At 35.7% G+C, this 69,336-nt stretch overlaps 4 protein-coding genes across 8 annotated transcripts; 1 reads left to right on the forward strand and 3 right to left on the reverse strand.

Moving 5' to 3' along the window:
* The first annotated feature begins 2,563 nt into the window (after nucleotides 1-2,563).
* Nucleotides 2,564-6,012, forward strand: LOC104887401 (pectate lyase). Its single transcript, XM_010672016.3, has 4 exons — nucleotides 2,564-2,983; nucleotides 3,815-4,466; nucleotides 4,880-5,122; nucleotides 5,501-6,012. Exons 1-4 carry the CDS (start codon nucleotides 2,748-2,750, stop codon nucleotides 5,720-5,722), a joined length of 1,353 nt encoding a protein of 450 aa, XP_010670318.3. The 5' UTR covers nucleotides 2,564-2,747; the 3' UTR covers nucleotides 5,723-6,012.
* Nucleotides 6,013-7,831: 1,819 nt separating this feature from the next.
* Nucleotides 7,832-10,738, reverse strand: LOC104887400 (hypothetical protein). Its single transcript, XM_010672015.3, has 2 exons — nucleotides 9,734-10,738; nucleotides 7,832-9,274 (listed from the first exon to the last, which is right to left on the reverse strand). The coding sequence occupies exons 1-2, from the start codon at nucleotides 10,658-10,660 to the stop codon at nucleotides 8,117-8,119; spliced, it is 2,085 nt and encodes a 694-aa protein (XP_010670317.2). The 5' UTR covers nucleotides 10,661-10,738; the 3' UTR covers nucleotides 7,832-8,116.
* A 15,232-nt stretch (nucleotides 10,739-25,970) lies between these two features.
* LOC104884862 (hypersensitive-induced reaction 1 protein) lies at nucleotides 25,971-28,255 on the reverse strand. The gene is made up of 6 exons (XM_010669565.3): nucleotides 28,138-28,255; nucleotides 27,401-27,610; nucleotides 27,198-27,318; nucleotides 27,011-27,102; nucleotides 26,808-26,904; nucleotides 25,971-26,727 (listed from the first exon to the last, which is right to left on the reverse strand). The coding sequence occupies exons 2-6, from the start codon at nucleotides 27,587-27,589 to the stop codon at nucleotides 26,366-26,368; spliced, it is 861 nt and encodes a 286-aa protein (XP_010667867.2). The 5' UTR covers nucleotides 27,590-27,610; nucleotides 28,138-28,255; the 3' UTR covers nucleotides 25,971-26,365.
* Nucleotides 28,256-42,662: 14,407 nt separating this feature from the next.
* Nucleotides 42,663-57,470, reverse strand: LOC104884863 (probable E3 ubiquitin ligase complex SCF subunit sconB). Of its 5 annotated transcripts, none has more exons than XM_057392495.1 (9): nucleotides 57,030-57,470; nucleotides 56,367-56,553; nucleotides 53,608-53,705; nucleotides 51,241-51,346; nucleotides 47,694-47,911; nucleotides 46,919-46,961; nucleotides 45,515-46,102; nucleotides 44,246-44,506; nucleotides 42,663-43,366 (listed from the first exon to the last, which is right to left on the reverse strand). In XM_057392495.1, exons 1-7 carry the CDS (start codon nucleotides 57,218-57,220, stop codon nucleotides 45,941-45,943), a joined length of 1,005 nt encoding a protein of 334 aa, XP_057248478.1. In that variant the 5' UTR covers nucleotides 57,221-57,470; the 3' UTR covers nucleotides 42,663-43,366; nucleotides 44,246-44,506; nucleotides 45,515-45,940. The 5 variants fall into 5 exon arrangements, with proteins under 5 accessions (XP_057248478.1, XP_057248479.1, XP_048494242.1 ...); XM_057392496.1 differs by having other exon boundaries at nucleotides 45,169-46,102; XM_048638285.2 differs by having other exon boundaries at nucleotides 44,246-46,102.
* Between the last annotated feature and the right edge of the window lie 11,866 nt (nucleotides 57,471-69,336).

Genomic DNA, 69,336 nt, shown 5'->3' on the forward strand with positions numbered 1-69,336 from the left:
TTATTTTTCTTAATTAAACTAATTAGCCATTATAATATTACCTCCATCTACCTGCTCATCAGTAGTGAACCACTCTCTACGATGACTCATATGATACGACGCTCCAGAATCAAGAATCCACACATCATTACAATATGTTTGCTCATTAGCAACTAAAGCAATATCATCCTTAGAATTCGAATTTTCTGTTGCAACAGCAGCAGAACAAGACCTAGATTTATTTTCCTGATTCTTCTTCTTAAGACATTCCTTTTCCAATGTCCCTTCTCCTTATAGTAATTACAGATATCATTAGGTTTAGGACCCCCTTTGAATTTTTCGGATTTCTTGAAATTCTTTTTCCCAAAATTCCTACGCCATTTACTACTATGGCCACTAACCCAGCGGCCTGATTATTTGTACCTGTATTACCAGATGTCTTATGGCGCAATTTTCTAGTATGCAGAGATGATCTAACCTCTTTTAGAGACACATAATCTTTACATACGATGAAAGATTGCACAAAAATTTCATATGACAACGATAAAGGAACAAGCAGAATAAAAGCAACATCCTCATCCTCCACCTTAGCATCAATATTACGCAATTCTAACAATATTGTATTTAATTGAGCTAGGTGATGTCTAAGAAGTGTACCTTCATTCATACACAGGATGAACAGACGTTGCTTCAAAAGCACTTTGTTGGTTAAAGATTTTGTCATATACAAACTCTCTAATTTCAACCACATACTAGATGTTGTTTTCTCCTCTACGACTTTAGTGATTATGCCGTCAACTAGACACAACATAATCGTTGAATTAGCTTTCTCTCCGGAGTGGTCATCTTAACTGTAACTGAATCTGTTTACTTATTTGTCAACGGTACCCACAACCCTTGTTGCTTCACTAAAGCCTGCATCTTAATTTGCTACAAACTAAAACTGTTTCTCCCAGTGAATTTATCAATTTTCACATTCATTCCAGACATCTTTCTCACCCAGATTGAACACAAAGCTCTTGATACCAGTTTATTATAACGTATGTAAGAAAGAACAAATAATCGAATGCAAAACAAAGAAAAACGCACACAGATTTACGTGGTTCACAACAGAGTGTTGCCTACGTCCACGGGCAGATAGAGAATAATATTATTGATTTTAAGGAAAACCAGAATTACAAATGTGATTAATGTTATAATCAACAAAATAACGAATTAGGTTAAGGCGATTTATATAACCCAACTCGAAATCGCCAACCCGCGTCAAAACGACATTAGCCCGGTCAGGGGCGCAAGCTATTTTGACGAACTTTCTGCACACGCTCTCGCACGGTCCCTGGGCCAATTCACTTGGGAGGACGACCCCGCCTGGTCGGGCCAGACTTGTTTTATTGACCGGGCGAGCACCCGACTTCTCTGTTTTTGTCGCATTTTCACCAAATTCAAGGCATCAATCTTACAACTGAAAACTTAACATCTGTATCATAAGCAACAAAAGCTTCCATTGGAACAACAAAAATTGGAGTTTCTTCGTCTAGTTCATAGGTTGTAAGGCAATGTGAGCCAGCTCATAGGCTACCAGATTCTCTTCTCTTTTGACATAACTAATAACAATGTTCCACTGACGACCCAACAAGGTAATGACATCTTGAAGCAGCATCCTAATTCATGGTTGATAAAATCTTTTGAATTAGAGAGCATTATCTTTAGAGCATGAGCATCTGTTTCCACTCCAAGATTGCGTGACAAACAACTAGTTTTGTAATTCTGAAGTACTACAATCAAATTTCGTGGATTTCCCCTTTAATTTTTTATTCTGCTTTTAAGGAAAAAAACAAGTTTTTAGGCCCGAGTTTTCCGAGTAATTATACTTTTTATTTATTAATAATTTACTTTAAAACGATAACGCCAAATATCACTTGGTTTAGCGATTAAAAATTTGTTATGTAAGCTTGAACCCCTGGTCTCAAATTATACAATGTTTTTTTTAATCGTTTATTATTGTATGTGAATCACATGCACTAAAAAAGTATAAGAAGAAGCATCACGCGATGTCGCGACACCATTTCTTGTTAGGAACGCCTTTTACTATATTAATATAGATAGATAGATAGATAGATAGATATTTCAGAAAAAAGTGTCATTCAAAAGTGAAATTTTCTAGTCTAAATTAGCTGCGATGATAATTCTGTGGGAAAATTGGGCTAATATCAGCCAAAAATTGAAACAAGGCAAACAAAATACTTCAAATTCATGACTTAAAGCTAATATCTTTAAAAATATTCTTTTCTCTCACTATTTTTAGTCCTTAGCCAATATTATTACGTAGGAATAGCCTATGATTATGTTTAGCACCTAAAAAAACAAAATCCTATAATTAAGATAATCATTAGATTAGATTGTGATTTGGTATCAGTTTTAGAGTTGAAAAGACAATCAAAGGAAATTGTGGTATGCCTTATTTTCCTCAAATACACTCCTTAAAAATAGTCTTCGTTTTGGCCATATATAACAAGTTATCTTCTTATATGATGATCCTTAAAAGAAGTGAAAAGTAAAAATTATCTTGAAAAAAATAAGAAACAGTGCATGGCCGGGCAAGACCATGCTAAGTGTTTAGCCAATTAAAATATTTTGGTCTAGTGTGCCCTGAGCCCTGTGCCAAAAAAAAAAAAAAAACCAAAAGTTAAATCAATTTATTTTTTGGAAAGGAAAGTTTTCAATAAAAAAACGGAAGAATTTTTTCTGCAAACTACAATTGTACAGTTATGGAGTTTGTAAAATCCAAAATCCAAATCCCCATTTTCATTTTTGCAACAATTTTTGTAGCTATTCCTACCATACAAGCTAACACCATTGGACATGTTGGAAATCACACTACTAAAGACACTGAACATGATGAATGGTTTCAAAGAAAACTAGCGGAAGCTTATAATGCTTCATTGCTTGCCTACCATCATGACCCAATTGAAGTCATGAACCACTTCAACTACCATGTCCATAGGTAATTAATTATATGCATATTCCATCTTTTATTAGCATTATAAAAAATTTGGTTCATTTTCTAAAGTAGATAGGAAAAATAATCTAAAGATTAAAGTCACGTGCTAATTTAAAACATGATTTATTTTACATCCAGAATCATTATCGTGTATGTCATATTATTCAATAGTTTTACCTTTCGTAATCATATTATATTCCACCTTTTTAAAATGTCGTTGTAATATTAATTGTCATATGTCTTTGTCTTAGTTTTAGGTAAACAAAAAAAACAAATAGAAAAACTATATCATGTTAATTATTATTTTTTTTTATCAAGAAGTTGTTATATGCTATCAGCCTATTGCAAACTTTCTTGCTCCATGATAATTTTGTCTTTTTGCATGCAAAATTAGTATAAGATCTAAACTTGCCTTTAGAAAATAGCTATTGAATGTCCTTATCTCCGCATTTCATTAATTTACTCACATATAATGTGAATGAAATTTAATTATTTGAACATTGTTTTTTTTTCATTTATTGTCTTTTGAAAAAAAGGAATCCCTTCCTTAAATCATATTTAATGATTTAAAAATGATTATTATATTATCAAGAGCACAAAAGTAGTAAATGTTGAAGTTATGATGTATAGCGCTGCACACTACATGTGAATGTCCCACATTGATTAAATAAGAGAGATGGCTTCACTTTATAATGCAAAGGGGTTACTTCCCTTATTGCCATATGGTTTTAAGGTGGAACATCCTTTGTGTTGTGAAGTGGACTCTCTCTCCTTGTGATGGGTGCCGGTCCAGGCCCATATTTAACAGTAAAATCTCCATGAAAATTTTGATAGGGCATTGGAAGGTACCAATAGTACAAGAAGAGGCCTGAATAAGTACCAAGGTGAATGTAAGGCTCAAAATCCGATTGATCGTTGTTGGAGGTGCAAGGCCGATTGGGCTGTAGATCGAAAAAAGTTAGCCGATTGTGTTAAGGGTTTTGGACGTCAAACAACCGGTGGTAAAAAAGGTGCTTATTATACTGTTACGGACCCTTCTGACAATGATGTGGTTAACCCTAAGCCAGGAACCCTACGTTTTGCTGTGCTTCAACCTCAGCCCTTATGGATTATATTTGCTAAAGACATGACAATTAAGCTTAAGGCTGAACTTATGATTACAAGTGATAAAACCATTGATGGGCGTGGGGCCCAAGTACAAATTGCTGATGGAGCTGGAATTACCATACAATTTGCTAATAATGTCATTATTCATAACATTAAGATCCATGATATTGTTCCATCTACGGGAGGTATGATTAGAGACACAAATAACCATGTTGGTATTAGAGGAGCTGATGATGGAGATGGTATTAATGTCTTTGCTTCCTCCAACATTTGGCTTGATCATCTTTCTATGTGGAATTGCAAAGATGGACTCATTGACATTGTTAAGGCTTCTACTGCCATCACTCTTTCTAACAACCACTTCACTCGACACGACCATGTAAGTTTTTTATATTTCTTTTCTAACTCTAATTCATTTATATTTTTCCTTCACTAATACCTTCTCAAATTATAATATAAATCTATAATTAAAGCCAAGGTACCAACTTATATACATTTTGATTTATTATATTTCAATCCCATAAGTTAACTTAAGTATGAAGATGGGTAAAAATCAAGGTCGATATCATGACGCATGTCTTCCTTCTACACTTGTGATAGGAGTCTGATTGTAAAAAGAATCCTCTTATTAATAATAATTAAACAAAAAGTGATGAAGACGATGAAAACAAGATGAATAAGAAATAACACATCAATTAGTTTCAAGTGCATTTGTTAAGTGCCTCAAATTATGTGGTTCCTTTTTTATTCGATTAAATATAACTATGTCAACTATGGAGTGATCATATACAGGTTTTGTTGTTTGGGGCCGATGATAAAGATCCTGCAGATGAGATCATGCAAATATCATTAGCCTTCAATCACTTTGGAAAAGGGCTTGTTCAAAGAATGCCAAGGTGTAGATTTGGATTCTTCCACGTTCTCAACAATGACTACACACATTGGATAATGTATGCTATCGGTGGTACTTCACACCCCACCATCATCAGTCAAGGAAACCGATTTATTGCTCCTCCCAACCCTACAGCTAAAATGGTAAAAACATACAAGTATATAATACTCATTTGTTCATACTCAAGCATTAATCTCCAAAATAACTTTAATACTAGTGAAATATCTGATAACGTTGATTTTTTTAATGGGAGGGGGAGATTTAACCATCTAAGTAATATACAAATTTAATTGTTCGAAATATTATTGTGAACCAAAATCTTGTTGATCCTGAAAGTTTTCACAAACGAAAATATACGCACATCACCTAACCTCAATAAAGTATTATCGGGATTAATAATACTTACTACCTTCGTTTAGAATTCAATTATGTTATTATATGCTTGAAGGTCGACAACATTCGGTATATTAATATTTGCTTTTTCGTGTTTTCGTGTATTCTTTTATCTCCTTGTTGAATAGATAACAAATCGGAATAACGTTGTGGGAGATGATTGGAAAAAATGGATATGGAGATCAGAGAATGATCAATTCGTAAATGGAGCTTACTTTGTTGAATCGGGACACCCCTTGGACGAGACGCGTTTCAAGAAGGATTTCATTAAAGCAAAACCAGGAACATATGTGAGAAGACTTACCCGCTTTTCAGGTCAACTCAGATGTAGGGTTGGTCAAAGTTGCTAGATGTAATATATGTTTTCATTATTTTATTTTTGTCGATAATTCAATTCATACAATTTTTTTTGTTTGGTCCAAATATATGTGCACTACTTGTCTTCAAAATAATAATATTGGGAGTTATTCCCCTCTCATGCGTAAAATGGCAATCAACAAACACAATTTTCTTTTTTACAACGACACCTAGATAGTGCGTACACATACAGTAGTAGAAAGAGAGCATTCTATGGATATATCAAAGTTGCCGCGAAAAATAAACATCAAGTTTAATAAAATGAACATTAAGTGAGATCAAAAGAAAATCTTTGATTAATAATAATCAAAGTCACATTATAATGTTCTTTATGTTCAACCTATAGACATTTTGAAGGTTGGATTTTAGGAATGATCATCTTGACTATGGAAGAACTCGTGCTTGTGTTCATTCAAAATTCACACTTGTTCAATGAATAATAGTGAATGTTCATCCAACGATAAGTACATGGGCGGGATGTTCTATTTGTCTCCCCCCTCCCTTCCAGTTTCATTTTTCTCCTGCTAAACTTTCTCGTAAGGAACGATGAAATTAATTTCTACGCAACCTAACAGAGCCTAGAACGATGAACTATAAAACCAAGAAGTTAACTTAACACAGAGCACACAGATGCTGCAAGTTATGGTATGATCGTTGATTTCCATCAACAGGTCAAACAAAGGGGTAAAGGCAAAATTGAAATTATTCAGCGCCTAGGTTGATGAACAAAAACAAATAAAGTTGACTGAAGACAAAGCACATAAATACTGCCAGTTATGGTATGCCTATTGATAATATTCATACAGAAGTCACTTGAAGTGGCATTGCCAAATTCCAACCACAACTTTTCTGAACCATCCTCCCAACCATGCTGCAGGAATTGGCTACACCAACCCCCATTGTTAAAGACCATTACTAGGCATTATTTCGATGCATCATTCTTGTGCCTATATTTTGTCAGCTCATGAGTAAGATTGGAGATATCAATGACTAACCAAGTCTGAAAAAAACCTTGATTATCACTACAAAAGCCACCATCCTTTCAACCTACAAACTAATTCTTCATATCCTCTCTCTACACATTTGCTATTTAATCAATCATTGAGTAAGAAACCCAATTGATACGGAGCTTCACCAATATACAAACAGGGATGAACAGAAGACCTGGACTGATACAAGACAAGCGACTTAAATATACTAAGCATTAGTGGAAACGCAGCAGAGAACATAAGAACAAGTGGTGTTGGGGGGAAGAGAGATGAAGAAGAAACTGATACTTGTTGTCCCTCTTCACAAGCCAACTGATACTTCAGAAACTCAGGTAACATATAGGTGCAAATTGGACAGAAAGAGGAGGAATTTAATGGAAGTCAAGGATAGAGGCTTCGGGAAAAAAAAGTCTGAATTACTGAAAAGAAAAAGTCTTATTTTCAAACCTATCATAGCTGGGAAACAGAAAACAAAGAAACGTGAGCTGTCAATTCAATGTTACTAGGCCACTGTCACTCAAAGCTCGTACTTGATTCTTGAAACAGAACATAAGAAATTATTCACAATCGAATTCACTAGTATATGATCAAAGATTGGAGTCAAACAACAGTACTGTGACATACATAGTATGCAAAAGACTTGGGCAACATTTCACTGCCTACAATTTTCATATAACCATCAAGAATTTGGATGTGAACACAGATGCACACAACCTATAATAAGAAGAGTAAAGACTACGGGAAAGCACAGTTTCCACGCACAGATGAAGTTGTCTTCAAACTAAGTAGCCATTCTCTTGTGCAAACTCCACTATAATCAGCAATATGTAAAACATTGCTGACATACAATTCCCACAACCAATCCATATATGATCACAGCACAGGAAGCCACAGAACTCTCCTGACATCCTTATGTACTGTCACACAATGAAGGTGTGATAATATACTGCTAACAACTGGGTGGGGTGGGGTGGGGTGGGGGTTACCTATGAAATAAGCAGGATGATGTATAAACTATAAAGAACTAAATGCACTAATAAAATTTCACCTACATCCAGCTTGGCAAAGGCAAATGGTTACACTTATACTGTTCATTGTTAGCATTGGATAAAATGAGAATCAACAGTAGAATATAGAATTTAGATTAACATATGGGCTTATGACAGCCTAACTCATCGTGATAATATTCAAGCCTCAGCACAAGAAGCAAAATTCGGAGACAAACTAATGCATATATCAGACCTGAGATGTGATTTTTCTTGGTAATCATTGCCAGTAAAGGGAATTGTTAAAAATAAAATACAGGTCTATAAGTAATGATTTCTAACCTGGTAGCCTGCTTCCTATAAAAGATACATGGGTTCTTCAAGTTAAATGTTACGATCCCCTTTTGAACCTTCAAAACTGCTTACTTTTGTTTGTAAAGAACTTGTCCCTTTTTACATAAACATAACAAAGAAGGAAGAAAATTGCAACTGACATAGACACGGAAGCCCATGGAACCGGTGGATCTGTGAAACAGGCTAGTGAAGCCTCCAAATCCTGTGATGCACGATAGATGACAGAGTGCATGGCATACAGGTCATGTTCAGACGATCTCAAGTAATACAAGGCCAGCTCAAATTCCAAATGGGATAAACTATAAATCATCTTGTCCAGCTTATACTTAAACAGAAACCACCTCTGTGAAAACTCAGTAATTTGGTGCCCCTTTAAAATTTTTTGATACCCACCATGTGCCTTAATAGATTCAAGAACTTCGATGGCACTCGAAATAGTATAATTCAACGTGGTCAAAAGGACATTCCTTCGAGCAGCATCCTTCTGCACAAATGACAAGGAAGAAACCTCCGAGAACGGTCCAAATGGAGTATGCCCAACACTCCACGTATAATCAACCAAAGTGGTATTATGCTTGGAGCTCCATATCATATGGGTAGGAGATACACCCCACATACTCTGCAAGATGGACCCAATAAGCGGCCTCTCAAGCTCCCGTGTTTGAGTAAAAACATGACGCCCATTGCAACTATAATCGCTCACAGTTTGAGTATTCCTTGTCCTAACCGCAATCACCATATCCTTAAATGCAACTGACTGATGAAACCGATCAAGCATAAGCAACATACTATCATCCAAATCAAAAACATACACAGGAATAACCCTCTTGAAATCATCTTCCTCATGAACACCCGCCAACCTCTTAAACTCATCAGCAGAATCAGACAGTATTTGATGCAACTTCTTCGAGTCAACATACTCGCTCACAATCAAAGTATAGTTATCAAACAGAAACCTACTCGTATACGAGCTAATCGACTTGGAGACAGCAAAAGAGCACAAAGCACACTCCTTGTACTTAATCTGATACTTCTTAAAACTCAAAGACTGATCCCCAAGCAACAAACCCTCCTCCAACAAGGCCTTCTCAACAACATTCCAATCCAATCCATAACTATTATGATCATTCACCTCACTCTCAACAACATGTATAAACTGAACAACGAGTGAATTCTCAAAAGGGACAGGTATTCTCAACGGAGGCACAAGTAGCACCTAATACAACAACAATGACAACAACATCAGAGCCTTAATCCCATCACAACAAGGTCCACTACATTAGTCAACACCTAATCTCCAATAAAATAACAAGCAAATTCTCAAAAGAATGCACAAGTAGAAAAATATAATCTCTCCATTGCCTTATAAATGTTACAATTACTATTTTAGACCGCTTCACAACAAGTGTTACATTACTCTATTTGGCATTGTATCTCTCTCCATCATATGGTATGGGTCCTTCTTTATATTCCCCCCTGTTCTCCCCTATCATTAAAACTTGTGTCCACCCCCACCGCCCCCCCCCCCATGTAAAACACTTATAAGGGGAACGGAGGAAGTATATACTACTATTACTATATGATCGATCATGTGAGGTCATGTTAGATTCGCCGTAATATTACATAATTGAACATGAGAAAACATAGTAATGGACATATAGGAGTAGAGTAATACCTGGTAAGCACTATAAACCAAGGAAGCTAAATCAGCCAAAGCAGCCTTATCAGACTTGGGCTTGCCATGGAAGGCAGCAAGCGGGTGAAATTCCCCCCTGGGAAGGAGGCCATCACCGGAAAGAGCAGGGCCATAATCAACAGGACCAGCAGCAAAATCAACCCAAATATATCTCTCTTTACTCTGCCAAGTAGACCCCAAACACCTAGTAAAAGAAGCCGAAGAAGAATCCGACCCAGACCCGGAAGAGTAAGTGTAAGCATAGGGTTTGGACTGGGGGCCCAAATTGATAAGATAAATAGTATACCCATGAAGTGGCTTCTCCCTCTGGTGGTCAACAGCAATGATCCGGTCAACGACGGAGTGAGGTACAGATGAGAGAGAATCACGGAGGGATGAAACGGTGGCGTTTAGGGAAGAGCGGATAGCGGAGGAGAGAGAAGAAGAGAGAGAAGGAGAAGAGAGAGAGGAATGGTGGTTGAGAGAGTGAGAAAGGGAGATGACATGGGTGTAGTGAGAAGAAGAGGTGATGACGTGGAAAGGAGAGGAGGAAAGAGAAGAAGAGAGGAAAGAGGAGATAGTGGAGGCGGAGGAAGAAGTAAAAGAAGGGCCAACAAGTTTGATATGGACGGAGATAGGAAGAGAGAGAGAGAGAAGAGAAGAAATGGTGGGTTGGATGATTGTTGAGAGACGAGATTTGAGGTGAGAAGGGAGAAAGAGGAGAGTGTCGTTGGTTGCGTGAGGGTCTAGTTGAGATTGTTGAGTTAGGAAGGAGTCAAGACCTGGGATTTCGGTTGAGGTGGTGCTGGGGGTTAGGAGGAGGAGGACACAGAGGAGAGAGAAAATTGAGATGTGCATTTTAGGTTGGGTTGAGTATGGGAGTGTTTGATCTGATGGTGTTGTTTCAGGACTGATGAGTTCTTCCATGAGAAAGAGAAAGAGAAAGATGGGGGTAGATATGCAAAGTATTTTACAATAGAATGAGAGCTGCGTCTAGTACATCTTGTCTTCATGATTAAATTCGCCTAGTTTTATATCTGCTTTTAGAAAATCACAAGACCTCCTTCTTTTGGAAGAGGAGAAAATGAATATTTTTTTTTAATATGGAAAAGAAGACTAGGACAAATTTTTTAATTTGGAGCCAGCCTAAGACATTTTACGGATGACAAGAGAGAAATCAGAAAAGTAAGGAGAAAACTTGTAGATGATATTGATTGCTCTGTGACCTTCATGAGCCATGAAGACTACTGCCGGATTTGCCTCCCTGAAACAGTGCGCAATAGAGCCCCTCTAACTTTGGACAAACCCAAACCTGCATCAGTAATAACAGCATTAATAGACCAAGGAGGTTTCCAAATTTTAAGAAGAGAGTTGATAACAGATAAATTATCTCCTTCAATAAGAATATTCTCCAGGTTAAGGAAACAAGTTGTTTTGATAGCTTCTTTAAGACCAGCAGCCTCAGCCAGAACAATAGAGAAATCATTAGGAACTGAGTTGCAACCTGCTAAAATAGCATATGCAAGATAATCTCTAATCACAAAGCCAAATAAAGCCCTTCCATCTTGATACTTAGAACCATCCAAATTAATTTTAAAAGAACCTTGGGGAGGGGCAAACCAGCCATTAGACTGATTGCCTGTAGCCGTCAAATAATTATTGGTGCCAATCTTGCTAGGCACTAGAAGATATTGAGAGGTTTTACAATGATTCCGATCATTGGCAAATTTCTCAATAAGACAACTAAGTTGTCTAAGAAAAAAGGACTCGTGAGAAAAAAATAATTTTGTTGCGACCAAACCACCAACCCATCGCCAGTTGAAAGTTTTAGCCATCCCTAACTTATTAACACAAACTTCAAGATTTTAATGGAAAGAATCGAAAGACGCATCCACTGGAATCTGGGGTCAATTGCAGTCTTCTTCCAATTGAAGAAAAAGATCGAAAACAAAACGGCATTGAAAGAATAAATAAGGCGCAGTCTCAGAGAATCAACCACAAAATTCACATTGTTGTGGAGTGTTGACCCTTGAGTTTTGAAGATGACCTAACCACAAAAGACATAGTATATTTTATTTATGTTGTTGCAAGGTAATTCATGCTCGAGCAAAGAGAATACTTGGTTGAAGATTAAAACGGAGAATTAATCAAGATCGATGTAAAGATGTTCGAGAGATGAAGAATCAAGCATGGAATGAAGATTAGAATACATTAGGGTGTATTTATTACCTTCATGTTAAGGTTGAGTAAAAGCTTAATTAAGTTCGTGGTGAATTCTCAAAGGAACTTGGTTCTGTTCCCATGAAAGGAACAGACCTGGCACTATAGGAACAAGGTTAGGGAACAAGACTTAAAACTGATTTAGGAACACCTAAGAATCTCTAAAGTTGTGCGCCTAACTCAAATAAGCGCCCAATATATTTGTTAGAGTTTTTAGGGTTGTTTTAACTAAGATCCACTATTTTAGGAATTTAGTTTAAGTTTGTTAGGAAAAGATTTTAAAAAGATTTTCTGATTTTAATTTAACCGATTTTTAAATCTTATCTTTTATCTTTTATATTTTATTTAAAAGATTTTGTTTTCAAAAATAATATCTTTCCGGTTTTTAAATGTTTCGGTTTTAAAAATATAAAATTGTTTTTCGATTTTATCAAAGATATTTTAAAAAGATATTTTTCCTAAAAACTAGCTAAAGTATTTAATTTATTTATTTTCTAAAAATTGGATTGCACGCCTAAAGCTACTGCTACACGATTTATGTAGTTAGTGGATTTAGTGGCTTGGTTTAATTATCCTCCAAGTATTTAATTAAATTAAATGAGTTTAATTATTCTTCAAGTTTTGTAAAACCACGAAATGTGTTACTGCTTCTCTTATGAAGTGATGTAGTGGATTAGTGGATTATATACTTGACATAGAATATTTAATTTATTTAATTAAATTAATTAACATCATGGAGATCATGGGATAATGGTCTAACTTAGTGGTGATAATGTCTTGTCTTAATTGTCTATAAATAGGTGCCTAATTCATTTGAACAAAGTGTGTCTGACTTTTATTAGTCACGCCAAAGGATGTCTAACTTAGCTAATTTGTCTTAAGTTATCTAAAAGTGTCAGTGCCTTTTCCTTAAGAGAATTCATACTTACATTAATCGAGTTTCTTACTCTTCCATTGTTTTACAAAGTGTATTTTTGAGAAAAGGGTTTGAGTGAACTCTTGTAAGTGTGAGAAGCTTTGAGTGAAGCAAGAGAAAGAGAAAGAGAAAGGAACTTCGAGTGAAGTTTGAGAGGAACGTCGGTTGTGGGAACTATCGTTGGGAACTTGAGTTGAGTGACTTAAGTTGAGAATCGAGAGAAAAGTAATAGGTTGTAATCAGAGTTGTTTTGGCCTATTATAGTGGAAAGTTGTTTAAAATCCCTTGTGGTCGAGGTTGTTTCTTCCTACTAGGCCTACGAAGTTTTTCCTCGCTAAATCTCTCGTATTCCCATTGTTTGTTCCCAAGTTTACTTTTAATTCCGCAAAAAGTATAGCTTATTCTCTCACTATAATTCACCCCCCCTCTTATAGTGCTCATATTATATAACATGGAATAAAAATTTTAACTTGCTCTAGTCAATCCTTCGTGGGTAAGCCATTACAGGCTTTCCAAAGAAAATTCTTAATTTTAGGAGGTAAACAGGACTTCAAAATCCACTTATACTCAAATTTATCTTGATTACCAATCTTATGATCAATAGAATGCCTAGCTCCTATCTTAACTGAATAAATGCCATCAGCCGTCGGACCCCAGAAAATCTCATCCTCTACATCATTAGTAGGGAGGAAGATCTGGGAAATTATAAGACAGATCTTTCCAGGAAGAATAGTGTAACACCCCGATAATTCTCTCTTTTCAGAAATAACTTTATAATATAAAACTTAGAGAATTACCAAAGCATTATTGCCCGTGTGATAACGTATCGGCTTATTCAGAATTTTACAGCGGAAAACATATAACTAAACTTTAAACTTTATTACCATGAATAAATAAATAAATAAATAAGTACCTTAAAAATCAAACACTCTAAAAATGTTTATTCAAACAACTTATTAAAGTATGTTCCTACTAATGAAGAAAATAAGATATACTAGATTCTCTCCATTCCCAGATTTCCAATGATGCATCATCTGCGAACATGTAAATGTCAATGCTTTAAAGAATCTGCTCACCAAAATGGGTCATCACAGGATCAATAAGGCAAAACCATGATCAACAATCACAAACAAAGCACGTAATCAGCAAAGCTGAGTACTACATACTAATACATAAAATTCCTAATATAATACTAATAAATAACATGCAGGGATAAATAATAGTATAACAATATAATATTCTGCAGATAACTTCTACTGAACTAAACTTTAAACATCTTTTTATTACTTTAATGGAATAGTTATTGGACTTGAGTTGTTTTATCTACTAATGCCTTCACTAAGAAGACGAAATACGGGAGCTACCACGTATTCAAGAATGACCTGCGATATCGAGGAACCTTTGAAAAATAATAATAGGGATGGTGATCAGTCCATCTCCTAAGAAAAAGTCATGGGCTACCACCATGTATCCCAACTCCTAATGTCTAACTCTAGACGTGCACCAGTCTAAAGTCTATAATTATCCTCGTTACACTTGACGTTATTTACAGGTTTTTACTTCTTATGACAGACATACAAGCAACACAGAAATACAAATCAAGCACTTACAACTGAACTTCTTTTATCTTAGGATTCCATAAGTGATCACAACTTACAACCCAAGATTACTTTCTTTATTTTAATCTCAATCTTTCTTATTTGTTGAACCTAGCCAACAATCAAACTTACCTTTCAAAGGCATAACTTATCAATTTACCAAATAAGGCCCACAGTCCTCATAAAGTATTGAAAATAATAATCTAAGGTAACACATGAATGACATGATTCAATCTCAATAATATATATTAATTCCCCCATGTGAATTAATAAATAAAGTTCTCATCCACATGCTTGTATCAATAATTCCATACAAACAGGACAATCTTTAACTCATAATAAATCTCATAATAATTAACATGCTTGCACACATGCATAAAACATGTAGAATTCAATCTTACTAGAATTGAGGTTTACAAAGTATTTTCAACTTAAGTATTTTACGGGATGGAGTTGGAATTACTCGGTTTTTCTGATTTTTGGGAGGTTGTCTCTCTTATCTCTTTTCAATGTATTTGTGCAGGTGGGTGATCGATCGGGGGAACAAAAAGGGAGATCATTTAGAGTTGTCATCCACTTAGCATATGATTAGCTTCCGCTAGAACTCTGAAACATTTAAGTAATTAGTATTGTTTAATGAACTATTTACTTGGTTGTAAGATTAATAATTTGAGTTTAGTATGTTTTTAACTTAGCCTTGCATTTATTTCCAAGGAGATAAGTGCGGCGGTAGCGCCATCCGTCGAGGCGAACCCTCGTGGATTTTTTCCCCCCAAAACCCGAGCTCTACTAAATGAAGAAGGGTTCGGGTCGGCGGGGGTGTTACAGAATCGAACTTTGAATTTGAATGGAAGGAAAAAAAATCCTTTAATCCAATCAAAAGATTGGACTTGAAATCCTACAATGGAAGAGAAATACTTGAATCGCACTATGACAAACACAGGAGGTGAACTATTCTCATAAAATGATAAATTTTTTCGAACCTTATCTAACTTAATTTAGGGGAAATTTCTGGGCTGATTTGAGAAATTGAGAAATGTGTTCTTAAAATTACTACTAGTATTGTTAATAGCAAATTGATAACAATAACTAAGAAAAATTTAGCATTTTTGATGGTATCAAGATTGAATTGAGGTAATTTTGGGTGGCTAGGGTTATGACATAGTGAATTGGGGCTTTTTCCTTCTTTCCTTTCTCTTTCTTTCTCTACTTCTTTCTCTACTTCTTTCTCTCTCATCTTTTCATTTTTTGGTTGGGCTGGACAAGGTTTTTCTCCAGGCACTTTTCACAATACAGGTCATTTTTGTATCTATTACAGATTCTCCTCCAAGATTAACGAGATTAATCTCCAAAGCTAAAGGCAGTCTAATCTCACAAGAAAATTTATTGACGTCTCTATGCTATGATGAAACTTTCTCAAGGTTAAATTTTTTTGATATGCATTGTGTTTACAATAGAATCATATTTCAACCTACGAATTGCCTTCTTCTTCCTTTAGCCTTTGTATCCTCTCCCTTTATCATTAGTATTTGATGGTCTTTTTAAATTTCAAAAGTCCTATTCAGTCTTGCTCAAACTCTTTCCACCCCCTTTTTTTTTTTCTCTTCATCATCTTTTATAGTTTCACTAATTTTAAAAAGTGTCACCTATTTAATTGAGGTTTTTGTAGTATCCTAAAGCATTACAATTAAAATATTCATTGTAAAATTATCTATGGCTAAGAAATTGAACATGAAGCTATTACAACAAAGATATTAAATGTCTATTTTGTTGCCTTAGTGTCCTCATCATTTGTACTAAAATATGAATCAAAATAAATTTGCAATATAACATAAATATTTTCAAAGGTAACATCTTTAAATATGGTACTTTTTCAAAAAAAAAAAAAAAAAAGACGTCTCTAACAAATTTTCCATATATATATAGTTCCATACTTCTATGATAAAAAAAACTAATATGAACCCGGTGCACACTAATTAGTGTGCACCTGATCCATAAAACGTGGGTTTAGGATAGTTATTGTTGCACTTTTTAGTGTTTGGCGCCTTTAGTTTTTATCTCTCCTCATATTTTCTCTCTCCTCATAACTTCTTCGCACTACTTCGTTCTCTGGTAACTTCTGTATTTTGTCTCTCAATTAAAACTTCTTTGCCCTAACTTCTTCATTTTCTCTCTCTTCAAGTTCAGTTTTGTGTCATCTTCTTTACCCCAACTTCTTCATTTTGAGTTCGGTGTAATCTTCTCGGTTGAATTTAGCAATGGGAAAGAAGACGATCGGTAATCGAAATTTTCCAAAACCTAGAGGTTTGCGTTTATCTCTTGGTGATCGTGCAAACGAATCGGAGGTTACCGGTGTTACTGGAACTTCTCATACTGATGGTAATTATGTTGTTGATTTTTGTTTTTACTATAATTTCTTATAATTTTTGGAGTTTTGATGTTTTTTAGTTTGAATTACTCTTCGTTCATTCTTTGTGCGATTTTTATTGTTTGCATGATAAATTTATGTTGATTTTTGTGCGATTTTTGGAGTTCTGCTTTTTTTTTAGGTTTATTTTTGAATTAATATTTTGTAATTGTGTTGTTCTTGTGATGATATAGTATATTTTTACATGATATAGTTTATTTTGTGTATATATAGTGTATTGTAATTGTATTACCTTTTATTAGTATTGAAATGATAGTGTATTTTGAAATGATATAGTGTGTTTGGATATGATATAGTGTATGTTAAAATGATATAGTGTGTTTTTGGATAGTGTATATTGATATGATATAGTGTGTTTTGACATTATAGTGTATTTTCAGATGATATAGTGTAAAAATGATATAGTGTATTTTGTGATGATATAGTTTATTTTGAAATGATAGTGATGTTGTGATAGTTCTTTGATAGTGTTTTGGATGATAGTGTATATTGACATCATATAGTGTGTTTGGATATGATATAGTGTATGTTAAAATGATATAGTGTGTTTTTGGATAGTGTATATTGATATGATATAGTGTGTTTTGACATTATAATGTATTTCTTATAATTTTTGGAGTTTTGATGTTTTTTAGTTTGAATTACTCTTGGTTCATTCTTTGTGCGATTATTATTATATGCATGATAAATTTATGTTGATTTTTGTGCGATATTTGGAGCTCTGCTTTTTTTTTTTTTAGGTTTATTTTTTATTTTGTAATTGTGTTATTTCTGTGATGATATAGTATATTTTGACATCATATAGTGTGTTTGGATATGATATAGTGTATGTTAAAATGATATATAGTGTGTTTTTGGATAGCGTATATTGATATGATATAGTGTGTTTTGACATTATAGTGTATGTTAAAATGATATAATGTATTTTGTGATGATAATACTTCCGTTTCCTAAAGATATTCCTTGTTACTATTACTACATATACCAATGAGAATCAAGTTTTGTGGGGTGTGGGGTGGGTAAAGTAGGAGAAAGAAACGGGTTAAGATAAATAAACAAATAAAAAGGGATTAAAGTAGGAGAGAGAAAGTAAGTAAAATTGAATTAATAATGCAATGGTGGACCATATGATAGGGACATGAGAGGGTAAAAAGGAATAAAAAATTCCAAATAAGGAATAAAGTAAAAGAGGGAAGATCTTTTGGTAATGCACTTGAACGGAAAGAGGGAAGATCTTTAGGAAACGGAGGGAGTATAATGTATTTTGAAATGATAGTGTTGTTGTGATAGTTCTTTGACAGGGTTTTAGATGATAGTGTATATTGACATCATATAGTGTATATATTTATGATATAGTGTATTTATGTATGATATAGTGTATGTTTCTGTAATGCTAGTGTGTTCCTAAAGGATATCTGCTAGTGTGTTCCCATAGGATATAGTGTACCTATGTATGATATAGTGTATGTATAATATATGATATAGTGTATCTATTTTTGATATAGTGTATCTATTTATGATATAGTATATGTATGTGATAGTGTATCTATTTAAGATATAGTATATGTATGTGATAGTGTATCTATTTATGATATAGTATATGTATATGATAGTGTAACTATTTACCTGGAATGACAGCTGAATTAGAGTCATCAATTGATACTACAACATATTGCTCGTCAAATTGATTTTCTAGCTCATCATGAAACAGAACTACATTATATACATAAAATTATAGTGTTGTGTTTTGCTTAATGAAACAAATGAAATTATTGACTTCGATGTTGTTACCTTCAAAACTTGGTGTATTATTGAGATCTATTATGAGTGGATCTTGATGCTCATTTTGGATTGAATTGTGATTATTGATATGTCACATTTATATATAGTTTTTAGATGCATTTTTATTGCATTTAGAACTTCTTTTAGAGCATTTAGGTGCATAATGGCATGAATTACGTAAATTATGCTCTACTACTCCCCGTTTGCGTGTTTCGATGATTTTCAGGTTACTTTGATGCAAATTGATTATGGTTACCTAAGATCAAGCCTATTAATCATTGGAGATGAAGATATCTTGCACAAGGGTCACAATGCATCCTTTCGGGACAATTTCGAGTTAGAATGAAGCAAAGAGTTAGTGAAAGAAGTGTCAAAACTGACATCTGTTTACTATTTTAATCATAACTTTTAATAAAAAATTGATAATCAAGAAATTCCAGTTGGGTTGAAAACTACACTTCAATAGCTTTCCAATGATAGGTCACACGCCCCAATCCAGCATCTGGTTTGAGAAATACAGCCTTCACAAGTTGACGCAAAATCACAGTTTCTCCGCCCGGTCGACCGGGCGGTTTTGCCCGACCGGGCGAGGTTAATTTTTCACCAAAATTCAAGGAATGTTAGCCCGGTCAACCAGGCGACCAAATGGGAAAATTTGCTTACGCGCCCGACCGGGCGGATTTGGTCTTTTGTCGTAGAAGTTGAATCACCGTTGCCCCACCGGGCGGATTTCGCCCGGTCGACAGGACGGTTTCTCGGGACGCATTTTTTCGGGTTTTTTAGCCGGTTTTGTAAAGAGTATAAATAGTTTTTTTATATTTTTGAGAGGGCCATCTCATTTTCTACGTTTTTAGGGCAAAACACTTAGTTTATTCTCTCTACTTTTGTTGAACTTTTACATTGGAAGATTATATAGACCGTCGATTTCCTTTTTCATTGTTCTTCAATCATTCGGTATTCTTCTTTACTTTCCTTAATTTAATGAATTGTTTTACTTTGATCATGTTCATTGAGTTCTTTATTATAACGAGTGAGTAGTCTATTTCTAGCGTTTAGAGGGGGAAGCCATGTTTATACCTTTTTTTATTGTGGTTTGATGTTCTTCAATAATTGGATTGAATTAGAATAATTCCTGTTGATTTGTTATACTTATTTAATTCATGTAATTGCGCAATATCATGAGTTATGTTTAGCTAATAAGAATTAGAATCGAAAGATCGTATTCATTAGAGGCTTATTACAATAGGTAGATTTGATTATGTTGAGCGACCGTACTGGCATATGTTATCCAGGAGTTGTTAATGCCTGACCAAGGATTAACGAAATACTTCATTTATTCCAACCTCAATCCAAGTGTTGTTGAACTATATTATATTGATTAAACTGGTATAAGCATGGTGGATCGATCGATTGCCCTAGGTTTTTAAGTATTTGATAAATTCTCATTTTTCTGCGTTTTAGTTTACTCTAGCTTAGTTATTAATTCCTCAATTATTTTTCCTCTCTGGAAGTAGTTAGATAATTGAACATAAATCTGTAGAACTCCTCTCCCTGTGGATCGACCCGTATTTGCCAGTTTCTGCCAAACAGACACTGTGCACTTGTGGTATATTTTAAAACCCATCAATGATGTTCGTCGTCGATTGCTGCAATGCTCGGATTTTGGTCGTCTATATTATATGCTACAATACTCTGATTCAGATCTATTTGATCAATTAAAACCGAATTTTCTATGAATTTGTCGTAGTTGTTCAATTGAATAGGAAATTGTCGAAGAATCAATTTAGTTTGCAAAAATAATTTGAATGAAGAGAGACAATAATTTGCAGAAATTTTACAGCGATAGAATCTTTGGTTTTGGAAATATTGAAGAGAGAGAAAATCGCGGATTTTGGAAGTATTGAAGAGAGAGAAAATCGCGCATTTTTGGTAAATTAAAGTGAGTACTTCGTACCGGATCACGTGCCTGGGCCTGGTCCACACTATTTTTAATGTGAACCGGGTCCATGCAAGACAGATTATCTTAACTTCTAGTTTTAGAATATCAATTAATTACCATAGTTTTTTTTTTATTGAAACCTTAAGAAATTAATGGTAAAAAATACGCATGGTAAAGAATGTAAACTGTGCAAAAGCAAACAAACAAGATGAAAATATCACTTCCTCCATTCTTTTTTTTTTTTGCAACATACAATTTTTCACGCTTGTCACTGCGCAACTTTCAATCAATAATATTAATATTTTCAATTATCCTTTAGTTAACTTAATAACATGTGAGATATATTGAAAGTAGAGGTGTCAAAAACTGGGCCGACCCACGGGTGAACCCGCATGCGACCCAGACCCAACCTATTCCGAGCCGAGAGTGGTCAGTTGGAAAGCCGACCCATTCCGACCCAGCGTTCACCCGTGCCCAGTTTAACCCGTGGAATTAGTAACCCAACCTGAGTTGAGCCGACCCAGTTTTACACGTACCCAGTTGCACCCGTGAATAACGATCCAGACCTAACCTGTTTCCGACCCAAAATAACCCGCACCCAACTTCACCCGCCAATGACCCAGTTAAACCCACCCAGTTATCACCCAACCCATTTATCATCCAACCCAGTTACCACCCAACCCAGTTACCACCCAACCCAGCTATCATCGACCCAGTTGTGACCCAACCCAGCTATCACCGACCCAGTTGTGACCCAATCCAGCTATCACCGACCCAGTTGTGACCCAATCCAGCTATCACCGACCCAATTTCGACCCAACCCTGTTAGCACCCGACCCAACTAAACCCGACCCAACTAAACCCGACCTCACCCAAGCCATTCCGACCCAAGTAAACCCATACAGTTAAGAAAAAAAAATATATAAAAAATCCATCATATTTATTTACAATTGAACTAACCATCGTCCATCGCGAAACTCATGACCAAGTGCCAAAAGAATCATAGTATGAGTATCACCAAAATGCTAAATGCTACTATCATACTACACAATAGTCAATATCATCAATAATTGGTAAAAATTAAAAGCAAAAACGAACACACAGTTACTTGATTCAACAAAAGTTTCTTGATTCCATTAATCTCAAATCAGATCTATACACCAAATTGATTCCAAAAAAAATACCAAACAAGAAAACTGAAATTCTGAAATCTAAGAACTAGTAAACTTAGTGACAGCCTTAGTACCCTCACAAACAGCATGTTTAGCCAATTCACCAGGCAAAACAAGCCTAACAGCAGTCTGAATTTCACGAGAAGTGATAGTAGGTTTCTCATTATACCTAGCTAAACGAGCAGATTCTTGGGCAAGTTTCTCAAAGATATCATTAATGAAACTATTCATTATACTCATCGCTGAAAGCCTGAAACCCCAAAAAGAACAAAAAAAAAATTAAAGAATAAGAAATGAGAATACTGAACAAAAATAGAACGAACCCGGAAACTAGAAAAAAACAACTCCATCCATCATTTATCTTTCCCAAACAATTACTAGAGAAACCAAGAGAAAAAAAAATTAATCTGTAAAGAAGAGAAATAAGAACGAAAGAAAAGGAGAGTAAGAATTAGTGATCAGATATAATTAATTGCGGAGAAAAAATCAAACAAAAATAACAACAAGACATGTAAATCTGAACAAAAAAATTGAAAAATATAAACATGAACTCTAAGAAAACTGGAGTTATCCTAATATTTAGATCTAACACTAAGCATTACATCAAGTATATAAACAATGAGATTTTCATATTTTTGGCACTTCTTCTTGAATCTTGCGATTTTGACTAAAGATCTTCAACTTTACTTGAGTTATGGCATAAAGAACCCATTCACAACCTTGCTCTACCTTGTAATTTACTTTGATTTCTTGGACTTTAGCACACCAGTAAGAACATATGAAGGTAGGAGATAGAGAAACTGGAGGTTGAGATGAGAGATAGAGAGAAAATAGATCTGAGATTCAATGGTGTACGTGAAGATGGAAAGAGGAATGAGGAAGATGAAGAGGGAGGCTGTGAGGCGATATGAGAGAAAAGACAAAAGAGGGAGGGTTTAGGGATAGGTAGGGATTCAATGGTTGGTTGGATCTTTTTCAAATCAATGGTCTTAATTCATAATCCTTGACATTCTTTTTTGACCAATGAGAATTGAGAATGTCCAATTACATGGATTGCTAACTTAATCAATGGTTGGATTTTCATCTTTCTAAAATCAATGGTTGTATTTTGGTATTATTTTGATTTGAGTATTGTAAATTTCTAATTCTAATATTATTAGATTAGTAACTTTAAAAATTAGTAATGTTATTATAACTTAATAGAAATTATAAACTTTCAAAATTAAATTAGCATTATTTGATTTTTAAGAAATTATTATTCTAAATTTATAAATTAGAAATATGTGAACATGTTACATGCGGTGATTAGGGATTAATTTAATACTAACATGTAAGACGTAACACAATAACAGTTAACGATCAATTGTAATTTCTTTTAGTTTGGCTAAGATACGTGAGTTTCAAATTGAATATAACTCGTTAAGATTAACTTAAATGGAGTATTGTTATCTTGATTTCACTTATCGATTCACATTGATACCTTGAGCTAATCCATAATCAACTTATTTTACGTCGATTATAGGCTTTCAATTTTCAAATGCATAGAGCTTAATGACTACTCCCTCCGTCCCATAATATAGTGCTCACTTCTCATTTTTCACAAAAATTAAGGAAAATGGAAAGAGTTTTAGGATTTCACAAAAATATATATTTAAGTAAGTGTTTATTGGTATTTTGTCTTGGAACTAGTTTTTTTCTTCTTTTTCTTTGAAACTAAAATGAAAGAGCAATAAATATACCTTGGAATGGTGTAAAACAATAAATAGAGGGACATATTTTAAAAGAAAGTAAGGGTATTTTGGAAAGTTTTATGTAGAAATGAAGGATAATTTAGTCCAAACAAATTGATAAAAAAGAAATAGGCACAACATTTTGGGACACCCAAAGAGGAATGCAAGCACTATATTATGGGACGGAGGGAGTAATATAGATATATTAATCCATTGAACTAATACACTAAGAGTAAGACATTAATATAATCAACTTTTTTAAAACGTATAACTCGTCTTTTGAGGAAGTTTATAATAAATTTATATTGATATGAGACGTCCTTTTTAAACCAAATATGATATGATTTGCATACAACTAAAAGTTTGAATACCGACTTACATAAATTTGTCTTATTCCAAATCATATATATATTATAAACTGAATTAAACTGAATTGAAAAGTTTGTAAACTTAACTGAACTGAACTGTTAATTATTTCAAATGATACAAACTGAATAGATATCAACTGAACTGTTTAGTAATATTATAAATTAATAAAAATTACACACTTTAGAAATTTAATTACTATTTTTAATTATAAACAAGATCATTAATGTAAAAATTATTATGAATGATGTTTACTAACTATTTTAATAATTCCTACTTACTTTAGAAATTCAATGAATAATGATGTATTGATGTGAATTTGTGAAACAGTAAAAGTATAAATTGTTAATTGTTAAGTATGAAATACATGAATGTGTGATTATTTAAGTAATGAAATAGACGGATTTCTAGTATGCTTTGATTAATGTTAAAACCGTGTAATAACATCGATGATCAATCGTATGATCATTTGATGGTTTTGACTTTTGATTAATGTCGAAGCAAATCAATTTTATGATCATTTCATTAATTAATTTATGCCAATATTATGAACCTTGACTTAATGAAATTCGATCATGTTCATCCTCTACTAACATAGTGTTTGATTATGTATCATTTTCATATGACATATTGACATATTCGATTAAGTGATAAGTGATTAACGTTGATCATTGTTAATTATTAGTTGTTACTTGTTAGATGTTAGTTGTTACTTGTTACTTGAATACTTATGCAATCATCAATAAGAATAACTAAATAAGTGAATAACTAATAGGCGATACTTAGGCAATAAGCCAATTTTATGCTCATTTGATTTATGTCAACCTTAACTTAACGAAATTCGATCAATGTTTCATCCTCTACTACTCTACTGAGTACTGATACAATGACATGATTATTTCATACTGATTATTGACTATGCTCTACTTTAACAGCTTCAATATTTCATCTTCATCCTTTAGTGATATAGTGTATGATTATGTATCATCTTCATATGACATATTCGATTAAGTGATTAACATTGATCATTGTTACTTGTTAAGTTGTTCCATGAACAATGAAAAGTCGAACAATTTTATAATTACGAATTAAGATGCTTTCATTAATGATTTAATGTCAACCTATAACTCTTTTTGTTGCTATATAGTAACTGATTCAGAATTGAGAGTGAGTAAGTTTATAACAATATCACAATATCACAATATGTCAATACCACATCCACATGCTATAAGTTTATAACAATCTCGACCCAAATCAATACGCCACGGAGCCGCCGGTTCGATATTTAGTCGTTCCAAGTAATTCCGATATCGATTTCTTTCGACCCAAGTAACCCGAAAGCCGATTTATTCCGACCCAAGTAATTCCGAAAGCCGCATTATTCCAACCCAAGTTATTCCGATATCGATTTCTTCCGACCCAAACCCGAAAGCCGATTTCTTCCGACCCAAGTAATTCCGAAACCCGATTTCTTTCGACCCAAGTTATTCCGATTTCTTCCGACCCACGTAACCCGAAAACCGATTTCTTCCGACCCAAGTAATTCTGAAAGCCGAATAATTCCGACCCAAGTTATTTCGATATCGATTTCTTTCGACCTAAGTAACCCGAAAGCCGGTTTCTTCCGACCCGAGTAATTCCGAAACACGATTTCTTCCAACTTAAGTCATTCCGAAAGCCGATTTCTTCCGACCCAAGTTATTCCGAAAGCCGATTTCTTCCGACCCAAGTCATTCCGAAAGCCGATTTGGACCGACTTCACCTTATTCCATTCCGACCCAAATTCACCCAACCCAGATACCGGCCGACCCAGTTTCACCCGACCCAATTCCGACCCAGTTTCGAGATCCCCTCACCCAGTTTCACCCGACCCAAGTTCACCCGACCCACCCAGTTCCGACCCATGACACAGTGTCACCCATATTATTCCGACCCAAATCATTCCGACCCAGCTTGGGTCAACCCAAACCCAGCCAGTGACCCAGATTGACACCTCTAATTGAAAGTATATATTGATATGATTCTAAAAAGGCTCCACTTGAGTCATGACTATATTTTTCACGGTAAATGATGGAAAGATAGTGTGTAAATAGTATAAAAATTCATATTTGCAATATAAGATAATAAGAATAATAGAGGAAGTACAGTTCATTATATCTCTATATTTCGCACAAACAACATTGTCTTATAGGAAGGTAAAAACTTCGACGGGAGCACAACGTTTCCCTCAAGAAAAAGAAAAGAAAAACAAATTCCAAAAGTGGAAGAGCCAAGTAAGGGTGTGTTTTCATCACCTGATTTTTGTTAAGCATTGTGAATTTATTGAAAATTATTGAAACTTATTTTGTAACTTATTAGAACGTATGTGTCACTTATTTTTTCCTCAAACTTATAATTCTAAGTGAAGTGAAGAGTGGTATAATTATATCTCCGCAAGGTGATATATATGTTTTTCCATAGTTGGGTAGGGATTATCTGTTATCATTCAGATGATGCTGCTGCTTGAAGTAGTCCATTTCTGATCTGTGTTGCAACATCACCCACAGCACCAGGTCCGTGTGGGATAAACACAGCTGATGACTTGGAAGCTGCACCGATTTCCTTCATGGTGTCAAAGTACTGCGTAATGAGGATCATGTTCATAACATCCCTAGCACTTGTCCCATGAACGTTCCCTGAAAAGCCCAGTACACTGTCTCTTAGACCATCTACGATTGCCTGTCGCTGCCTTGCGACACCCACCCCAGAAAGGTACTTGGACTCCGCCTCTCCTTCCGCCTTTTTGATCTGTATGATCTTCTCTGTCTCGGCCTTATCATTTGCTGCTACCCTGTTTCTTGCAGCTGAAAAAGTTGAAGCCGTTACCAGACATTCAAAATGCAATTGCTAGTAATCAAAGGCACTGAAATGGAAGTGATCTTACCAGCATTAATCTCATTCATAGCTCGCTTCACACGTTCATCAGGATCGATATCAACAATCAGTGTTTGAACGATCTCATATCCAAAATGACACATTGCCTGAAGAAAATTCTCAGTTTTTAACATGAATATCTGACCAAGATACAAGGGTTTGAACTTTTTTTGAAGTATATATGCAGTTGAACTACCACATAGATTAATTCACCTTTTCGAGTCCATCAGCAACCGATTTGGCGATTTCACTCTTCTGCTCAAACACATCATCCACATTTAGCCTTGGAACAGTGCCTCTGATAACTGTAAAAAAATCAGAAACTGTTAGAGACATACAAGCTTCCTTTAGCTTTTGAAGCTAGACACTGCTTTGTTCTATTTTCAATAGTTATATTCACCATCAAAAACATAGGCCTGAATTTGGGAACGAGAATTGCTGAGCATGTAGAATGCATCATTTGCCTTCTCAGGAATGGCTCGGTATTGAATGGACGCAACCACATTGACAAACACATTGTCCTACGAAGACAAGCAGATCTTCCTTTAGTACTATCATTGTCATTATTCACTAACTCACAAGGGAAAAGCTAAGAAAACTGACCTTGGTCTTGGCCTCACAGCGTATATCCAACTGCTGTACACGAAGACTGAGCTCGCCTGCTATCCGACGACCAATAAACCAAGGGACACAATGGCACCCTGGCTGCAGCACGTCACTATATTTTCCGAACTTCTCCTTAATAGCAACTGTGGATTGGTCAACTTGAATGCAACCTAACAGGTTCCCCATTGTTGTTGCTATGTAATTCTCCTAATTAAAGGTTACAACCACATGAAAAGTCTTACAAGTAAAAGTGTACAAGAAGTTGGTGGCTCTATTGCATTGAGAGCAAAGCACAATATGTATATACACAAGAGAGACAAATCTTACAAGATCCCACGTAATATTTTTTTTGATATATAACCATATAAACTTTAATGAACAAAGGAAGTACAATTTGTTTTAGTTAAAGTACAGGAAAATATGAAAATGCACGCGATAAATCATCTAACTTCTTTTTGTTGAAATTAATTTACTTATGCAAAACTTCACTACTTCTGCTTAAATAATTCATTTTAACTTATTTTTGTCAAATTAACTTCTATTTTGTTGAAACTTATTTTAATTAGTGAAGAACGAGCACGACTCCCTAAACCCAAAAAAAAAAGTATATTCTAAAATGAAGCCAATCAAAAAAAAAAAATTAGCAATCCATCATATTAGATGAAAAGAGAAAGATAAGTGGTGACAATGTGGGTGATGAATGATCAAGAGTTGAAGACACAGAGAGTTAGTACCTTCCAATTGCAAAGATTTGCAGCAGTGTGGCTTCCTTATTTAGCCTTTCTAAATGTAAGTAAGTATTATTTTTGTTGTCACTTGTCAGTTGCATTTTTTCTCCGTATTACTACTACTTTTTATAGTAAGTTGCTTAGGAGTATAATCTCGGACAAGGCTACAAACTTATTTTCAACGAAAATTCTAGGAAATTGCCAAATTGGGATCTTTTGGCTTTGCATGAGCACGTAATTTCTCTGGACTTTATATGGAGCGGAGTATATCACTTTGGATTGACATTAAACTTTTAGTGAGTTCACATTTTCACAACGGTTAAGAACAATTTCTAAAATTGAACGAGTTATTAGGTCTGGATTATATCTTGGGTAAGAAAAAATTTCATTTATTAACATAATACTTTATGATAATAACACTTATAATAAATACAACTTAGTCGAGTGGTTAAGACTTTAGTATATGTACTTGAGGTCTCGGGATCAAATTTTTTTATTGTACATGGATTACATGACCTAAAACTTCCTAGGAAAAGCGCCAAAACAAATAGAGTATTAGTTTTGGATATTCCTAATAAAAGAAAATTCTAGGTTGAACTTGGATGGTAATCCCAAATTCCCAACCTAGAATATCCTTTGGATGTGTTCAAAATTTCAAATGATTTGTCTGTAGGTAATATGGTGGGTTCTAAACAATTGTGAGAAGTTGGTCTCTTCTTTGTCCGATAAGATAATGTTGGTCTTGAAACATTACAGACGAGAGCTTTGTCCAACAATAGGTCCTCCACTAATTTATGTGGCACATCAGAGAGTCGTAGAAGGGTGGGGTTGCACCTTGCAGTTCTATGTCGACGAAGGTCAGAATTCGATTGTAATAGCAGCTTTGTTTAGCTACTATCAGCTCAAGAACAACAGCAATTGATAAGAGAAAAGATAGAGATTAGACTAAAGAAAGAGACATAGAGAAGAGATAGAAATGTAGAGAAATGAGAAGTTTAGAATTGTATTAACTTCTGAATGAATCCTCAATTACAGTGTTAGAACCCAAGGTGACACTCAAGAAGGGGGGGTTGAATTGAGTGACGAAATTTGATCGATTTTCGCAAAACTTTTGTTATCGCACAGTGCCAGACACTGTGTGAAACGCTCGAAAATTTCTGTTTTGAGTTTTTGCGAAAATTAAAACTAAAAACTATATTAAATCAATACTCAAACTCAAGATATAACGTGGTTCAATCTCACCTCTGAGATCTATGTCCACAAGAAACAAAAACTCTTTTATTTCTTTAAATCCTAAAATATCAACCTCTTGATACAATAAGATTTCCCTCACTACTAACTCTAGTAGCGACCCCCAACACTTAACTCTAAGTGTTGACACTCTCTATAATGGTGAAATTACAGAAAGAAAACGACCCTCAATTGTGTGCTTCTTAGTCAAGCAATTTAGAGGACGATTACACTCGTATATTCGTTACTTGAATCTGACTCAAACAGTGCTATACTCTGTGCGAAGGAAATAGTTTTCAGCTCTTAATATCTCCGATTTTTCTCTCTGAAAACGTGAGATATAAAAGTGAATTATGAATCCCTTTTATAAGACTTGGTTTGGACGAAAATCCTTCAAAAATATCTTTATCTTTTAATCCTTAATTTAAGGGATAAAACTCTCTTTTTAGAAAAACAAACTTTATCTTTTTCTATCTTTATCTTTAATCTCAAAAAGATAAGTTTTTTCTTATTAGATTTTCTTTTCAACTAAAATTCTGTTTTTATCAAAAAATATTTTCCAAATCCTTTTTGAAAACCAAATTACGTTGTTTACTAAAATTCTTTTCTAAAACTCGTTTTCATAAATTTATTTTCATAAAACACGTTTATAAAAATATTTTTCTAAAACCACGTTTTTTTATAAAATTCTTTTTCTAAAACATTTTTTATGAAAATCTTTTATCTTATTTTATAAACTAATTTCCTTTTTATATAGACATATAATATTAATACAATTATTTATTTTCTTAACTCTAAGAAAATAATAATTATACTAATTTTATATTTCTATATTTAGCACATAGTATATCACCTAATTCAAGCCTATTACATTTTTACACAAAGTAACTATTCTAAAGGAACATATAAACTTGACTTCAATCTTGATTCTTCTTTTCTTCAAAGTCTTCATTTATTAATTCCTTTCTTCGTGCATCTGTTTCAACTGTTACATACTTTCATACTATAACATATTATATTAATTTTCATCATCAAAACATCATAACATATTACATGCACAACAAATTCCCCCTTTTTGATGATGACAAACTATGAATATAATATTGTTAGATAATGACTTGTTCCCCCTCAAAGTATGCATATGATATTCTCTGTTATTCCCCCTCAAAGTATGATGCATATTTTATTGTTATTCATTTACCCTTTATAACCTATCCATACATTGGATTAATAGCTTTCAAATCCCACTTGTTTCCACATGCTCATTTTTATATTCGATTCTCAAAGTAGCAATGAAATATCTTACTGTTATAAAGCATAATATTATATAGAGTCGGGTCACGGGGAGGTGGAGAGGGTGGTGGAGTCGGATCACGTGGAGGTGGAGAAGGCGGTGGAGTCGGGTCACGGGGAGGTGGAGAAGGCGGATCTGGTGACGGAGGAGGAGAAGAGGGGACTGGGGCGGCGGGTTTCTTGGGAGTCCGCCGGGTGGTTTTCCTCTTCACCATTGTTGATGGTGGAGAGTGAGTTCAGAGAATTTACAGGTGTTAGAGATTTTTGAAGTGGGTTAATGTGGGAAATGAAAAGGGTAGGAGGTTTTGGAGGGGAGAGGGAAAGACACGGGTTGGGAAGGGTTTTTTTTTTTTTTTTTGTTAATTTTTTTTTTTTTCGGCTGGGCGTGTGTTTTGGCTATGGAGAGTGGGGCTTGGAAATTTTTGTGGGTTAGGCATGTATTTGGCTTGGGTTAGGGAGTACATGAGATATGGCAGCCTATTTTTGAAAAAAAAATTTGAAAAACTTTTTAAAACAATGTTTTTGTATTTTATGCAAAGCAACATCTCAGTATTTTTTTTTTAAAAAAATGTTTGGTGACACTTATATGATTGTTTAGGGAATTGTCATGAGGCAACTTAGGTGTAGATTATCAGGACAGCATCAATAGCCTTTTTAGGAGTCTTGACTTATGATAAGAACCTTTCTAACTTAGTTTAGGTAAAATCTTTTGAGCTTAGTGAGACATGTAAAGGAGGTCAATGAAACATATAAAGCAGCTAAGTTCCAGAAATCAATCCCAAGGCTACTCTAAGTTTTTCAAATCTTTCACGAGCAAGTGGTTTAGTGAAAATATCAGCTATTTGGTCCTCAGTACAAATAAATTCAAGGGCTATGTTACCTTTCTCTACATGATCACGTAAGAAATGATATCTTATTTCTATATGCTTGTATGTACGTGAATGTTGAACAGGATTTTTAGAGATGTTTATAGCACTTGTATTATCACACATAATGGGCACATTATCAATCATAACTCCGAAATCTCGAAGTTGTTGTCTTACCCATAATACCTGTGCACAACAAGAAGCGGCGGCAACATATTCAGCTTCTGCAGTGGAGAAGCCACGAAATTTTGCTTTTTGGAAGCCCATGAATTAAGCAAGGACCAGGAAGGTGGCTGTTCCAGAGGTACTCTTTCTATCTACCAAAAATCCTGCATAATCTGCATCAGAAAAACCAATCAAGTCAAAATTTCCTCCTTTAGGATACCATAGATATAAGTTAGTAGTGCCTCTTAAATATCTAAGTATTCGTTTACAGCTTTGAGTGTGATTCCTTTGGCAGACTGAAATCTGGCACAGAGGCATACACTGTGCAGAATATCTGGTCGACTTGATGTCAAATAGAGAAGAGAGCCTATCATACCTCTGTAGATTGTTTCATCTACTTTCTTACCATTTTCGTCCATATCTAACTTAAGAGCAGTAGGTACAGGTGTAGGATAAGTTTTTGAGTCTTCCATACCATACTTCTTCAAAAGCTCCTTCACATATTTCTGTTGATGTATCATTATGCCATTATCCAGTTGCTTGATTTGTAGACCTAGGAAGAAACTTAATTCCCCCATCATAGACATTTCAAATTCACTTTTCATTAGTTCAGCAAAATAATGACATAATAATTCTGTAGTTGCCCCAAAAATAATATCATCAACATAAATTTGAACAACTAGTAATTCTTCCCCCTTACTTTTCAGAAACAATGTCCTATCTACTGAACCTCGTTTAAAGCCATTTTCCATTAAAAAGATAGATAAGCGTTCATACCAAGCTCTAGGAGCTTGCTTTAAACCGTAAAGTGCCTTATCCAATTTGTAAACATGATTAGGAAAGTTTTGATCAGTAAAGCCAGGAGGTTGTTCGACATACACTGTTTCCTTTAAGTACCCGTTTAAGAAGGCAGTTTTGACATCCATTTGAAAAAGTTTAATGTTTTTAAAAGCTGCAAAGGATATCAAAATTCGAATAGCTTCTAACGGGCCACAGGGGCAAAGGTCTCTCATAATCAATTCCCTCTTGTTGGTTAAACCTTGGCACACTAGTCTGGCTTTATTTCGAACAATCATCCCACTATCATCCAATTTGTTTCTAAAAACCCATTTTGTTCCAATACTGATTGATGAGTGGGACGAGGTTCTAAATGCCAAACTTCGTTTCTCTTGAATTGATTCACTCATCCTGCAGGCCAAAATCCAATCAGGGTCAGTCAATGCAATTTTATAATTAGTTGGTTCAATTTCAGATATAAAAGCATTGAAAGCACAAAAGTTATGAAGAGATGAGCGAGTTTGAACTCCCTTTGATATGTCTTAGGATATAGGTCAGTAGGTGTGATCCTTGATGTTTCCACTTCTTCGGAGTAAATTTCGTTCTGCGGCACAGTGCCATGCTCTGAGCGTCAGTTTTTCGCTTTGTACTTTCTTCAGCTTCTGTTGGTCTTCCAAACTTCTTCTCAGAGTTTCAGTTACTTCTTCTGCATTTTTTTATTCTTGTCGCAGTTGTTGATTTGTTCTTCAGACTGTGCCATGCTCTGAGCGTCAGAACTTGTTTCAGGTTGATTCTTATCATGCTGTTTGTCTCGTGACTCTCTAATCAGTCCAATAGAGAAGTCTTCGTCATCATCTACCTGCACATCTTGTAAGCTTTTATCAGATTCATCAAATATGACATGGACACTCTCCTCCATACGCATTGTTCTTTTGTTGTATACTTTATATGCTTTGCTATGAGGAGAGTAACCAATGAACACTGCTTCATCACTTCTTGGATCAAACTTACCCAAATTATCCTTGCCATTGTTGTGAACATAACAAGTACATCCAAAACATCTTAAGTGAGAGATATTTGGTTTCCTACCTTTGATGAGTTCATATGGAGTTTTATTCAAGATGGATCGTACTTTAGTTCTGTTATATATATAGCATGCAGTACTTACTGCCTCGGCCCAAAAATTCTAGGTAAGCCACTATGTAGAAGCATGGTTCGAGACATGTCTTCTAAAGTACGATTCATCCTTTCTACAACTCCATTCTGTTGTGGTGTTCTTGGTGCAGAGAAATTATGATCAATTCCATTGTCATTGCAAAATTTTTCGAAATCTGTATTTTCAAACTCAGTGCCATGATCAGTACGGACAGACAGCAATTTACAATTTGTTTGATTTTGAACTTTTCGAATATGAACAAGAAAAACATCAAATGTTTCATCTTTCCCACCAATGAATAATGTCCAAACAAATCTAGAGAAATCATCAACAAGTACCAACACATATTTGCTACCACCTCTACTCCTTACACGCATTGGGCCACAAAGATCCATGTGAATTAGTTCCAAGGGTTTAGAGGTGCTAACAAATGTCTTTGACTTAAAAGATGATCGAACATGTTTGCATCTAGCACATGCATTACAAATTGTTTCCCAATCAAAGTTTATGGATGGTAAACCATCTACTAAATCCATTTTTCTCAATTTGTTAAGCAGTCTAGAGCTAACATGTCCAAGTCTTTTATGCCAAAGTAGTGGATTATCTTGTAGGGCACTCATGCATGAAATTTTCTCATTAGGTAAGGTATCTAGACAGATTATAAAGACATTGTTTAATCTTTTACCTTCCAATATTACTTCCCTAGTTTTCATATTCAAGATTTGGCACAAATTTGCCTGGAATTCAACAACATTACCTTTATCACACAATTGTGATATACTTAACAAGTTGTGTTTCAGTCCATTTACCAACAAACATTCTCGATGGAGTGTGTTAGAGATTTGCCGACTTGCCTATTCCAATGATCTCTCCCTTTTTGTTGTCGCCAAATGTAACACACCCTCCATTGTGGGCTACTAGTGAGAGGAATGTTTTGTCACCAGTCATATGTCTTGAGCAACCACTGTCGAGATACCATAGGTTGCTTCCTCTCACGTTTACCTGCACAAGAATCACTTGTTAGTTTTAGGAACCCATACTTGCTTGGGTCCCTTTTTCTTACGTTGAGGTCTAGTATGTCTTCCTAACCCAGATTTGAGTAACATGTTTAATTTCTTAGCAATTCGATTTTTTTTCTTGTTGCAGTCGTCAATTAGATGACCATTGTTTCCACAAAAATTGCAAATTAGATATTCAGGAAGGCCACATATTTTCTCTTTCGGAAGTTCTCTCGTAGGTCCTTACACAGAGCCTGGCACTGTGCGGCTGATCAGTGTATCCTAATCCAGTTTTGTTCATGTTGTTTGTGGTGCTAGTTAAGTAGTTTAAAGCATTCATTCCGTTCGTCCATTTGTCATGCATCTTACGAGCAATGGAAAGTTGTGATTCTAAGAATTCAACTGAGGTATTTAGATCACTACTTCTTTTTCTGAAATCTCTAAGTCTCTTTTAACTTTTCAAGATCTTCTTTTAATTAGCATCACTAGGCAGCATTGAAGGAACAATACTAGATTCCTGTCTTGAATTTTTAAGTTCAGTCAATTCGTTATTTAGTGTTTCAATCTGTTTTCAAGACACGTTTTTTCAGTTTCACAAACAGTGGATGGCACTGTTCGATTTTTTATGTCATCAGCCAGGATTGTTTTTTCGTGTTTTAGTGTTTGTATCTCAATAGTCTTGCTCATCAATCCTTTTCAACAGTGTTTTATTTTCTTTCAATAAATCCTTTTACTCAACTCTAATCCAATCTTTAGCTTGGTCAAATTTTTTATTTCCTTTTTCATGATATCAAAATTATCATTCATGTTTTGACAATCATCAATTACATTACCAAGTAGAGTGACAAGTTGACTTTTTGAAAGAAGATGAAGTGAAGGTTTTAAAGCAGTTAGGCTTACCTCACTGTCTTCTACCTCTTCAAGAGGATTCGAACTTTTAGCCATTAAGCATAGATGTGAGTCGTCCTCGCACAGTGCCGTCTTCAGTGTTTTCTGTACAGCATTCAGACACAGTTTGGCCTCGTGGCACTGTCCACGCTCTGATCGTCGTCAGACTCCGAATCTCCCCAACTGCCGCAATCATGGCTTTCTTGAACTCTTTCCTCGACTGCTCTCGTTTTTCCTTAGGCTTTTCTTCATCCCACAGAGGGCATTCTTTAATCCTGTGATCATACTCACCACACTTGAAACAACCAGAGTTAGTAGCACTTTTCTTAGGGTTAGATGTAGTGCCTTTACCTTTGGAGTTTCCACTTCTCCTGAAGTTGTTACTCCTATTCTTTTTCAAAAATTTTGAAACTTTCTAGTTAGAAACGCTACTTCTTCATCACTATCACTATCATCCGTTTCTACTTCAGTTTTTAAGGCCAACCCTTTATTCTTTGGTTCACTTGATTTAGAGTCTAAAACAAGTTCATGAGTCATTAAAGAACCAATGAGTTGTTCTAGTGAAAGTTTTGTTAGATCCTTAGCCTCTTGAATAGCAGTTATTTTGGGAAGCCATTTATTAGTTAAACTTCTTAATACTTTTCTAACTAAATCTTCAGAAGAGTAAATTTTTCCTAAGGATCTTAGTTCATTAGTTATTAGTGTGAATCTGGTAAACATATCTTTAATAGATTCGTCCTTATTCATTGAGAACAATTCATATTGTTGGACCAATAAATCTATCCTAGACTGTTTTACCTCGTTTGTACCTTCATGGGCCAATTCCAGTGTGTCCCAGATTTCCTTAGCTGTAGTCCATGCCGAGATCCTTGAATATTCATCAGATCCAATTCCAGATTGGAGAATACTCATAGCTTTGTAATTCTTTTCGGCTTTTCCATAATCAACAGAATTGTACTGATCTTCTTCCTTGTCGATCAGCTTTCCTTCAGATCTTTGACTTGAATAGGTAGAGGTCCAGTCTTTATGATTCTCCAGCATTCAAAATCAGAACCTTGAATGTAGATCCTCATCCAGTCTTCCACCATCCATAATCCTTCCCGTTGAAAACAGGACACTTGGAATACCTGTCACGATAGTCATCTTGCGTGTTCATGATTTCTATTCTCTAGATGTGAGTCTTACGAGAATAGCCTGCTCTGATACCACTTGTTAGAACCCAAGGTGACACTCAAGAAGGGGGGGTTGAATTGAGTGACGAAATTTGATCGATTTTCGCAAAACTTTTGTTATCGCACAGTGCCAGACAGCGTGTGAAACGCTCGAAAATTTCTGTTTTGAGTTTTTGCGAAAATTAAAACTAAAAACTTATTAAATCAATACTCAAACTCAAGATATAACGTGGTTCAATCTCACCTCTGAGATCTACGTCCACAAGAAACAAAAACTCTTTTATTTCTTTAATCCTAAATATCAACCTCTTGATACAATAAGATTCCCTCACTACTAACTCTAGTAGCGACCCCAACACTTAACTCTAAGTGTTGACACTCTCTATAATGGTGAAATTACAGAAAGAAAACGACCTCATCTGTGCTTCTTAGTCAAGCAATTAGAGGACATTACACTCGTATATTCGTTACTTGAATCTGACTCAAACAGTGCTATACTCTGTGCGAAGGAAATAGTTTTCAGCTCTTAATATCTCCGATTTTTCTCTCTGAAAACGTGAGATATAAAAGTGAATTATGAATCCCTTTTATAAGACTTGGTTTGGACGAAAATCCTTCAAAAATATCTTTATCTTTTAATCCTTAATTTAAGGGATAAAACTCTCTTTTTAGAAAAACAAACTTTATCTTTTTCTATCTTTATCTTTAATCTCAAAAAGATAAGTTTTTTCTTATTAGATTTTCTTTTCAACTAAAATTCTGTTTTTATCAAAAAATATTTTCCAAATCCTTTTTGAAAACCAAATTACGTTGTTTACTAAAATTCTTTTCTAAAACTCGTTTTCATAAATTATTTTCATAAAACACGTTTATTAAAAATATTTTTCTAAAACCACGTTTTTTATAAAATTCTTTTTCTAAAACATTTTTTATGAAAATCTTTTATCTTATTTTATAAACTAATTTCCTTTTTATATAGACATATAATATTAATACAATTATTTATTTTCTTAACTCTAAGAAAATAATAATTATACTAATTTTATATTTCTATATTTAGCACATAGTATATCACCTAATTCAAGCCTATTACATTTTTACACAAAGTAACTATTCTAAAGGAACATATAAACTTGACTTCAATCTTGATTCTTCTTTTCTTCAAAGTCTTCATTTATTAATTCCTTTCTTCGTGCATCTGTTTCAACTGTTACATACTTTCATACTATAACATATTATATTAATTTTCATCATCAAAACATCATAACATATTACATGCACAACATACAGCTCAATAGAGTATTTATACAGTAACAATAGTATTTTCCGCCAGGGGCGGGGCAAACATAACGGGGGCCCTATACGCTCTCTTAAAATTGGGCCTTTCATATTTAGTTCATAAAAGATATTAGATTATTAATTAAAAAAAATACTCTCAACATATCAAATAATTATAAGTAAACAAATATTTAGATATAAATAGAGTAAATTTTATTGGAAATCGCAAAAAAAAAATATAGGAGTATGAGGAGAAATTAATGAGAGAGAGTTAGGAGGAGAGAGAAGAGAGTAGCCATTAATGGGAAATTGGGGATTTGAAGCAGCCAAAGAAAAACCCATGCTTGATGGTTTATTAATGTGAGTAGGTGATGAGCCAGCAGTCATAATTAAAACAACAAAAAGTCAAAAAAAACTGCTCCTAAGTAGAATTGAACCCGTGCCTCTTTGCCCAATCCCTTACTACTTTACCACTGATCCAAATGCTTTCCTTTTATTTTTCTTTCAAACATTTAATACATATAATATATTTCGGGGCCCTTCTATTTTTGGGGCCCTATTCCATCGCCTATACTGCATGGGCCAAGAACCGCCCCTGTTTTCCGCCAAAACTAACTACTACTTATAATAAAATAACAGAATAACAATATTTTGTTACATTCCTTCCCCCTTATAAAAGAAATGTATTCAGAAAAATTCAAGTTTTAAGCAACAACAAAGGCTGGATGATTTGCTTCAAACTGCTGTGCCCACTCCCAAGTAGCTTTAGATATGGGGCAGCCTTTCCACTGTACAAGATACTGAACATGAGCTGCATTTTTATGCTTTACCATATTTTTCTCTAAAATGCTTGCTGGTTGTAGAAATGCCTTGGAAGATATACCATGTAGCCAAGCAGGTATATGAGTAATAGCAGGTAAATCACCCCTGCATTGCTTCAGTTGAGAAACATGAAAGATAGGGTGAACTTGAGCATCCCCAAGTAGCTGTAGTTTATAGGCTACTTTCCCCACTGTATCAATTACCTTAAAGGGACCAAAATACTTGGGGGACAGCTTCTTATCTGTAGAAGTCTTCATAGTCTTCTGTCTGTAAGGGTGTAATTTTAACCAAACCCAAGAGCCAATTTCAAAGGCTCTATCACTTCTTTGATGTTCTTCCATGATCAGCCTGAGATTTCATCATATCCTCGGCTCTTTTCAAGAAAAATTTGAGCATATGAATCATATGTTCTCTCTTCTGCAAGAATCTGTCCACTGCCACTTCAAATCCTTCCCCAGGTAGGTAAGGTAAATGAAGAGGAGATGGTTGATTATAGACCACTTCATAAGGAGTGATCTAAGCAAATGTGTGAAAATTGGTGTTATACCACCATTTTGCCAAGGGTAATCACATACTCCAATCCTCGGGTTTCTCACTGCACATACATCTAAGGAATGATTCAAGGCATTTGTTAACTATCTTAGTCTGACCATCAGTTTGAGGGTGGTAGACTGAAGATAGCAACAACTTTGTACCTTGAATAGAAAATAAAGCTTGCCAAAACTTGCTTAAGAGCATAGAATCTCAGACCTCAGTCACTAACTATGGATCTAGGTCATCCATGTAGTTTAAAAACATTATCCAAGTAACATTGAGCTACTGCCTCAGCAGAATAGGGGTGAGCTAGAGCCATGAAATGACTATATTTACTCAACATATCCACAACCACAAACATGGCATCTTTGCCTTGAGACCTAGGTAGACCAGATATGAAATCCATGGCTTTATCGATCCATAGTTCTTTAGGGATTGGTAAAGGTTATAGCAAGCTAGGAGAAGCTACAGTTTCATGTTTGTGAGCTTGGCATATCAAACAATTCCTCGCAAAAGAAGTAACAAACTTTGTCAATCCTTTCCAGTAGAATAATGACTTCACCCTCTTCAAAGTGGCATCTCTACCTGAATGTCCACCCATACTAGAAGAGTGCAGCCATTGTAGTATAGATAGCACCTATTTCCCATCACAGATGACAGTGTACTTTTTGTGAGGGCTACGGAGGACGAAGTTGATAATGTTCTGGAGATCTTATCTATTTATGAAGCAGCTTCTGGGCAAAAATTGAATATGGAAAAATCAGAAATGTCTTATAGCCGAAATATAGAGCCGAAAAAGATTGATATCCTTCAGATGAAGTTACAATTTAAGGCGGTAGAAGGACATGATAAATATTTGGGGCTCCCTACTTTCATAGGTAGCTCAAAGAAAAGAGTTTTCCAATCAATTCAAGATCGAGTCTGGAAGAAGCTAAAAGGATGGAAAGGTCAGTGCCTATCTCAAGCCGGAAGGGAGATTCTCATTAAAGCCGTTGCCCAAGCTATTCCAACTTATGCGATGCAGTGTTTCCGTCTCCCAAAAAGTATCCTGGAGGGTATTGAAAAAATGTGTCGAAACTTTTTTTGGGGACAAAAAGATGTGGAGAAAAAAATAAGTTGGGTTGCATGGGATAAAATGTTTCTGCCTAAACGGGAGGGAGGATTAGGAGTTCGAAATTTTGACATTTTTAATAGGGCCCTCCTCGCCAAGCAAGCGTGGACGATACTGACTATGCCACACTCATTAATGGCTAGAGTCTTAAAGGGGAAATATTTCCACTCAAAAAACTTCATGGAAGCCCAAGTTAACTCAAATGCAAGTTTCACATGGCGCTCAATATTATCGGTGAAAGATATAATTGTGAAGGGTGCGTGCAAAGTTATAGGGGATGGGGTGGATACAAACATATGGCAAGATCCATGGGTGCCGAGCCTACACGACTGTCGAGTGCATAGTAGGGAGGTGGAGGGTTACCAACTAGTATGTGAGTTAATGGAGAATGGGAAGTGGAAGCAAGGGGTTTTGGAGGAGATTTTTAACCCATGGGAGGTACAGGCGATACAACAAATTCCAGTTCCCTTATATGGTGACAACGATATATGGATGTGGCGCCATAGTAAACATGGGCAATTCTCAGTTCGCGGTGCGTATTTTGTTGAGTTGATGGCAAATCGAAGTTCTGGACCCTCGACATCCCTTAATAGCAATAATGATGTCTGGAAAAAAGTTTGGCGAGCGAAAGTGGCTCCAAAAGTGAAGCTCTTTGGATGGATATTACTTCATAATGGGCTGCCTGTGAATGATAACTTAGCTAGGAGAGGTGTTATCATAGACAAGCAATGCCCTAGGTGTGGTGATGGAAAGGAAAGCGTGGAACATCTCTTGATGCAGTGTGATGTGAGCAAACAAGTATGGTATTTTTCTCCACTTCGTCTGGACATGGAGAAGGTGCAACAAAGAAGATTTCGTGAGTGGATTGAGTTTCTAGCCACGGGTAACTTGGAAGATGAATGGTGGGAACTATTTTGGATGACATGTTGGCAGATCTGGCTGAGTAGGAACAAGTGGGTTTTCGACGCCAAGCAAAAAAAATTTACGGAGGTCGTGGAAGATGCTTGCAGGGGAGCAATGGAGTATAGGAAGGTGAACGAGATTCCGAAAGTGGCTGGGTGGGGTTCTCCTCAAAATGCTAAATGGAAGGCGCCATGTGCAGGGATATACAAACTAAACACAGATGCCGCTCTTCTACCCGAAAATCAGGTGGGTATTGGCGGAGTGGTGAGAGACCACGATGGGGAGGTGGTGGTGGCTCCATGCTGTCGGGAGCAAGGGGGATCGGATGTGGCGGTAGCTGAAGCGCTGAGTGCGAGAAAAGGAATCCAAGTAGCGATGCAAGCTGGGTTCTCCAGGCTCATGGTCGAAGTAGATTGCCAGCAATTATTCTTCCACCTTAAAGAAAGGAGGTCTACTGCGTCCCCCTTTGGGAAGATAGTTAATGACATCCAAGTGATGGCTTCAAATTGCCAGCAAGTAGTGTTTAGTCATGTAAGGAGGAGTGGCAACAAAGTAGCACATTGTTTAGCTCAACTGAGTAAATCATATGAAACTATGCGTGTGTGGCTTGAGGAAGTTCCACCTGAGGTGGTTAGTGCTGTAATTGTTGATTTACAGCCTGATTAATAAAATTTGAGATACGTTTTCCTGTCAAAAAAAAAAAAATCTTCAGATTATCATCAGGGCCAACCAATAGCTTCTTCTTCCTCCTACCTTTAATATGAAATGAAGGATGTCAGCTCCACCAAGAAGATCACTAAGTAAATGCTGAAAGTCGACATCTAATTCATAGCTTTGCTGTATCAAATGTTGTAAATTTGAATCAACGACAGAGAGATCAAAGCATAAAACTTCAGCACCATAGACCCTTGATAATGCATTTGCTACCAGATTTTCAGATCCACTTTTATATTGAAAGATATAATCAAACCCCATTAGTATTGACAACCAAAACTGTTGGAAAGGGGTAGATATTTTTTGTTGTAGAATCCATTTGAGGCTCTTTTGATCAGTTCTGAGTGTTGACCAGATACGTACTGTTCCCAATTCTGAACAGCAGTAACCAATGCCAGCAACTCAACTCCTCATAAACTGAGAGTTTCTTCCACTTAGGACATAGTGACTTGCTTATGAAAGCTAAAGGATGCCCATTTTGCATCAGTGCAGCACCAAGGCCTGAATTGGAAGCATCAGTCTCAACTATAAAAGGTTGAGAAAAGTCTGGCAAGGCAAGTACAGGAGCAGAGCTTAAAGCTGCCTTCAACAGCTCAAAAGTGTATTTATACAATAACAATAGTATTTCCCGCCAAAACTAACTACTTATAACAGAATAACATAATAACAATATTCTGTTACATCGATTCTGATCCAAACACCCCTTTAGTATCTTCCACTTTCAACCGAATCAAGACGAGCACACACACTGCCTTCTGAACAAACAGTCCTCATTTAACAAGTAAAGATATCAATATAGAAGTAAGAATATATCCTACTACATTTAGCCTGAGACACAAGAATGACAACACAGGAGTAAATCGAATTAACTACATACATTACAAACCCTATGTTGTACAAGGAGAAAACTTTACATATCAGAATCTGAATCACCAGAATCTGAATCACCGTAGGAGTTTGAGTTCCAGAATTTGGAAGAAACAGCATCCTCGTATGAAGTGACAGAACAAGAAGCATTGGTGAAGTCTCTGAATCGTAGAAGTCCATTCTCGCTAGAGCAGGCAGTCACGATTCGACACCCATCAACAGCCAGTGCATTACACCTCGACCTGGTACTAGATAGCTCTGGAGGACAGCAAGTCAAGGAATTTATGAGAACACCGGACTCCACCTCCCAGACGTTAGTAAAAAAGTCATCAGGACCACCAGTAACTATCTTGTATGGATCCATATGTAATCGTGTAACAGGACCGTTGTGACCTTCCATCTCAGCTATTGGCGCTGATTTCAATCCTTCCTGGCTTTTGCGGATATCCCATAGCAAAGCTCTGCAACAACACATAATTACATTCTGCCATAGCAGTCAAAATAGCATACAAACTGTAAAGGTGATATAACGCATTGAGAGGAGGCTATCACAATCCTCGAACATTAAGTGAGACCCGAAATTTGTATCTCGATCAAGATAGATAACAATCCTGGAACTATAAGCATCCCGCTACATTCAAGTAAGCATGAAAATGTTGTTTATGAAGCGGCATGTAAAGAAGAGTAAGCACCTGGTAGTACTTGGTAACTTGGCAATTAGAACCTTAGAGGTTTTGGGTTTGAATCTTGCCAAGTGTGGTGTTTGGGAGTTGGGATCCCTTTATCCTTCCCCCTAATCTCAAGCACCTGACCGGCAAATGCCGGACCAAGAAACTGTGAGAGTTGAGGTTTGGACAGGGTCCTTACCATTATGTAAAGAAGAGTAAGCAATTGAAGTGTGCCTTCACTCACCAATCATCTAAAATAATTGCTAGTGCTCCTAGCACATATGTATGGGGCTAAAAAAAGCTAATAGTATCAGGAGTACCACAGGCCTTCAAAAGCTGGATATGCATTCATATTTTCTTATTTTATGAGACAAAAATGGTTCCAGACTTCCAGTACATGCCATTGTATTGCCGAAAGCTTAAGCATAGATCTAATTATTGTTGCATGAGATGCTAGCAGGGAGAATACAGAAACACTCATGCTCTGTATTCTGTCATTTAAGCTCAGTTCCTCCATGGTCCATGACTCCATGTTACATACAGGGAAGTTGAGAAGAGATAGGGACAACAAAGTTGCTAACAGAATGGTACTGCAAAATGTTTATACAATTTTTTTTTTGAGTGGCAGAGGAGCACTATTCTCTGCTTATATCTTGGCCAAGATATTCTTACCTCCTATTTGCGCCAGTACAGATCAATGATCTGGAAGGCAACACCTCAAATGAGTAAAGATCTCGTTGACAAACAACAGCAGTAAATGCCTTCTTCATTGTTCTCAAATCTATTGCCTGAACACAGAAACCTGCAGCTACATAAAGCATTGATTCAAAGCATTTAATTCCAACAGGAGAACCCAACACAGAGGCTGTTCCCACACAACTTGATGTCCGAGAGGCGAGATGCAGAAGCCAAGGTTGAGTCCCACACTCTGATCTGTTTCATACATGACAGACATTAAGCAGAATAAATCTTAATCATCCTTATAAAGGAAATACAAAGGGGACATTCAACATCATAAAGCAAAGAGCAAAAATAATTAACATCTCAGCAACAATGTGTAATTGGTCATAGGTGACCCAATTATGTATTAAATTTGGTCACATATGTCCTTCCACAAACTTAGACACCCTCATTCCTTATTTTTTATGGGCCTTGTTTAGTTACCACGATGAAGCAGGTTTTGCTCAACCAACAATCAACGTAACAAAAATTTTACTTGCTTGCAGTCTCATCAATAGGGCAGAAAATGGTGGTCATCACCAGTACACAGTCTTGGTCTAGTTTTCAAGCCAATGCATTGCTTTCACTACTAAATACGGGAAGAAAAACTGTACAGCTACAACCTTGTCCTTTAAACCAAGTTTAGCAACTCAGAAGCTACTCGCTGCATCATAATCGCCATTAGTTGACTGTACTGGTCAAAACTAAATTTAGCTATCATCTTTTAGAATATACAGTACATGATATGGACATGGAAAAACATAAACCCTAAAATATACACATCATGAAAACGGGCAACAATTATTCATAAAAAATATCAAAATAAACATAATATGCATTTTCATAAATAGAGGTTTGATCAAGTATACTCTTACATAAGCACATGTCTTAAATTGCGTACAAGGAACTTCAGTTCGAGATCATTGAAAATTCCAAAAAAGAAAAAGAAAGAAAAGAACCAACAAACCTTTAGTATTAAAAAGATAAACCTATAAAAGAACCTTCAAATTATTTTCATTTGAATTCATAATAAATGAACTTAAGATTCGATCTCACCAGTTCAACGAAAGATGAACCTTGAAGTACGCATGTAACAAATTTTAAGTTGTCGTAATCGTTATATTCACAAATTGAGACAAGTTGCTGACCAAACATAACACTTGCAAGTATTTTGGTTAGTATTAGTATATTGGATAATAAATATAGATAATCATGGCTTACTTTATAATATGGTTGGCTGCGTTTTCAGGCGATATTAGAGCGTGGTTGCAGTGGTTGTAGGTTCTGGAGCGGTGGTGGTGGCAGAAGTGTTGGTGGTTTACGCAGTCGTAAGTGGTGGTTGCTTACTTGCTTTAGGTTCTAAATTACACTTTATAACTAATATCACACTAACAAAAATTACCTAGGGAACCGTAAAAAAAGAAGTGTAGCGAGTAATTTGAAATGGAAGAAGTAGAAAAGGTTGAACTCAGGCTCATCTTCTGATCTCCGTTCACCTAGTCAGATACTCCATTTACAGCAAAAGATAAGAAGACATCAGATCCGCTTGTCTTGATCCATACAGCAGACGGTTCCATACAGCAATCATTGAAAAAATAGCTTTTGTAAGGTCGTCTTGAACCATGCTGTCAGCATGCAACACATACCTCATGAAAGGAATAGGCTTTTGTAATCACCTTGAAGACAATTTGAAATAGTTAAGACAATTTTAAGTGTTCTTCCACGGATTAGAAGCCGAAGTCCAAGCAAGGTCATAACTACTGCCAAGAGTTGTTGCAAGTCCACAAAGTAAGCTACTTTAAGAGCTACCTGCAGAACGCAATGGAAAGTCATAGATCTCGCAGAAGTCATATACATAGGGATGCACCAATTGGCATCTTTCATAGGCTCTGAATGCTTGGCAGCCATTTTGTACAATCACCTATTCAGCTATCTCCTCTGTAAATTTGAGCATTCGTGCAACCTCAAGGTAATGGGTCTCAAAAATCCTCAATTTTCCGTTACTCTAACCCCCGTGTTTAGAAGATTCATGGAGACATAATTGCACCAGCCTCACTTTTTTATGTTATTCAATCCCTACAGGCATGCGCATTCCAATTCTCTGAACTTGCTTTACCACTAACTCACACACTTCAAACATCACCTCCCTATAAGAGAACTTCATAAAATCGTAACAACTAACAAGCGATAAACGTCAACCTTCTCAATAAATTTATTACCAACCATTTCTTTTCTATGTTTAACCATGCCTAGATGCAGTAAAATTCGACCAACCCAACAAAATTGGGTATTGAGCACGAAAGACCCAAAACCAGAAATGATCAAACCCGAAATTTGAGAATCATTTGCTCAAATCTGTACCAATCAGATTTGACTCGTCGGGTTGAGTGACATAAACTACCTAATATCGAGCAAATAGCAAATCATTTGGTCATTGTTTATAAGTAATTCAATAGGCTGTCAACTTTCTCTGACAAGTTCACCATTTTCCCTTTCCGGCAAGATCAGTTTTCCAAAATGTTGACTTTGAGTGTGCCTACCATATTTCCTCGTCTCCAAGAGAAAGTATTTCCCATCGGGAGTGGAAAATCCGAAAAATAAAAAAGAAGAAAAGTGATGTACTACCTTAGAATCTGTTGCAACACTGATCAAAAGCGAAGTCTTGTGCCTGAAAAGCACAAGAAAAGAGATCATGCATTAGATAGTTAGCAAAACCAACAGCAAAAAATGTATCAACCTCACAGACAAAAAAGTAGACACAATCTGCGTGCACCGAAGGCCTGAATGCTAAATGTAACTACTGATCGTAAGAAGGTAATGTACCCAAACACAATGAAGATGGCGAAAATGAGAAAAATAGGACGAAAAAGCGATAAATTGAGAAACAATATTATTTAGCTCCCAATAAGAGCGAGAGGTGGTAGCTTAGTGGAGTACCACCCCGAATTCCAGGTGGCACCGTCAGGGTTCGAATCCTCATCCCAACAATATGTTGGGGCATTTACTTCAGGGTTGTTTAGCCTTGTACCCAGCCTAGAAGGGGTTGGTCTTCGGACCAATTATCTTTCCTAATCAAAAAAAAAAAAATAGCTTCCGATAAAAGCAAAGGGAAATAAAGCCTTGACATGTCAGATATGTAGATATTCACTAGTATTTTATAAGCTGGAAGTTTGTGGTCCTCGAAATGCCTTTACTGTCCAGGCACACAATAACTAAACTGCGATTTAGGGATGGTCTTTGAGATGCTTCTTTCTAGTAAATGTAAGTAACAATGCATTATTATATGCTGGAGATATAGCTAGAAAATTTGACATCAGATAAACATTACCCCGGCTATACATATAACCATTATGATGTTGAAGTAATAACAAAGTAAATTCCTGTCAAAATGAAGCCATACCCGGCAACTGTCATCAATTTAATTGGTTTCACATGCCCATGCAGAGTCGCATTCAAGGCATGCTGGCCACGTTTGCCACTTGAACTGAGAGACCACAGACGAACCGTGCCATCTTCCCCTCCACTAGCAAGGACTTTGCTACCCTTATCACCCAACAATTTATCTGAGAGTGCAGAAACAGGACCGTTATGACCTCTGAAACATCGAAAGCAAGAACCCTGCAGTGGATATAATACCAAGGCAACTCAGAAACTCATAAAATAACTAAGCAAAGGTCATCAATCTTCTAGCAGAAAAGCAATAGGTAAAGCCACGAGGGTGAGAAATGAATCTAGTTTTCATCAATTGATGCAAAAGGCATGGATCAACAAGTTCAAGACTACACTAGAAAATATAAATAAGTAGCCCAATTAGTTGGAACTTTCAATTCTATTTAAAATCTTATTATTAACTTAAACTCAAAAGATCTACTGAAATTCTTATAATATCACCTCCGTTCTAAATAATAAATAAATAAAAACTGACCTCTGTGCTTTTCCACCCAGACTATTAACCTTGTCCAGATACTACAGTGTCGTTATGTGTTTTGAAATTAATACTTATGATACTGAAGATTTTGCTCTGATTTGTCATAAGTTCAACAAGGTGTGAGGATGTAGCATTTATGAGATTAATTCCAAGATACGTACTCCCTCACCTCAAAAAAGATATACTCCCTTCCCCCAGGGTTACAATTGATTCAGGGCACAGAAATTTAGGAGAGACAAAAAGTAGACACACAAAAATGGGTGTTTGGTGGGTGCACATCCCAATTTTAAAGAAAAGACAGAAAAAAAAGGTGGCCAAAAGTAGATTATTTTTTTAAAAAGTTAACTGCCAGCGGAGATAGAGGATCTAACTAACTGGAAGTTGAGAAGTCGAAATCTCTATTACTTCGACACCTTCATCTGCCTTAGGTGTTGTGTGTCATGACGTGCCATGTCGGACACGACATGATACTTGGGTACTTTATTTCAAACAAAAAATTTGACATTTTCTACAAAATGGCCGAGTCTGACATCTGGACACCCGAATTTGGGTAGAAACTTTATCCAAGTCTGAGTAACATAGGAAGAAATTAAAAGAACAACGCCTTGCAGCAAATTTTGAGGAAAGATATGTTTCTTTTGGAGGGATAACCTATATAGAGGCAATGCAAATTTTGGCACAGTTGGATAAGGATTGGGGCAATCTCCCTTCTAGATATTTGAGAGCTCCTCTTTCTGCTAAAAGGCTCTCCTATAACCAGTGTAACCTCTAGTTGACAAGCAGCTTACCAGGTCAAGCATTAGACCACCAAACATCTTTCATATCCGGGCACAGTCCAATAAATTAGAGTGGCTGTGTTTACTCTACAAATATTCTGGTGCCAGCTTCTATTATTATTCCTAAAGTGTTGAAAGAGGCTCGGAGTTTCTGTAGGTTGATTTTATAAACAGGTGATATTTCCATGTCAAGAAAATCCCTAACGTCTTGTGAGAAAATTGCTGGCCAAAGGTGAGCGCTTAATGTGTCAAAAATGTCTTTCCATTGAAATGCAGTTATAAAGCTTCTGTAGGATCTTGCCAGTAAGGAGGACAGTCTTTGGGTGAGATGGCTTTATAATTATTATGTTAAGAAAGATTGTTAGTTGTACTAGGATTGTTGACAAGTGTGGAGGATGGGGCTGTATTGCTGAAAAAGAGAGAAACTCTATTAAGCACTGCTAGTATTTGCTCTGTGGAACTCATGTGCAATTTCATTAGAGAAGGTCTATTTGTTTCAACGGTGCTACACCAAAAGGTCTATTTATTGTCTGGCTTATGCTCCGGAATAAGTTGCTTACAGTTGACAGGCTGCTGCTGTGGCAAGTGGTTTATGATCCAGTGTGAGTTCTTGTAAGAAAGAAAATGAGAGTCTAGATCACCAATTCTTCCAGTATAAATACGATACTCAGTTGTGTACTGCAGCTCTTACTCAATTGCATTGTCCACAACTTCTAGTTCACAAACAGAAGTCAAGATTGCTACTCCAAGTGCCAAAAGAACTTAGTCCACCAAATTGTATGGCGTGCTGTTTGCTGACCTATTACAGTTTGTGGATTCAGAAGAACGAAAGAAGTTTTACTGATCTTCAGCAGCTTTGGGAAGTTTTGTTAAGAGAGATTCTGAAAAGAGTGGCCTGCAGGGGTACTGCGGAGTTGCATGCAGCTGTACTGTCTTGAGGTTTTCTGCTTCAGGTTGTGTTTGAACTTTGAAGTCTATGTTTGGATTATGTAGGTTCTGTTTATTACTAGCTGAAGTTTTAGTTTATTCTGGATTAGTTTCACTTTATGTTGGAATTTTGTCATTACTAATCTGATCCTATTTTCTTGAGAAGAAAGTTACTTATCAGTCAAAAAAAAAGATGAAGAGAACGAAGAAGGTGATATGATTGATAAAAGAAATCTAATTCAGTCTTCTAAGCATTTGCAAGGCTTGAACTTTCCTAATTACCCTTTGCCTTCCCTCTCAAGAATGCCTCTACGTAATAGGCTAGCCTAGGAGGCAGGGTATTTTAGTAATATACACTAGTTACTATGTTAGCTTGGGGAATAAGGCAAATACACCATAAATAGAGGAGATTAGGGAGAGAGGGGGCTATGAAGAAAATATTGGAGGATTTAGTAGTTTAGTTTTGGGAGAGAAACAAGCCACTCGAATGCTTGTTACTATCTTGTTCAATGTACATTCCATATTATCAATCAAATATCTGTTTTACTCCTTAATCTGCTTCTTTTATCTACCTTAGTGATGCTAGTTCATTACACACTAGCTGACTTAGGTTCCCATTCTATCTATGCCCCTCTTAGATATTGCATTGGGCTAATGCTCAGCAAGGGGTTACATCTTTTTCTGTCAGTTGGTTTTTGTTAGGTCATAGTTCGTAGGGTGTGGACCATCAAACCCTGATCATTCTTCCCTCTCAAGAATCAATCTAACTGACTTCGTGAGGAGAACCTGCCAGGCACGACCAAATACAGATAGGAAGAAAGGAAAATGATCAAGCCAAAATGAGCAGAAGGTTGGATTTGATTAAGTCACCACTGAGCTTTCAAGAGGCCCAGACTCTCCCAAAGGAAATACTACAAACTACAGATTACTTATTCCACACCCTTCTCCTATTCCCCTTTCCCCTTATATACATCACACTACTTTCTCGGCACTACAAAAAGATTCCCTTCTATAACAACTTCTGTTACCCGCTAGAACATCATCTATCAAGAAATTATTTACTCACTAAAACTATGTAGTTTGTCATATTGATTAACCTAATCATCACAAGGACTTGCATTATCACTAAAGGAAATATCCCATTAGCAACAAATCATTACTAAGAAGTCCCATCACAAGTAGTCAATTGTAATTGACAAAATCCTTTCTTGGTCGTTACAAATTCCAAATTGATAAGCTAATCATTCAACTTATTTCATTATCTTGTGCTAATTATAGCCTTCAGAATTAACTATCAGGGAAGAATACCAACATACCTTCCACCAGAGACGGATGGAGTGATCAGAACTTGAGGTTATTAGTACATTTTCATCATTTTGTGCTTCACTTCGGATAAAAGATGCATCGTCGATTGGAAACGATCTGCAGAAGATACATAATTGCACGGTACATATTACATATTATAAAGGTATCTAACACATATTCTGTGCAAGAGATCGAAACTGAATTAAAAATGCAGCCCTGCTTCAACCAGAGTGCATTAAGTCATTAACACTATGTTTGAATCTTTAACTAGTTATTATGCCCGGGCTACTCCCCGGGTAAGATAAATTCTCATTTATTAATATTATAATTTAAGATGATAACACTAATGTTATTTGTTCTAGTGGTTAAGACTTTAGTATGTGTTCTTGAGGTCCCGGGATCAAACCCTATACTATGCCATTTCTAATTCTTTTTATTGTTGTGGATTACATGGAGTAAAACTCTCTCAGGGAGAGCGCCACGTGGCACCGATTCTTGTTTACGCACGCCTTTTAATATATTAGTATAGATCTTAGACTCTAGAAGAAGTGGTATCACAAACATTAATATGGAGACGTAATATCAGGCCCATGTGCTATGTAAATTTACGGTCTAAACGTGCAGCTCATTTAATTAGTGATCATAGATGGTGGTAATGGTGGGGGGCAGGTACAAAGGGAGAGGAGAGGGGGGGACGGGCGAGGGGGGCAGGGGCGAAGGGGGGGAGGGGTTGGAGGACTGGGGTGGGGGTGGGGTTGGAGGGCTGTTGGTGGGGGCTGGGTGGCGGCTGTGGGGCTGGGGCCTAGGGTGGAGGTGGGGTGGGAGCAAGCGGGGGTGGTGGCAGTGGTGGCTAGGTGGTGGTGGTTATGGAGGAAGAAGAAGTTGAGGAGGGAGAAAAAAGAAAAAATACAGTATAAATACGAGGGATATACAGTAAATATGGACGGCAAATGGCAAGGAGGTTTTTATGAATATTTAATAATAGTATAATATACTATGCCAATTATAATAGGAGGGATATATATAATTTCAGATCCTAAATATTATACTTTCTCTGTTTATTTTTTAGTGCTACCAAGCTTCTTGACAAGTAATCTTCTTGACAGTTAATAACTCAATCATGCCTCTTACAATGTTAATATTGCGGAAAATATTCATACATTACCTTGTTTATTACCCACCTAATATAATACGCGCCAACGAGCTTGGTAGCACATAAAAAGATATACGGGAAGTATTCTTTTATTTATATTAAAGATAAAAGAAAAGACACTTCACACCTAAGGAGGATGCCAAGTGTCAAAACAGGAGCGTTTTCCACTACTAGAGTGTGCTTTCCACATATAACAGATATTGTGCTCCAGGTGCACATGAGATATTGTGCAAATTCTATGATATTGCTTCTACAAGTGACGATCCACAACCCTACGAAACTTGTCCTAAATACTTTGAAAAATCTCTAGACAAACATGGTGCATCAGGAACTTTGCAATACTTTGTCACTAAAACTACCCTTTGCAATATGCACAGATATTCCCCTCAATCCCAAATATGATCTTCACACTCACATCGGCACAAAGATTGAAAAAAGGTACTCTAAATATAATAAAAAATTGAAAATGAGTAGATAGAGTAAACTAAGTAATAGAAAGTGTTCAAGAAGAAAAAGAAATGTGTTGAGATGGAGTGAGAAGAAAAGGTAAAGTGAGTGTAAAAAGGAAGTACGAAGTTCTTTTCGCGACACCCCACAATGGAAGGAGTGAAGTTCATTTTGGGACATAAGGACTATTAATTACATAACTTTTGAGGATTTTGATGGTATTTATGTCCTTTACACGATGAGGTTGGACCCTTGAAGGTGAGGAAACCCAAAGGGTAAATTAATACTCTATTAGAAGATAGTCTGCATAGAGAAAATTTCTTAAAGACTAACAAAAAGAAGCAAAAAGAGTTCAGAGAGTAAGCTTAAAAAAATTAAAGCCTTGAGCTCATTCTAAGTCTAAACTTCCAGAGGTCTTTACGTGATCCACGATTGGACAGCAGACTATATTCTAGTTACTCCACATTATTCCAGAAGTAACTTGATAATGTTCAACAGTACTTTATTTGTTAATATAACAGAATAACTATAATGCTATCTCAGGAACCTTTCTCAAAGCCTGCTGATATTTTCCTAGAAACCTTTACAATCTGCCACTTGTACTGCTAAAATGTGCAGGTATTCAGGGCCATAAGATCAACAAGTGGTCATAGATAAGGAGAGCCAAACACAGCAAAAATCATTCTTCTTCCCATCCCTTTCATGGCATCCAGCATTAGTAACATGTTTGACATGTAATATAGGAAGTTATACATGCCGTAATATGCACTGAACTTACCTCATACATGTAATCCTTGCCTTATGGTCCCTTAAAGAAACAAGGCACTCTTTACCATTTAAAAAATCATCAATCTTCAGAAGTTGTACCAGCGACCCCTGTTGGAAAACATATAAAAACACATATTATAGCTACATGGTAACTAGTTACTATTGAATGGTTAAAGGCTAACAAAAAGAGTTTATCTTTTGACAAGTATCATAGTCCGTCTGACATTGGGTGCATACAGAACAGATCTTTTCAATTTACCTAACAAGTGGAAGCTAGAAGCTAATAAAACATAGACATTTGAACAAGTATATAAAAGCCGAGCCAAGTATACACATGAAAATTCGCTGAGGGAGGAGATTACTGAATAAATTTCCATTGAGTGACATCTCAAATAGGGGTAAACACCAATCTGTTATCCAGGGGATCCATGTAAAGGCACGGAACATCAAGGTAACTTTTTGTAGCTGAAACAAGATAAGAGCATCTGTTCTAGGAAATTTGATCATCCAAACAATTTCTCAGGCCCTCTACTCACCTAGAACCAAGATCCTTTATAATATTAAATTGCATCAGGATCCCCACAGCCACATTAAAATGCACCCAAAACAATTCCCGTCATAAAAGTAATCGATGACAATATGACAACTCGAATTTCCTCCAAGATAACTATAGTGCAATCCTCTCGGAAAGATCTTCACAACCAACTTCTAAAGGAGCACTCCAGTCATCACCTTTCTAGAGTTCAAACCCTATGTTACACGGACTTGCCCCTTAGTATCCAGCAAGCATATGTGCCCAAGGAATAGTCTTGTCCATTTATTGAAGATATTTTGAATGTCTTCGGTGAATTGAATTGAAACTTCCGATCCATAACAATGTAAAATTGCAAGTAATTGCAGCAAGTCCAGAGTAGAGACCATGGAACCTGGACATTGCAATTTGCAGGAGACTATGCTAAATCCTACTTTTATTTCTTTAAAATAAAATTTATAGTTTTTCTTTTCAAATAGCAAGATACATTATGCAAATGCCTTCACCCCCTTGATATGGCTATGATCAGCTTTATGTAAAGTAAATGGATTTACTTGATCCTTGAAAGGTGCTATACTTGGATAACCAAACATCACCATGTATATTGAGAGTGTATTGGATAAAGGAATATAAACTTTTAAGCCATCATATGTCAAAAATACAGCTGAAATTGAGGGAAGGCTAACAAAACCATAAACATAACGTCAACCTAACACATCTAGACTTACCTTACCATTGTGATGTGCCTTCCGAAAAATGAAAGCTAAAATCTCGAAAGCTAAAGAGGGATGATACAAACCTCACATCAATTCAAATACTTCCTCCGTTTTTCATTAGATGTTACACTTTTCAAATCACGGACTCCTAGGTAATTTTTGGAGAGGAGAGAGATAGAGAGAATGAAAAACAAAAGGGTCCCATGTGAACATGTGATAGGAGAGAGATAGAGAGAAGTTATTACCCAAAATAAAAGTGTAACATCTAATTTAAAACTTCCTAAAATAGAAAGTGTAACATCTAAAAAAACGGAGGAAGTACTTAAAATTCAAGGCTAAAGCTAAAATGATATGACATAGGCCTAAACCTCAGCTCCTTAGCACACAACTATAACCTCACCCCTAGTAGAGAATTTAGACACCTAAATAGCTCACACACATTGTCATGAAATTATGAGACTAGTGTTGGCTTAATGGTGAAAAGAGTAAAAGAGACAGATGAATTTATCTCCCTTGGTGGTAAGTTTGACTTGCAAGAGTTGCAAAGGAAGTTCTCGCCTCCCTTTTCCATCCACATTGAGCACAGCAAACAATTTCATTTCCCTTGCACCACAATTGGTATTTCATTTAATTCTTAAAGCAGACGAAACAAGGTCCTTAAACTTCTCTTTTTTCTTGTCTCAACCAGGTGAGCTCTCATTGTATTTTACATTGTATTCAATTATTTTTGATGTCACCTTGAATATACTTCATGTATGTTAAGTTCCTACATTCTTACTTCCTAGAGATATATTAACATTATACATAGATAAAGAGATTATTGAGAGGTTTAGTAAGTTCGTAATATACAGTTCATTACTTTGATTCCACAAAAAGAAATAAATAAAATTGCCCCTAACACTAAAAGAGTATTCGGTTAGGAGAAAAATAACTTTCCTTTGATGGCTTTAATGAGCAGAAAATAGATTTCCCATTGACTGAAAAAGTTCTACTGAATGGAGGAACATTTTCATTTCAAAAGCAAGAAATGCCATATTTTTATATCCTATTCCTTACCTTTCTCTTCTCTCATCCACCATCTCCCCTCCATTTTCATTTTTCCTTTCTTCCACCTTTTCTATCAAGGAACCAAATAAGGGAAAATTAATTTAAATTATATTTTTGGTAGGAAAACAATTTTCATGGAAAATCAATTTACATTCTATATATTTCTCATGTATGCATTACGTCTCCTTTCTTCTAAAGTCCTATCTCCACCCCTACCCTCAAACCTTATACAACTTTATACATTCGCCAAGACATGAAAATGAAAGAGCATGCAACACGAGTATATTCATTATACACCCGGGTGTACCATGTGCATGGTATACACAAGACTATTTTTTACGCATTTACTCATTTGGAGCTCTCCATTTAAGTATATTTTGCTCATTTGGAAAATAATGAGCAAAAACATAGCCTTTGTTGTACCATGCTCAGAGTACACCAGGGTGTATGATAAAAGTTGTACATGCAACACACCTGTGAGAAGATTATGTCATTCTTCCCTAACAAGACATGATCGAATGGCCTTGCATCAGTATAGAAATCCGCAACCAAAGGATCAACAAAGCTAAACCGGTGTACAGCAGCACGCCTGCTCAAATATGCATCTCTCACTAGTGATCCTTGAGGCATTTGACCCAACATGTGCTCTGGCCATTTCTCCCTTAAAACGGTAATTTTCAAAAAAAATAAATAAAAATACAGTAATTAATTAGAAATACCAGTACACACATTGCACATGCTCACTAATCACTATACATGTAACGATGCCATAGAAGCCATAAATTGCGCACACTCACCCATCGATCAAAGCATAAAACTGAAACTCACCATAACATATATAGAGAGAATAAAGTCCAAGTGAGAACCGATTCATACATGAGAACGTGAAAACAATAGAATAGTAATCAATTTTAGAAAAAAATGTAATATGTTATTAAGATATCACATGGCTTTCTAGAAGATTGGCCCCTCAAGGAAAAATGGTTACAGTTTAAAAAGGATTAGTACTTCATGTTCTCATGTTCTAGAATAAGTTTTATCGGAATTCAACCCTATATACTAGCTCCTTTTCTTCATACATGCAATGTATTCTTTCTCGGATGTTTCATGATACTTGGATGTTCAAGAAAATGATACCTGAAAAGACGGTGCCAAGTGGAGTCAGAGTAAGCAGCATTTCTGAAGAATTTGCAGGTCATTGCCATATTTGAGATATCTTGGATGTTCAAGTAATTAGCACAATGTGCCAGTGAATCAACGTTCAAGTCTGTAATTGACGTAGACGTTGAAGAATAATTATTGTTGTTAGAAGCTGAAATTTCCGCCATGTTTTTTAGGGAATTTTCCGGCTTCCGATGTTGCAACTTGCAATTAGGTTCGATTAAGTTGAAGAGAATTGTTGGAATTTTGATTAAATCAGTGAAATTTGATTTTGGGGGATTTTATTGGGGGGGAAATAGAACAGGAAAACTGGAAAAGAGAGCAGTTTAGCCGAGACTCGAGAGTAGACTTTGCGCTTTGCCGCTTTGTTGTATAAGCAGATCGCGGAGTACGGCAGTCGAGATGGTACCGGTAAGAGCCAATTTGCTCTATAGAACCCAATCCTTAGCTGATTCTATCTTTAGTCAACTTTCCTAAATTATTTTGTTGCTTAGGTAGGTCCCACACTCATATTTTCCTTTTTTTTATATATAAATTATCACTCTATTTATTGTGTGGGACCTAACCTTTTGACTAAGGCTATGTTTAGTTCACCTGAAATTTTCTGATCTGAACTTATCTGATCTGATCTGAACTTATTTTTTCTAATCTGATCTGATCTGAACTTATTTTTTCTGATTACAAGATCTTATCTTTTAGATATTTCTCAATATATAAGAAAAAATATAGTCATGTGAGGTCTTGTTTGATTCGTCTCACTGAGTACTTTATTAATATTCAATTATTATAATTTTTACTAATATGTAATAAAAGATATAATGATTTTTAAATATAAGCATAATCTGAACTGATCTGATCTGAACTTATTTTTTCTGATCTGATCTGATCTGATCTGATCTGATCTGATTAGATCTGAAATAAGCAAAAATAAGGTGAACTGAACATAGCCTAAGCCAATTTGCTCTATAGAGCCAATTTGCTCTATAGAACCAATTTGCTTAGCAAAGCAACACTCCATTTTGTGCTCCAATGGTTAAGCAACTAGCTAAGTATTTTTGCAAAATTGCTAGCAAGTCCTTCTTTTGTACCATTAGAGTTGCTCTAACGCCCTAAATACATATAATATTAGGCTTGACAAAAACTGACCCAACCTAATAACCCGACCTGAAACTGACCTGAAAATTCCGTGTTTGGGTTGAGATTTTCGACCTGAAAAAATGAGTCGATCCAACCAACCTGAAAATATAATGGGTTAGGTTCATGTTGACCTTTTGAACCTGAAAATAACCCGAAATGATCTAATTTAAAAATAACTTATATTATGTTTGCTTAGCCCTTAGCCGGTTAGGTTATAATATTGGGCTAAGCCAATTCACTTCAACCTGAAAATTATGGCTTTGAATATTAAAACTTAAACATGTTACATGTGCAATATCTTTCTAAATTAAGTTGGCAATTTTTTTATCATTGGATATTTAGATTTTTATTTCAAGTCATTTTGTATTGGTTTCGGGTCAACCCGAAAAATATAAGGTCGGGTTTGGGTTGAGGTTTTTGACCTAAAATATATATTAGGTCGGGTTTGGGTTGCGGTTTTGACCTAAAATATATATTAGGTCGGGTTTGGGTCAGGGATAAGTGACCCGAAATATAAATCAGGTCAACCTGAAACTGCCCAATCATCCCTATATAATATACTGTATTTTTTTTCATTTTTAGATTTTCTCCCTTCTTCATTCACTTTTCCTCCCCTCTTCTTCCACATCACCATTGAGCACTGGTGCTACTCAGTACTTACTCTTGATGCCTAGGACCTTCGTCTCATTTATTCCACAAAATGACAAAAGTATTGGGCACTGGTGCTACTCAGTACTTACTCTTGATGCCTTGAACCTTTGTCTCATTTATTCCACAAACTGACAAAAGTAGTGATTGCGTTAGGTGTTCCCGTGTTCAGGTGTGTTTTATTCACCTGAATAACCTGAACTAAACTAAACTTATCTAAACTGAACTTATTGGACCACAACTGAACTGATTGAACTGAATTTATTGGACCTGATTCAACTTATTGGACCTGATTGTGATTGAAATTTATAGGTCCTGATTGGAACTTATTGATATGATTGGAACTTATTGAACCTGATTGGGATTTATTAGACTTTATTGAACCTGATTGGTACTTATTTGACCTTATTTAACAAAAAAAAATTGATGAGTAATAACATAAATATTACTCTTAACAAAAATATTATCCCTCAAAATTTATTATAACATAATAATCATTAAAATTTATCCTTCAAAGAAATAGTAATTAATAGTTATCTCTTATGATTAATATTTTAACAAAAAAAAAATACTATTTATATGTTTTGATTTCATAAAACATGTTATACCTAGTTATTTAAAGACAAATTGCAAAATATTATAATTATGATGATTATTATTGTTAACTTTATATGATCATGATTATAATATTTTTTAATAATAACATAACCAGCCAATAGTAATATGAGTAATAAAATAATAAATAATAATGTAAATATTAATAATCATAACGATACTTTAATTAAAAAATTTAATAATAATATATCAGTTAATCGTAATATAAATAATAAAATAATAGACAATATTACAAATATAATAATAAATAATAATCATAGTGGTACTTTAATTAAACTTTTAATGCAAACTTTTTTTATCATTGACTATTTGGACCTTATCGGGACTTATTGCACCTGATTAGACCTGATTAAAACTTATTACACCTAATTGGAATTTATTGAACCTAATTCTAACTTATTGTCCTGATTGGACCTGATTGAAACTTATCTAATTTTAACAGAACTGATTGAAACTGAAACTTAATTTTATTAAGATGAACATAACGCACCCTTAGTTGTCTCAAAAATAATTAGTTGTTGTAATAATTGTTAGTTGTACGAGTAGTGAAGACATGGAGGATATGCTCCTGATTTTGTATAGAAAACAAAAAGTGAATGATTTGCTAATTTTATTATTTAGTCCTATGTTACGCAACTGTCCAAAAAAAAGCTCATAAAATTGAGACACCTCATGCAACAAGACAAAACAAGCCTTTATTTCCTGGATAATTCTACTTTTATTAGAGCATCTATAAGAGTATGTACAATGGGGCTCTCCAACTAGTTCTCCAACTAGCACTCCAAGGAGAGAGAAGATGGAGAGCCACCTCTTATCCAACAATGGGGCTCTTGGTAGTGTCTTGGGTGTCTCTCCATGGAGACACTTCGCAAAGTGGCTCTTGGGAGAGATACCTTAGGGGTTGAAGGAGAGATAGCTCTCCAATGTTTGGGCCCATATGCTATTGTAATTACTTAAGTTTTCTTTTCTTCTTACAACTATTTAATAATCTTTTTTATAAAAATAAAAAAAACATGGTAATAATTACTATCCCAATAATTATAATTTTTCTTTATTTATAAAATGAGCCTAATATTGGATATATTTCATACACAAAATCTCCTATCTTTATTTAATTTATGAAATTAAATATTTGCATTCAAAGTTAATATTTTTTTTAAAAAAAAATCCACATTACATAATTTATGAAAAAGATAATTTTTTTGTAATTATATTTAATTTACATGGATAACTTTATTTATATAACTTTAATAATAGTATAATATGAGGTTTATTTATTGATATGGGGACCACAAAACAATGAAAAGTTGAATGGAGAGCTCTTTAAAGAGTTTTATTGTTGTTGGGTGTTTTTAGACATGACTCTTGAGAGCAGCTTGAAGAGAGAGAATAGGAGAGAGAGCGTGGAGAGCTAGTTTGAGAGACACCAACCATTGTAGATGCTCTAATGGGTGCACTAGTTTTTATTGGTCTTACTATTTTTTTTCATTTTCTCTCCTTCTCTCACTCTTACCCCTCATATCTAGAAAAAAATTTATACACCCGAGTGTACCGTGAGTATGGTACCCAATGATATTTGTTTGCTCATTTGAAATGATTTCAAATGAGCAAAATGAACTAAAGAAGGAGAGTTTCAAATGGTACACATAGGTGTATGATGAATTACTCTCTCTTTGTTTTCACACAATGGGGAGCTAGTCTCACTTGGTCTTTCTATTTCTCTCTCCTACTTTTACTATACCCTCCCATATACTTTCTCTCTACCCAAAATCTTTTTATTTTTATATAAAATAGATAATTTTTATTCATATTTTAATTAGTGAGATGTGAGTTATTATTTATGCATTTTAATAATTTATTATGCATTTAGTTAACTTAAGCTATGCTAATTAAAATTCCTTTAAGAAGTTAAGCTAATTAAAATACATTACATTAATATGCACTAATTAAACTGTAACACCCCCAAAATCGCATACATGTCTATGTACGGCTACGTCGCATCGACTTTGGGAGTGTTACCGCCGCGATGAAACGCAAGGCTTATTAAAAAGAAAATTAACTCAAAACGTTGTCTCTAAAACTGAAATGCATCGGAAATAAGAATGTAACTACAACTCGGGAATCATCAATGACCCCTTTTATTCAAAACACAACTAATTGAATAAATCCTAATATTCTTGTAATACTTAATTCAAAATCTATAAAGTCCAAGACTAAGGACTACCCCCGAATGCTCAGTATCATGCAGCAGCACCAGTGCACCTAGTCTGCTCCCCATTGTAGCATCAATGGTTCATCACAGGTCAACAAACACATAATAACACACGATCAGCTATGCTGAGTACATAATAAATCATTGCATGCATATAAACATAAACAAAGCAATAATGAACAATCCTAAACATGATACTACAATAACGTTACATCCTTTACTCTTTATTTAGTTGGCAGCGAACGGACACCGTCATCTTACTAGAATCATACGGGCTACTTAATCCTTAATAGACAACTTGGTCTATTAGATGAAATGCAAATATGATTTCGTTCCGTCTTACACCCATCACCTTAGTATGCATACCCCCAAGATTGTACGGAATCTTCCGCCTACTTGAGTTATCAAAATTTATAAGGACACTATTGTCGTCACAGTAGGCTTGCGTAGGAGTGTAGAACAAGTCCCACACTCCCCCCATTGTTCATCACTTGTAGGGAGTCCAACTACAAGTTTATTGCCATAGTTCAATATTAATACTGTCCATTCATATCACAATAGCATAGAATCATTTAACTGCAGTACTCAAATCTTTTCTCTTGTAACACTCTTGTTACACCATGGATCAGATAATACGAATACAATGCTCATGTTCATAATACGATAGAATTACACATTTCAATGCCACATATCGATTTTCAATCATAAACATGTTACCAAACAATCTCAACAATCAAAACGTTCCCTATCATGATTCTAGGTTCCGATAGAATAAATCACAACCTTATCATGATACTAGTACTTGCAACTAAACTGGTACGTGTACGTACCTTGAAACAGAGAATTTTCGTTGTCTTAATCAAACGTTCTGCTTATGAAATTGGGACCTAAACGATTAAGTAAGTACTTCAATGCTACGTTCTTGATAATATTATTAACTAATACATAACTAACTATAACGACTTAGTCATTCGAAGTATAAACGATGGCTAATCTCATTGTTTATTAACTTATTTTTCTTTTCTATTCTATTAAGTTCAGCGTCTTTTAAAAGTCAATATTAGTGAGCCACACTTATTTTGGTTAGTTTAATCACCTAATACCTTTACCAAGTGTCCAAGCCCAATCAAGTCATATGTCCAATACTCCAAAATCAGGTTCGAATAAAAAGGTTATAACTTCCAACTAACGAACAATAATCTACTTTCTTTACTTCCTACCTTACTTAATTACAACACCATAAATAAGGTTTACAACTTAAATCAGATTAATAACTTAAAATAATTATACAACATAATTAATTACTAATTTGCTCAAATTATAAATTAATTACTTACAACTTAAATTAACATAAAAACACAATAATACATATTAAAACTAATATAATATATACTATACATATTAGGTTTTAATACCGCTAAACTCGCCGACAACCGAGTTCCGACGAACGACTTCCAGCAACGGCGCAACTACCCTCGTGTATTCGCGCGACCACGACTTCGCACAACCGACCCTCACGCACGCCAACACAGCAGTAGCAGCAAGCCTCGTGCAACCCTCGTCGCACAACACTCCGCACACCCTCGTCCTCTCGCACACAACACCCTCGTCCAACCCTCGTCGCTCGCGCTCGCACCGACCTTCGAACACGAGCCCCGTAACAGCACTTCGCACCCTCGAACACACCACACACTTCACAGACGAAGACGCACAAATCGCCGAAAAGACAACCCTATCCACTCGACCCTCACACTCGCTCGCACCGATGCCTTCGACGTAGCACTCGCACGCCTTCGACGAGACTCAAGTGAAAGAAACCGTGAAGGAAAGGGAGTTTGAGAGAGAAGGGATGACGGCTAGGAGAGAAAGAATAGAGAGAAAAAAGAAAAAAACGGCTGAGAGAGAAGAGAGAGAGAGAGTTAGGGTTTTTTTCTGATTTTTTTATTCTTATTCTCTCTATTTATAGTGTGGCATATCCAGGTTAGTAGGACTCAGTTTAATCTTTTAAATTCCGAAATTAAACTAAATCGAACTATAATAGAATTACGTTAAAGTTGTAAACGTACTCAAACTGTATTGTTATTATTCTATTATATTTTTTCTTTTTTGTAATTAATACTAAAATACCTTTTAGTTATATTATTTATAATTTCTTATTTATAAAAAATTAATCCAAAAATACGGAGTATTACATAAACTATATTAAACACATGACGCTAATTAAATTGTGTTGACATTGTAAGAGAAATTATTTCGAAAATAATATATGTTGAGAAAAAATATGGTAAAAGATATTAAATTTGGACTCAGTCAATAGCGAAATTTTTTTATAAAGGTTGACATAATTCTTTTTTTACAATTATTGCCCTAATTTTTTTTATTAACATTAGAAATTTTTCTTCCAACAAATATTTCAGTTGAATTGCATTGAAGAACAACAATGACAAGAAAAGCAAGCTCAGCATACTCCACAACATTAATGCAATTTATACACGCATCATCAATTAATTCGCTCCTCACAGGTATGTGACGCGCATCAAGGAGGCTACTGATAACAAATTAATTGTTGTTAGCTGTGAAATGCGGAACTCTATGGGCTTGCACTCAATCTCTTCTCCCTTTATCTGTTATACAAAGCGTTTCACTATTATGATAAAAAAAATTGGGCCAGCATCTATACAAATATATTAAAAGGCATACATAAACAAGAAAATGTGCCACGTGGCGCTCTCCCTAGGGATTTTTAGTTCATGTAATCCATGTACAATAAAAAAATTTAGAAATCGCGAGTATAGGGTTTGATCTCGAGACTCAAGTACATATACTAAAGTCTTAACCACTAGACTAAGTTGTATTTAGTAATATTATCATAAAGTATTATATTAATAAATAAAATTTTTTCTTAACCGGGGCATAGCCTGAGCCTAATAACTAGTTATTTAACACACGACGTTTGGTTATTCATCGTATTAGAGGTGATCATGGACCGGGCCGGACTCTGACCAAAAAAAAGTAGCCCATTTCAAGCCGTCGCGGGCCAGTGCGGGCAAAAAAAAAACGCGCCAAAACTCGTTGTTTCGGGGCGGGCTTTTCAGGCAATTTTTTAGACCGGATTTTCAAATTTAGGTTGCCCAGGCTCTACATCGTATGCACCCCATCTGAGGCCCAATTGGTCTGGCTGATAGGACCAGCCAATTGTAACAGCTAGATTCCCCAATCTTAAAATTAAGTCTTAATTTTCCTACCAAGTAAGACCAACCCATTGTAGATGCTCTTGCATGTATTACTTCATATGCAAGGAAAATAAGAAAACTAACATTAAATATACTGCTCTTTTTTAAACACCCCTTCTCAAGCTGGACTTAGGAAAGAGTTACAAGTCCTAACTTGCAAGTTAAAACCAATGTTGATGACTTGGTAGAGACTTTGTTAAAATATCAGCCGACTGCATAGAAGATCTTACATGTGCAGTGGTTATTAACCGTTCCTTCAATATTTTCTCTAACATAATAGCAATCCATTTTTTAAGGTGCTTTGTTCTTTCAAGGAACACTAGATGATGAGCAACGTGCTTAACTGGTTTGTTATTACAAAAAAAGAGTTATTGGTTACTCAAAGTGTTGTCCTAAATCTTCAAACAGGCCTTTGATACAAGCAACTTCACTAGTAGTCTGAGACAAGCTTCTCAATCTTACTTCACAGGAAGATTTTGAAACCATTAGCTTCTTTATTTTCGAAGATACGAAATTGGATCCTAAAAAGAGATAATAACCTATCAATGTCATCTAATATGTGCACAACTTGCCCAATCTATGTCAAAGTATGCAATAAGCATTGCGGTTGCGGGGTAGAAAAGACTAAAGTCCATGCTTTTTATAGGACACTTCACAACATGGAAGCTAAGGTAGCTTTTACGTGTTGTTCTCTAGGACAACTGAGATACTAACTTAATTGTTGCACATAGAAGGACAAATTAGGCCTAGAAAGATTAAGGTAGAGTAATTTACCAATTAATCTTCTGTAAGGTTTTGCATCCTCCAATAATATGCCTTGATCAGTGGAGAGTTGTATCCCTTTTGGAAAGGGTAACTTAGGTGGAATGCACCCATCCATTCCTGAGTCATAAACAATGTCCATGATGTACTTTCTCTAATTGATAATAGTTCCAAGTTTACCTCTTGACACTTCATCAAAACCTAGGAAATCTCTCAGATTTGCTAGATCATTTGAATTGAAGACTGCATTTAAATCAATCCTTAATTGATTTACCCCTCCATCATCATCTCCTGTATTAGGAAATCATCACCATACACTAGAATGAGGCATATTTTCCGTCCTCTCTTCCTAAAGAACACAGAGCAATCCCTCATACACTGTTTGAAATTGTGTTTGAACAAGAATTCTTTCGAATTTATGTTTCATTGCCTTGATGCTTGCTTGAGCCCATAAAGGCTTTTCTCTAATTCTGCAAACCTTTCCTTGTATTTCTTCTCCATATCATGTGGGTATCTTCATGTAAACTTCTTCTTCTAGTTTCCCACGAAGAAATGCATTATTTATGTTTAATTGATGCATCTGCCACCATCTTAAAGTAGCCAAAGCAATTAGAAGGTTACCTTATAATCCTTTCTATATACCTGCCTGTCACCTCTAGCAATTAAGCTTGCCTTCAATCTCGAGACTTCTCCATTTGAATCAAATTATGTCATGTACACCCACTTGCTATTAATTATAGCATTCTTCCTTGCTAGCAAGTCAGTAGTCTCCCATGTTTCATTTGTTTCAAGAGCATTAAATTCTTCTTTCATAGATTCCTTACTTCCTTGGATACTTCTTTGTAAGAAGCATGTTCCTTCACATTCATTACATTGTTCAAAGAAACAAGAATGTTTTGTAAACTGTAGTATTCAAGCTAAGATTGTCCAAGCTAGTGGCGAATCTTGGAACATTTGTTATTGGGGCCGAAATTTTCCACAATAGCATATATGAATTTATAAAACTATAAAAACATATGAATGTTATTTCCAAATCCAATATAAATAATTAAGTATATATTATACCAAAATATGAAAATAAAATAAACTATGTTGGTCATTTAGGTTGGTTGATGATAATATGTATGTATTATTTTTATTTAGGTTGGTTAATGATAATTCATCCAACATCATTAGTTTTAGTGCATCCCAAATTCCCAACTCAAAAATAAAAAAGTATATTAAAAACTAAGCTATATATTGATTTTTAAAATGGTTTTTTCACCAAATACCCTGACAAATCATGGAATTCACCATATACCCTTAATATTTCAAATATTCACCATATACCCTTGAGTTTCCGAAAATGTTCATCAAATACCCTTTTCCAACTTGTCGTTAGCTTTATTTACCATTTTGCCATTATAAACCCTAAACCCTAGCCCATAAACCCTAACCCTAATCATAATCTAACCCCTAACCACCCTCCCCTTACCTCCACCTAGCCCATCCACCTCTCCCCCTCCCCTCCCCTCCACCTCATGCTAGCGCCCCACTTCCTCCCCCTTCTCCTCCACCACCGCAGCACCCTCCCCTTCCCCTCCATCGCCGCAACCCTCCACCCCTCCCCCTGCTAGCCCAGTCTCCCACCCCCGCGATTTAGCCCAGTCGATTTTTGCGGAACCCAGCCTCCCCTCCCCCTCGATTTCTAACCCAACCTCCCCTCCCTTTCAATTACCGCGGAACCCAGCCTCCCCTCCCCCTCGATTTCCGCATTGAAGACGAAGATTGTTACCGCGAAAGTTACCGAAACTTTGCTCGACGAACAACCTGTTGTGATTTACACCATTGATAAGGTTATGAAGCCGAATGAGATTTTCAAGATTTTTCTAGCGATTTCGATAATATTTCAATTGCAATCAAAGGGGAAACCGACTGGGCTAAATCGGGGGGTGGGGTGGGTGGCCGGGGGCTGTGGGGAATCGTGGGGTGGGGAATGGGCTGGCGGGGGAAGGGTGGGGGTTGCGGCGATGGAGAGGAGGGGGAGGGGTGATGTGGCGGTGGAGGGGAGGGGGAGAGGGAAGGGGAGGGCGCTGGCATGAGGTGGAGGGGTGGGGGTTGGGCTGGGATGAAGGGGTTGGGGAGGGTAGGTTAAGGGTTAGATTAAGATTAGATTAGGGTTAAGTTAGATTAGGGTTAGGATTTAGGGTTTATAATGTCAAAATAATATATAAAGCTAACGGCAAGTTAACGTCCGTTAGAAAAAGGGCATTTGGTGAACGTTTTCGGAACTCAGGGGTATATGGTGAATATCTAAAACATTGAGTGTATATGGTGAATTTCGTGATTTGTCAGGGGTATTTGGTGATAAAATCGTTCTAAAAAATAATAATTGTTTCGAATAATACAACTTTTTCACCGATTAATTTTAAACAAGTCAACATTTCAATTATTCTTGAATAATGCAACCTTTTGGAGGTATTTGATTTTAATGGGTTTTGACGTGTTGATAATCAATTTTGTTGGTAAGCCACATTTCCCAGCTCGTCCATTTTTCCCTTCCCTTGCCTCGATGCCCCTAGTTTTATGGTAAAGAGTTAATGTTTTAGACGATTGTAAGTCATTTTGATTCACTAGAAGTAAATATTGTTGGATTTTATCCAAGTTGAACGCGAAAGTTTTGGGTGGGCTTATTTTCCCTTGCGGTTTATTGTTCGGGCTTATTTTTTAAACCTTATATAAATACATTCTTGGCCGTTTTTCTCTCAGAGTTAATTATTCATCAACCAAAAACACAAAGCCAACTTTTCTTTCTAAGATCTGAGCAGTTCTTGAGAAATTCCAATCCTAGAGTTTGGGGTGTATAATTCTTGGGTTTTTTGTAAACCTTGGGGGGCGTTCGTCATTGGAAGCCTACACTGGTATGGTGACGAAATCGCTTCTAAGGCAGTGGCCTCCATACCATGGCGCAACAATTCTTAGTACAAGATCACACCAAGTTCAGTTGACAGATATCTGCAGATAAGTTTTACTTATTATATTATTTGTCAATATTATTTATTAATTTGTTCTTCATGAATATTTCAATCATACGGATTATTTCCTACAATTTAGAAGCGATTTCTTGATTGTTATATTCATGTTCTCGTGGATCTTTTGTCTCTAAAGTTGCGTTTAAACAGTTGGCTTCAAATAATTATGACCAAATCGAATTTGTTAACGGTGGAGTAATCCCTTTACTTGGATTAATGTTGTTGCCTCACAATTTATTGTCATGTTTACTGCCAAGAGGTGGCTTTTGTCCCTTGTGACTTAAGAGATCTATTGTGCCCAAAATTTTGTGTATACAATTTATCTTCATCCAAGTACTATATGTAATTTGCTGCACATGGAAGGGTAAAGCTTTAAGCTTTGTTTTAGTGTCTCGAGTTTGGCTAATCATGACTTTTGTCTCTGGATAAATATGGCTGCCAATTGGTCGGAGCTTCTACCAGAGATGTTGATGGTTATAGTCGAAAAGATTTTTCCAGAGGATTTGAAGGATTTTGTAATGTTTTTTATGTGTGTGTTGTACATGGTATCGTGTAACTGCTAATGTGAAATTCAAGTGGATGCCACGCATCTTTAGAGGAGTACATTGAGTGATTTACTGCAGAAAAGTGGCCTTGAGGGTGATCATCATAATCTTGATAACCAT

This window comes from Beta vulgaris, chromosome 2 (genome assembly GCF_026745355.1).
Source record: "Beta vulgaris subsp. vulgaris cultivar EL10 chromosome 2, EL10.2, whole genome shotgun sequence".
NCBI classification, from domain to species: domain Eukaryota; kingdom Viridiplantae; phylum Streptophyta; class Magnoliopsida; order Caryophyllales; family Amaranthaceae; genus Beta; species Beta vulgaris.

Coding starts and splice junctions, on each gene's coding strand:
- LOC104887401 (XM_010672016.3), top strand. CDS start 2,748: ATGGAGTTTGTAAAATCCAAAATCCAAATCCCCATTTTCATTTTTGCA. Junction 2,984..3,814: donor TTCAACTACCATGTCCATAG/GTAATTAATTAT, acceptor AAATTTTGATAG/GGCATTGGAAGGTACCAATA. Junction 4,467..4,879: donor ACTTCACTCGACACGACCAT/GTAAGTTTTTTA, acceptor GATCATATACAG/GTTTTGTTGTTTGGGGCCGA.
- LOC104887400 (XM_010672015.3), bottom strand. CDS start 10,660: ATGGAAGAACTCATCAGTCCTGAAACAACACCATCAGATCAAACACTC. Junction 9,275..9,733: donor TGGTTTATAGTGCTTACCAG/GTATTACTCTAC, acceptor TTGTTGTATTAG/GTGCTACTTGTGCCTCCGTT.
- LOC104884862 (XM_010669565.3), bottom strand. CDS start 27,589: ATGGGGAACCTGTTAGGTTGCATTCAAGTTGACCAATCCACAGTTGCT. Junction 26,905..27,010: donor TTGCTGATGGACTCGAAAAG/GTGAATTAATCT, acceptor AATTTTCTTCAG/GCAATGTGTCATTTTGGATA. Junction 26,728..26,807: donor TATGAATGAGATTAATGCTG/GTAAGATCACTT, acceptor CAACTTTTTCAG/CTGCAAGAAACAGGGTAGCA.
- LOC104884863 (XM_057392494.1), bottom strand. CDS start 57,220: ATGGCGGAAATTTCAGCTTCTAACAACAATAATTATTCTTCAACGTCT. Junction 53,706..56,366: donor ATGACATAATCTTCTCACAG/GTGTGTTGCATG, acceptor GTTTTCCAACAG/GGGTCGCTGGTACAACTTCT. Junction 51,347..53,607: donor GCAAGGATTACATGTATGAG/GTAAGTTCAGTG, acceptor TATCTTCTGCAG/ATCGTTTCCAATCGACGATG.